Source organism: Dasypus novemcinctus, chromosome 4 (genome assembly GCF_030445035.2).
Source record: "Dasypus novemcinctus isolate mDasNov1 chromosome 4, mDasNov1.1.hap2, whole genome shotgun sequence".
In the NCBI taxonomy this organism is placed as follows: domain Eukaryota; kingdom Metazoa; phylum Chordata; class Mammalia; order Cingulata; family Dasypodidae; genus Dasypus; species Dasypus novemcinctus.
Window position 1 is genome coordinate 18,878,848 of NC_080676.1, and position 72,089 is coordinate 18,950,936.

At 41.3% G+C, this 72,089-nt stretch overlaps 2 protein-coding genes across 3 annotated transcripts; both read right to left on the bottom strand.

The window, feature by feature from the left end:
• Positions 1-4,409: 4,409 nt before the first annotated feature.
• On the bottom strand, positions 4,410-40,281 carry TM4SF18 (transmembrane 4 L six family member 18). Of its 2 annotated transcripts, XM_004460565.5 has the most exons (8): positions 40,052-40,279; positions 39,767-39,960; positions 36,795-36,884; positions 32,965-33,107; positions 27,672-27,852; positions 23,379-26,936; positions 6,752-6,878; positions 4,410-5,723 (listed from the first exon to the last, which is right to left on the bottom strand). In XM_004460565.5, exons 2-6 carry the CDS (start codon positions 39,941-39,943, stop codon positions 26,922-26,924), a joined length of 606 nt encoding a protein of 201 aa, XP_004460622.2. In that variant the 5' UTR covers positions 39,944-39,960; positions 40,052-40,279; the 3' UTR covers positions 4,410-5,723; positions 6,752-6,878; positions 23,379-26,921. The 2 variants fall into 2 exon arrangements, with proteins under 2 accessions (XP_004460622.2, XP_004460623.2); XM_004460566.4 differs by lacking the exons at positions 4,410-5,723; positions 6,752-6,878 and having other exon boundaries at positions 26,660-26,936; positions 27,747-27,852; positions 40,052-40,281.
• On the bottom strand, positions 23,331-23,672 carry LOC131278180 (glycine cleavage system H protein, mitochondrial-like). The gene has a single exon (XM_071214461.1). The coding sequence runs from the start codon at positions 23,670-23,672 to the stop codon at positions 23,331-23,333; it is 342 nt and encodes a 113-aa protein (XP_071070562.1).
• Positions 40,282-72,089: the final 31,808 nt, after the last annotated feature.

Sequence of the window (72,089 nt, forward strand, 5' to 3'; positions counted from 1 at the left end):
TGTCTGATGGGCCTCAGCTACCTTCCCGTTTTCAATATAGTAACCTGCCTCAGTAACAATGGATAAAATTCACTCCTTTATTCAATAAAAGCATTTGAAGCATGGCCAACCTCTCATCCTCTACCCATCTTTTGGGATCTTCCTACTCCACCTTGAACACAAAGACATTTGCTGCTTTGTGATAGATTAACTCCTGTAACCTCTCCCCACCCAGCTGCTCACTCGGAGCTGGCTCTAGCACTGGCACAGTCTCCTCTGAGTCTTTCTCAGTCCAGAGGATTAATCCAGGGCCAGTTTCAGGCTTCCTCCTCATGCTGCCCTGAGAGGTCATCAAACATCAGTCCAAGTCTTAAGTGTTGATTTAAAAATAATGATTCTTACTACTATTTATTCCCTTTCATGTCTATTATATGTCATATTTTAAGGTGCAGTAATCATTACAAGATGGTCATGTAACATGGAAAGGGAGTTGTGAAGGATGAAGAGGATCAACTATTTACATTGCCCTCTTTTTACACAGAGCAAAAGTAAGGTCCTTGTTGGAAGGCACCCACCCTGTAGGTAGTACTCTTGTCGAGTTTGATTAAAGATTAAGTTTTCTAAAGATTTATGCCAGAACATTATAAAATATATAATTCAAACACCAGGAAAATATCTTTTTTCCACCCATAGTCAATCTCAAAGTTTCTTTTCCTATGTTTCTTTACTGTCCCCTGAAACTTCACGAAACTTTATTTGTTGGCCTTTTCTTCCCTTTTCCAACATCATCAGGCAGCTGTGAGTATAGGTGTGTAGGGGAGAAGAGTCTGTCTGGAAAGCAGTGATTTCCTTTTTGAGACTTATGTTTTCAAAGAGGCTAATCCTCACATGGTAGAAAACAGAAATGGGGTGGAGGCAGACAGTACTAACTTCTGCCAACCTAACATTTAGCTTATGAGTAGCTCTTCTAACAAAAAAATAAAATACTTTTTGCTCATGAGAGAAAATTGTGCTTTCTTTCCCAAGAATTTCACAAGGGTATTTACTCATTCATGAAAAAGGACCATCTTGGGGATAAACATTAGAGATATCCTAAATAAGAGTCTGAATTCATACCAAACCGCCCCTAATTCCTAAAGATGATCAGTTCATGATTACCTTGCTTTTCCTTAGGGTTTCTGCTGATGCTCCCATAAGCAAAAGATCAGAAATACAAGGAAAGGGGGTCCAGCTTACCCTCATTTTATTTAGTGTGTGTCCATGATGATGTAAACTGTAGACTTTTGAAGTCAAATTTTTTAGATACCTTAATTATTGGACCTAAAATTCCCAACCTTGGTGGCTTTTCAATCATTGTTTGAAATGTACTATCAGTATACTAAAAATATAAGCCTTTTTAATAAGCAGATCCTATCCGATATTGACTTTTGTGACTGAAACTCTCTCTAAGAAATGAAAACAAAAAAAAAAAAAAGAGAAAGAACTTGAACAAATTTTGACTTGAAAGAAAAAAATGTTAAATCAACTGAAACTAGAAGAAATTTTATTTCTTATTAATTTTGATAGAAGGGAAGCGGACTTGGCCCAGTGGTTAGGGCGTCCGTCTACAACATGGGAGGTCCGTGGTTCAAACCCCGGGCCTCCTTGACCCGTGTGGAGCTGGCCCATGCGCAGTGCTGATGTGCGCAAGGAGTGCCATGCCATGCAGGGGTGTTCCCTGTGTAGGGGAGTCCCATGCGCAAGGAATGTGCCCCGTAAGGAGAGCCGCCCAGCGCGAAAGAAAGTGCAGCCTGCCCAGGAATGGCGCCACCCACTTCCTGAGCTGCTGACGACAACAGAAGAGGACAAAGAAACAAGACGCAGCAAATAGACACAGAGAACAGACAACCGGGGGAGGGGGGGAATTAAATAAATAAATGAATAAAAAATCTTTAATTTTGATAGACAAAACCCAGTCACTGGAGAAAATGTGAAGGGCGTTTTTTAAAAAAAGGTGCTGTAGACAAGGAGAATGTTGGAGTGACGATGAAAAGTTCAAAAGCAAATGTAGCAAACAATATACCTGGCATTTTAGTTTAAAAGACATGCCAAATTCTTTGTATTGATTGGCTCCTGCATTTCTAATTTCCCTTGGAGTATATTTTGGCTCTCAAACATTAGATCAATTCCTACAGCATTGGAGTATCTACACATTTAAGTGGGTTTTAGGGTTTGTTGATAGAATTGGAGGCATTTTGGCCAACAACTGTGATAATCAAAATCCTATTTATAACCTCTATATCCCTCCTCCCAATTATCTGAACAGAAAAATCAAGACAACAACTGCAATTTTACAATATCTACTGTACGTCCTGAGCAGAAGGTAAGGCATCATTGTACACCTCGAGCACTACACTGACAAAATTGAGGATAAACCCAGAATTCTATATGATCCCTGAAATAATGTGTCAGAAGGGCTAGAGTGTCAAAAATCTCAGGAAGGAGCAATTTCCAATTTATGCTATTATCTAATCAATACCCACACTTACAGGAACAAACAAAGAGTGGTTCCAACAACAAATGAGTCCCAAGAGTGAATCATGGGAAATTCTTTGCCAGCATTTTATCAATAAGTAACAATTAGCAATTTTTGCTACTGGTAAGTTTTTCAGATGCAAAGGTATTACTTACCCACCTTCTAAAAAACGCTTTCTGTTGAGCATATTTTTACCAGTAGGAACATAATTCTAATTGGTTTCTTTAATCCCTATGTAATAATATATATTTTTTGCCCCCAACCTGATATTTCAAGTTTGTCTTCCTAATTCACTAACAGAATCTCTTTCCTATGAGAAGCTGTCTTAATAGGGACACATGTGGGATGGGGAGAACAGAAGCACTGAGTTAGACAGCTCTAAGTTGGAAGCTTAACTCTCATTTACCAGCTGTGTGACCTGAGTGTAATTCTGCAGGTATAAGGTGACAGCAACCCTACTTATCCAATTAGGAAGACGTGGAAATTAAATGCAGCAGTGCATGTTGTAGAGGGCCTTGAGGACTATATGGGGAGCCTGGCACATAGTCAATATATACGTATTTTTAAGATTTATTATTATTATTTCTCTCCCCTCCCTGCCCCCAGTTGTCTGCTCTCTGTGTCCATTCGCTGTGTGTTCTTCTGTGACCGCTTCTATCCTCATCAGCGGCACGGGAATCTGTGTCTCTTTTTGTTGTGTCATCTTGTTGTCAGCTCTCCGTGTGGGTGGCGCCATTCCTGGGCAGGCTGCACTTTCTTTTGCGCTGGGTGGCTCTCCTTACGGGGTGCACTCCTTGCACATGGGGCTCCCGTACGCGGGAGACACCCCTGCATGGCAGGGCACTCCTTGTGCATCAGCACTGCGCGTGGGCCAGCTCCACACAGGACAAGGAGGCCGGGGTTTGAACCGTGGACCCCCCATGTGGTAGGCGGACACCCTAACCACTGGGCCAAGTCTACTTCCCCATAGTCAATATTTAATAAATGTTATTTACCTTCCTTTTCCCGCTTCTTATAGTTTGCTTTCTAGATTCATCTGGTCTTATTCACATCCATCCCCCAGGCTGCTGTCTTCCCTCCCCATCTCCCTTCCTGAGCTTATCCAAATTTTCCCATTCTTCAAGCTTCAACCAAAGCTTTCCCTCCTCAGTGAAGCCTTCCCTGTCCACCGCAGCTGACAGCACCGTCTTTCTGAATTGACAAGCTGCATGATAATCTAGTAATTAACCACACTGCTTTGTATCGCTGCTTAAATTTTCAGGGGGTATTTTCTCTGCCCCACTAGATTGTAACTCCTATAGCACAGGGAATGCTTCTTTTTCTTCTTTACATCGCCAAGAGATATAAAGAAATAAGTGTTCAATTTTTTTGAACAAATAATGTAGCATGTCTTGCCCAAGATTACAATATGTAAGAAAAGGGATTGGAATTTTTATTTGCCATTTTTCTGTCCTGTGTTTTGTATTCTATTGGGGTATCTAAAACTATCAGGTTTTGTTTGAGATTTTGAAATTGGAAAGCCACAGGGCCTATTAAGAATTTGAGTGGTAATATGATTTAGGCTTAGAAATCTAAAGTTGAAATGTTGAGGCTGCACTGTCATATGTCATGCATTATTATGTAGCTTGCTTTTATTCAGTGAGCTACATGTCTTAGAGGCCTTTCTGTGTCGGTATCTAGAGTTTTACTTCTTTCATTTTAATTTTACCATAACCTTTCCTATTATGGATATAATACAGTTTATTTTTTTAAATCACATAAAATCAAAGTATGTATTTCCTATGAACATATATGGGTATTTATAAACACTTATGAAAATGTCTGAAATGGACATAAACTAAAAATTCTGAGGAGGAACAGAGAGGATTATGATATTTTAAAATTCTTTTACAAGGAGAGTGCATTTATATTTCACTTGATTTTTTAAAACAAATAGTACATGTTTGGGTTTTTTTTTTTTTTTTTTTTTGCATTAAAAAATAATGAAGCAATCATTCTTCCTCATAAGAAACAATTATTAAATGTTACACAGGTCAAAACTTCCAGGCTGTCATACCACAAGGCTAGTCACATTTGTGAATCCTTTGGTGAGTTTTAAGAGGAAGTTGGGTAAGCATCCCACTGCTTTGGCAGATTCTAAGGTCACTGGCAGACATTGAAGGAAGGAATTCAGAGAAGCTGGACCTGGAAGGGCCGTGGTGAGTGGAGAAACCATCCATGGAGAACCAGCTGGAAGAGGAAGGGATTGGCATGCCACACCCCTGGAGATATACTTGAAAGAGGTGGAGAGAAGAGCCGGGTCAGAAATGATGGGTCTCACATGGAAGGGATGAGTGACAGGCTCTCTGGCCTCAAGAAGGCAAAACAGTTGGGTTGGGGTAGTTGGAAGCTAGAGCCCAACAGATTTAGCTCTGTATGTGGAAGGACCTTTTAGCCTTCCCTGTTATTGTGGCCTGGACCGGCTGTCATAGAAAGGACCATTTTCCAAGAAGGGAATGGGACTCCTTAAATAGACTCAAGTGCATCTTCATCAATAAATTCTATGACTTCCTTCCTTCTCCTCACAAGTACTTTAATTTTTACTGTGGACTGTGTATAACAGAAGCCCTTTCAGTTTTTTCCCTCAGTAGATACCCCAACAAATGCAAATGAAGAAGAAGCCTAGTGTGCTTAAATCAAACAGCTCTACCTCAAGTTCTGGCTCCAGCATCTGCTAGTTGTGTAGTTTGGAACAAGTTGCATAGTCTTCTGAAACCAATTGCCTTTATGTATGCATGCCTTTATGCATGAGGGTGATTCACATTCAGGGCTTTGTGAACCCACCCTCTGGCCCGACACATTCAGTGAGCACATTCAGAGGAAGTTAGTGCCTTCCCCCAGACAACAGAATGGGGCTAATAAATATACTCCCCCCACCCCCACCTTTAAAACATTTCAACAGGGGATGGGGAAAACTGGACTGGATTATCTCTCTCTCTGCCCAAAAGCACGTTTTCCTAGACAATATTATATTTTATGGTTTGCCAAGATGGAAACATCTTTTACAGTCCTTCCTGCATAGTTCTGACAGGATCAGTTTTGGTTCAGCAGTATTTGAAGTTGGTCATCGTCATTTGTCTATTTTCTTTGTTTGTAACTCAAGAGCTTAAGACAAGGTACTTAGCTAAGATCTGTTGAATCTGGCGTGAGTGAAGTTGGCCCAGAATCTTTTTCACAACAAAGGCTTGCTCTGCAGGGAGAAAAGACTTTATCAGAACCTTGTCCTGGGACACCCTGGCCCCCTCTAGTCTTTCTGTCTCACTTAAGAAATGATGGGGGTGGGGGGTTGGGGGGAGCATAACGATACAAGAAGAAACACTTGAGAATGTCATAGGTCAGAGACACAGATGAACTAAAGACCTGGAACTTAATGGGAAAATTATGGAATGCTCACACTTCCCCCCGCTTTATCACTACACCAACAAGGCTCCAGAGTAATAATAGTAGATTACAGCTGAATGAGCTGCAAGACAGATTCTGTCTGAGGAGTACTTAGGGATAACCAAAGTCAAAAGGACAAAAACAAGGCCACTACGGGAATTTGAAACTCCTGGCACCTATTGCTAAAGCAAATATTAAACAAAGCCCAACTACTAGCCAGATTAATATAAATCCTTACCCTAAAGTCATTTACCTCAGATCCTATTACCTGATAAAATGTGTTCATTTTTTTTTCTAGAATTAATTTTTTTATTTTTAAAGAAACTTTAGATTACATAAATGCTACATTAAAAAATATAAGGGATTCCCATATGCCCCACTCCCTCCCCTCCCACACTTTCCCACATTAACAACATCCTTCATTAGTGTGGTACATTTATTACAATTTTTGAACCCATATTGAAGCATTGCTACTAACCATCAACTACAGTTTACATTATAGTTTATACTTTATCCTCACAATTTTGTAAGTTTTGACAAATATACAATGGCCTGTCTCCATCACTGCAATGTCATGCAGGGCAAAACAATGTCCAGAAAATGTCCCCATGTTATCCCTATTCTTCCCTCTCCCTCCCCTCAGAATCTCTGGTGGCCATACATGAATGTAAAAGTTCTTCCATTACTAGAGTAATAAAAAGTCTATAGTAGAATAATAATAAGTATACTTTAGTCCATTGTTCATTCCCCAATCTTGAGGACTTGCGGATGGTGATGCCCACTCTGCTTCTAATTGAGAGGGGTATTAGATCCCATAGGGCTGACGGATGGAGCTACCTTGCTTGCAGTTGCAGACATTCTCTGTTCCTTGGGATTCATGTTGTCCGTCATCATCTCCTGGTTAGCTGTCCTGGGTGAGTCCAATGAACTGGAGAGTAGGTGTTGCAACTCAGGTGATGTTCATCTTTGAACAAAAAATTACAAGGCATGCCAAAAAGCAAGGGAAAAAAAAGTCTGAAGAGACAATGTAAGTATCAGAAAAAACTCTGATATGATACAGAGGTTAAATTATCAGGCAGGGAATTTGAAATAACTATGATTATTATGTTAAAGATTCTAATGGAAAAAGTAGACAACATGCAAGAACAGGTGGGTAATGTAAGCAGAGAGATGGCAATCCTAAGAAATAACAAAATGGAAATGCTAGAAATAATAATAAAAAACCCAGAAATAAAGAGTAACTTCGGTGAGCTCATCAGCAGATTGGATGTGGCCAAGGAAAGAATCAGTAAGTTTGCAATGGTTTAATAGAAGCATTCCAATTTGAAATGCAAAGAGAAAAAATTACAAAACAAAGAAACCAGGACAGAACATCAAAAAACTGTAGGACAATTTCAAAAGATGTTACATATACACAATTGGAATACCAGAAAGAGAAGAAAGAGCAAATGGAGATAAAAAGTATTTGAAGTAATAATAATGGCTGAGAACTTTCTAAAATTTATGAAAGATACCAAACTATAGATACAGGAAGCTCAGACAACATGAAGCAGAATAAATACCAAAAACTACACCTAGAAGGCCTGCAAAATATATATTCAAGCCGCAGAAACCAAAGACAAAAAGAAAATCTTGGAAGGAGCCATAGGGGGTGAAATATCTGACTTATAAAGGGAAGGAGGATAAGAATTACAAAACCAAACTCTTGATCTTGCCCGTCCCTCAAAAACTTACGGTGGATTGAATTACACATGCAGTTCAGAGATGGTCTTTGTCTTGGTTCTCATTGAGGGGGGTGTGGACCCATTTATTGTAAATAGCATCTCTTGAAGATATCACTTTGGTGAAGGTGTGGCCCTAATGAACCAGGTTGAGCTTTAATGTGGATTACTGGAGTCTTTTATAAGCAGAATGAAGTTCAGACAAAGAAAGAACAAGCCACAAGAGAGAAACTGGAAGTCAGCAGAACCCACAGGAGAAAGGAGAGAACATTGCTGTGCACTGCCATGTGATAGAAAAGCCAAGGACCAAGTATTGACAGCAGCAAGCCCCAGGATGTGACAGTCTTCCTCCAGAAAGAATAGTCATGCAGACACCTTGACTTTGGACTTCTTTCAACCTCAAAACTGTGAGCCAAAGCTTTCCTGGGTTTTAAGCCAACCCATTGCATAGTATTTGTTTCAGCAGCTGGGAAACCAAGACACCACTCCACTGAGAGCCTTTTTCATTCAGCTAAAGGCAATTCTAGTCTTCCCATAACCCAAGCAAAAAACCTTGGTGTTAACTTTAAGTTCTTTCTTTCTCACACCTCACATCCAATCTATCACCTGTTCATAAAATATACTGATACTTCCTTGATTTAAGCCATCATTTTACTCTCTAGAGTATTGCAGTACCAGTTTTGCCTACTTCTACCCTTACTGTTTTTCAGTCTATTTCTTACTATAGCAGCCAGAATGACAATTTAAAAAATGTAAATCCAAGTAAGACACTCTTCTGCTCAAACCTATCCATAACTCCATATTTCGTGAGGAGTAAAAACCATAGTCCTTTCTGTGGCTTCTAAAGCTCTTTAATGTTCTCATCTCCCATTACCTCTTTTCTCTCATCTCCCTCCTCAGATAACCTCATGGCTCCCCTCCTCATGTCTTTCAAATCTCAACTCCGATGTCATTCAATGAGATCAACCCTAACCATTTGATTTGATATCACCACCTGTCCCGCCCCTCTTCTCCTCGACAATCTGGATGCCCCTCTTTATTCTTTTGTCCATTGCACATATCATCTTCTCATTTACTCTGATTTTTTCTTATTTATCAGGGTTACAATGTATTGTCTGTCTTTCCTCACTAAAATGTAAGCTCCTCAGAGGCAAGAAATTTTTGTTTGTTGTGTTCATTGATGTATCCCCAGCACCTAGAAAAGTGTTTGGCACACAGTATAATAATTACCCAATATATATTTTTTGAATGAATGTATTGTAGTCCTTACCCTGAAACTTGGCTTTGTCACCTGGGAAAACAAAAGCAGCAACAGTATAACTAATAACAGCGCTACCGTTTTGGGGGTGCTTTCTATGTGTCCAGTGCTTTATGAGTTTAACTCACTTAATAGTTCTCACCTCAAGGATGAGGCAACCAGATGGGAAGGTAGGGAAGACCCCTGCCCGGGTCACACAGCTGGCCAGAGGCAGAGCCAGATCTGAGCCCCCAGGAATTCCAGCTCCGAAGCCCATGGTCCCCACCAACGTGCTGTGCTGGAAAAGTGGATTACCCCTTCGGCGCCTCAGGGCTTTTCCTCTTTATTGAAAGTTGTGCCAGATTATTATTATTTTTAATTGAGAAGTTTGGGTTTGCAGAACAGTCATTCACGGAATACAGGATTATCATATTCCACCCCACCGCCAACACCTGGCATTGGTGTGAACATTTGTTACAATTGTCTGTGATAGCATGTTTTTGTATGTGTACTATTTTTTTACATTTAAAAATTTTTATTGAAGTGTATCATTTCTACATGAATATACATAAACAACAAGTGAATAGCAAAGTTGTGAACTTACAAGACAAACATGTATAAGATCGTACAAGGCTCCCATACATCACCCCTCACCAACACCTTGCGTTGTTCGAAACATTTGTTACAACTAATGAAAGTGCATTATCAAAATACTACCACCAACTCTAGTCCCTATCTTACAACTCATCTGCATTGGTCAGGGTTCTCTAGGGAAACAACATCAACACAAGACATCTGTAAATACTATAAATTTTATAAAATTCTGTCATGTGACTGTCGGGATGCAAAAGTCCAAATTCCACAGGCAGGCTGCAAACCAGCTGGAAAATTCTCAATGCTGAAATCACTTCCCCTTTAAAGGCATTCAACTGATTGGATAAAATGCCACTCACTGCTGACAGCATTTTCCTTGGTTGATTGTAGATGTAATTAGTCATCTATGCAATGAACTCACTGATGTCTAGAGTCTATAAATGTCCTTGTATTACAATTAGCCTGGGTTTGCTTGACCACACGACTGGGCACAATTACCTGGTCAAGATGACACATTAGCTTAACCTTCACATCACCCTATCATTTTGAAAAAAGTCATAAACCATGCAATTTATCTGAAGAATATATCCTATTATTATTTAAAATTAATAAACCATACAATTTATTTAAAGTATACATACAATGACTTTTAGTATAATTACAGAATTGTGCATTCATCACTTCAATCAATACTAGAGTATTTTTATTACTCCAAAAAAGAAAAAGTAAAAACCAAAAAAAAAACCAAAACAAAACCCTATTCCTTAATAGTCACCTCTTGATCTCTCTATCCTTTTTCTGCCATACATAACTGCTAATATAGTTCTGTCTCTGTAATTTATTTGTATTAACATTTTGCATATATGGAGTCAAACAATATGTAGTACTTTTTGCCTAGTTTCTTTCACTCAGTGTTGCAGTTTGATATTATTAATGAATTCCAAAAAGAAATATTGGATTATGTTTGCAGACTGGTCTTTTCTTCTGGGCATATTAGAGTGTATTGGGTTCAGAAGTTTTACTTTTACTTGATTAAATAACGATTAAGGCTTTGATTGGGCCATGTCAGTAGGGCATTGAGTCCCCACCCCTTGGTGGACAGGCACTCACAGAGAAAAGACCTGGCAAAGGACAGAGTTGGGAGTTCTGAGCTGGAGTCCCGGGAATAAGCTCACAGAGGAGTGTGGTTTTGAGGAAAGAGAGAAAGCTCCAGGAAGAAAGACGAGCTGTTGGCCTGAGAGTTTGCAGCTGCAGAAACCAGAGACTGAGCAGCTGAGCCTAGAGAGAGGCAAGCCCTAGGAAGAGAGGAGCCCAGGAAGCCTGAGCCCACGAAGATGTTGGCAGCCATCTTGCTCCAACAAGTGACAGTAGATTGGTGAGGGAAGTAACTTATGCTTTATGCTGGTAACTGTAAGCTTCTATCCCAAATAAATACTCTTTATAGAAGGCAACAGATTTCTGGTATTTTGCATCAGCACCCCTTTGGCTGACTAATACACTCAGCACGCTTCCTTTTTTTTTTTTTTTCATCATTGATTGGAAGATTATTAATATATTATGATACACTATTGTCCACAGTTTGTTTTGGTTGGATTTTGGCCCAAATATCACCCTGGTATTAACCTCTTTATATATGTACTATTAACTAAAACCCATGGTTTAACTTAGGGCTATTTGCATAGTGTAGTTCCACGGATTTATTAAGCATTTTTAATTTTTATTGTATATACAATCTAATATTTCCCCTTTTAATCATATGCAGATATATATTTCAATGCTGTAAATTGAATTCATAATGTTGTGCTACCATCACCACCATCCATTACCAAAATATTTCCCTGAACCTGAAGTAGAAACTCAGGATACAACATCTTATAATTATTGAAAATTAAGAACCAAACAAGATTCTTTGGATAGGGGATTTCCAAAAGAGATGATTTGTAATATGTCAAAATGCTACAGTGGTTTTGTGTGTATGATTGAACTGTAGATGACTGCTTTTCTTTATTTATATTTCAATCTGTTATAAGTCTTCAATAATAACCATTTATTGCTTTATTTTTTTAAACATTAATTTATGTATTTATTAAAATAAAAGAGAATAAGTATGTCTTTGTTGCAAAAAAATTTTCCATCATTCCAAATAGGAACCCTGTACATTTTAAGCCTTAATTTTACATTCCTTCTCCCCACCCCATCCCCAGGTTTCTTATATTCTAGATTCTGACTCCATGAGTTTATTTATTCTAATTGTTTCAAAGAAGTGAAATCATACAATTTTTGTCCTTTTGTATCACACAACATGATATCTTTAAGATTCATCCATGTTGTTGCATGTATCAGAACTTCTTTCCTTTTATGGCTGAATAATATTTCATTTTAAGTATATATCACATTTTGTTTATCCATTTGTCAGTTGATAGATAGTTAGGTTGCTTCCATCTTTTGGCAATTGTTAATAAAGCTGCTATGAATACCACTGTGCAAATATCTATTTGAGTCGTGGCTTTCAATTCATTTGGTTAAATACATAGGAGTGACATTGCCAGGTCATGTTGTAGTTCTACATTTAGCTTTCTAAGGAACCATCAAACTGTCTTCTATAGTAGTTGCCACCAGCAATGAAGAGTGCTCCTCTTTCTCTGCATTCTCTCCACCACTTGTGATTTTCCTTTTTTAAAAAATAGCAGCCACTCTAATGGGTGTGAAGTGGTATCTCATTATGGTTTTGATTTGCATTTCTCTGATAGCTAATGATATTGAGCATCTTTTCATGTGCTTTCTGGACATTTATAAATCTTTAAAGAGTGTCTATTCAAGTCTTTTGCCCATTTTTAAATTGGGTTGTCTGTCTTTTTATCATTAAGTTGAAGGATTTCTTATATATTCTGGTAGTAAACCTTTATAAGATTACATGGTTTCCAAATATTTTCTCCCATTGTGTAGGTTGTTATTTTACTTTCATGATGAAGTCCTTTGAGGCACAAACGTTTTTAATTTTGATGAGTTATCATTATCTGTTTTTTCTTTTGTTCCGTGTGCTTTGGGTGTATAATAGAGCATTACACCCAAAAACATTCTTTCAAGTGTTTGTGGATTCTTCTTTGCAATAGACCATGTGTTGGTTCAAAAGACATGTTTCAATACATTTAAAAAGATTGAAATTATACAAAGCACTTTTTCTAATCATAATGGAATGAATCTGGAAGTCAATAATGGATGGAAAAAGGAAAAATTCACAAATATATGGAGATTAAACAAAATACTCAAATAATCAGTAGGGCAAAGATAAATGGCCAATCAGTAAATATCTTTTTTTTCTACCTGGTTTTGTCGTTGTGTTTTTGGTGCATCACTTCACTGCATGGATGGTCTGTGCCTCACCATGCAGATTTGGGATGCCCTTTTTCTTTTCTTTTTTTTTCACCAGGAGGTCGCAGGGATTGAACCCGGGTCCTCCATATGGTAAATGGGAGCTCAATTGCTTGAGCAACAGCTGCTTCCCATTAAAAATCTTGCAATGAACAAACATGAGAACACAGCATATCAAAACCTATGGGACACCGTAAAGGCAAGCCTGAGAAGGAAAGTTATAGTCCTCAATGTTTACATTAAAAAGATGAAAGAAGATAAAATTGAAGATCTAACTGCATATCTGGAGGAACTAGAAAAAGAACAGCAAATTAATACCAAACAAAGTCAAAGGAAAGAAATAATAAAAATCAGAGCAGAAATAAATGAAATTGACAACAAACAAAAAATAGAGAGAATCGACAAAACCAAATGTTGGTTCTTCAAGATGATCAACAAAATCAACAAACCCTTTGCTAAACCAACAAATAAAAAAGAGAGAAGGTGCAAATAAAATCAGAAATGAGAGGGAGAACATTACCATTGACTCTGCACAAATAAGAGAGACCATAAGAGGATCCTGTGAACAACTGTACACCAACAAACTAGACAATGTGGATAAAATGGACAGATTCATACACTGACCCTAGAAGAAACAGAGTACCTTGACAAAAGAATCATGAATAAAGAGATTGAAATAGTCATCAAAAAACCCCCATAGATGAAAAGCCCAGGATGATTTCTGGAAAAGGTGATAATTTCATTCTTTTTTACTTTTATTGAGACCTGACTTGTGACTCCACATGTGGTCTATCCTGGAAAAGGATTCATGAGTGCTTAAAAAGAATGTGTATTCCACTGTTTTGAGGTGTAATGTTTTATAAATGTCTGTTAGGTCTAGTTTATTTTTCATTTTATTCAAGCTCTCTGTCTCCTTATTTATCCTTGGTCCAGATGACCTATCCAATACTGAGAATGGTATATTGAAGTTTCCAATTATTATTGTAGGGACATCTGTTTTTCCCTTCAGTTTTGCCTGTATGTGTTTCATCCATCTTGGGGCACTCAGATTAGGGGCATAAATACTTAGTATAGTTATTTCTTCTTGGTGAATTGTCCCTTTTATTAATATGCAATGACCTTCTTCATCCCTTTTAACAGTTTTGCATTTAAAATCCATTTTGTCCAACATTAGTATCATAGTCCAACTCTTTTTTGGTTACTATTTGTGTGGAATATATTTTTCCAGCCTTTCAGTTTCAACCTGATTGTGTCGTTACATCTGAGGTGAGTCTCTTGTAGATAGCATTTAGATAGATGGTTCATATTTTAAAAATTCATTCTATCAGTCTATGTTTTTTGATTGGGGAGTTGAAACCATTAACAGTAGATATTATTACTATAAAGGCATTACTTAGTTCATCCATTTTGTCCTTTGGCTTTCCATTGTCATATCTTACTGTTGTCTTTTTACCCTTTAATTTATTCTTCCTAGTAATCTTCTTTTCTATATTCTTTTTTGAATTTTGGTTCAACTTATTCTAAGTCTTTAAAATTGCCCAGCTTATTTTATCAAAATCTGGCCAGGGACTCACTAATGGGGAGTAGATTTTCTCTCAGGGGTGAAACTGAAGAGAGACCTAAACGCAGTTTTTCTTCTTGCAGTTTCCTGGCCACCCAGCAGGTGGTGCTCATCAGTGCACTTTTTCATGGCAATGTTTCTTTCAACCTCTGCTTTCTCATGTTTCTGGTCTGGCCAGATTCAAAGTGGGCTGTGTTGGCCAAATTCACTGAAGAGAAGCCCTGTGACTCATCCTCCCTCTTCCCTCCGACTCACCCTCCTTTCTTTGTAACAGCTGACAGGGAGGAAGGCATCTGCTCCCCTCTCAGTCAGCTGCAGTGAGGCGGGGTTTTTATCCAGGCTTAATGTCTTAAGGAATGGGAGCCCTACACAGTGGCTGTGGGGGTTTAGTAACTCACATTTGTAGTTTTGGTTTCCTCATCTCTCTGTCCCTCACCCTCCTGGGAGTTGTGCAGCACTGTCCTAGTCTGCTGATTCCTAAAGCAGGTCCCTCAGACAGCTTTTGGCCCTTTCTCCATTGTTTTTGTGATAAAGTTGAGTCAAAATACATTTATATTTTTGAAGAGAACAAGTCAACTATTTTGTAAAATGCCCCAGAACCAGGATAAGTCTGATTGTTTCTTCTTTATTTAAGCTGAACGTTTTACAATAGGAATTCTACATAGGAGGTGTTGTGTACTCCCATGTATCATATTGGGAGGCCCATAATGTCAGTGTGGCCCTTTACTGGTGATATAAGTGTCTTGATTGGGGTTGCCTAAAAGCAGACTATGATACAAAGATCATTTGGGAGGTAATCCCAGAAAGCACAATGAGGGAGAAGGAAAGTGAGATTAAAAAGGCTTATAAATGTGTGACTACTACAGTGGGCAATTTTGGCTTGGTCCCCTTTGGGAACTCTCCAGAAGAATATACATTGCTACCCTCAGAATTCTCCTACAAGGGGCAAGGAAGTTATGGAATTTAGCTACCAACTCTTATTGGCTGATGGTCACTTTGGTGTGTTAACTCACAGACATCTCAGAAAGGCTCTGTGTGCAGTTAAAACATGCCCCTACAACCTGAAAATATCACTGGGTAGAGAGATGCAGGAAGTCATCAGCCTATACAAGAATTGTCTGCAGAAACCCTGCAGGGTGGGCCAAGAGGGTATTGGGGGAGGCACTACAGTCACTCAGAGAAGTTGGTATCTGCCAGATCTCTCTAGTCTAAAGGCATCTTCCCCCTTTGTAACAAATAAGTAATCTCAGAGGAGATATATTGAGATTGAATAAATATCTTAGTCCCCAAACACACTTGATGGTTTTCACATTATTCATTCATAATTCTACTTAATATAAGGGATTGAATGCTATTTTTGATTCTTGTGCTCTAAAACCTATAATCAATGAAGACTAATCTCACCTGGACCACTGCCTCAGTCTTCCCATGGTTATCTTCTTAGATATTCAAGTCCAAAGAAACTCCTTTGAGTTTTTCTGTTATTATAGACTTAAGATCTCAGCAACTACCTCCCTGATTGTTGCAAATATTTCCCTTTAAGCTCTCTTCCCCTGCTTCTAGGAATGGCAGAGAAGGTGAAGCATTGGCCCAGAGCTCCCAGGAAGAGCAAAGAGACTTGCTCTGTCATCTCCAAGAACATGAACAGTCTTCAAAGAGCCTCATTCTCCAGCTCAGAGAAGCTGATGAAAAACTTTTCCATTGCAGGAAGCATCCATACTTACTAGAGATTCCCACCACAGTGGACCTCATGGATCCCCTTGAGCTGCAAGTCCAAGCCACTGTACCCCATCCTGCTCCTTGAGGTGGAAGCAACCAAATCCTGATCGCTTCCTAGGCTAATTTCAGGGGTCCCCTTTTCTAGGTCCTTCAAGAATAGCTTCAGGCTCTCTCTGCCTAGAGGAGCCCACACCAAATCTTGGTGTGTATTTCTGCCTTTCCTTCCCATTTCTCAGCAAGCTCTATTCTTTCCCCCATTTCCCAAATAAATTATTTTTTTAAAAAAAGCTTTATCTGGATGGCTTGAGGTCAAGAGCCTCAAGGGTGCCTATTCAGCAGGGTTGTGTTCTTGGTCTGCAGAAGAGACCCAGCTCTCAGTCAGAGAAGCCCAAAGGAACCCCAACTATCATTGGATGTCTTCTGTTGTATCCCTGCGTTAGCTATAGTGGTTCTGGAAGTAGAGAACCAAAGTCCATTGAAAATAAAAGGGAGGATGGGAAGCTATATTGAATTGCTCTCTAAGGATTTCAGGCTTCCAAGTTTGTCTATAGATACAAACAAGTTCCTCCAAACAGCTGCAGAATCACTCAAAGATATTCACCTTAGTTTCTAGAATGACAAGTTATGAACTCTACCACAATCAGAGTTCCTAAGGATGCTCAAACATCTGACAGTGGATGGAAAAACAATATTATATCTGGGTTTCACAGAGGCTTGCTTACAAATTTGGAGAATGTGATAAATCCTCAAGGCCTCAACCTTAATGTCAGTTCCTGGGCTCTTGTACTTGAGTCTTTCCTTGAATTAAAATTCCCCAAAGACTCTTCCACTATGCCCTTTTTCCTACTATGAATAGTTCTTTTTATATACCATTCTCATCTTTTTTTCACTTCTCTTATTTTCTCTTTAAGATATATTAGTGATCTTTCTCTCTCTCTTAAAGTTTTCTTTTCTCTAAATTTGTTTCTTCCAAATTTATGTTTTTTCCTATTTGTTTTGGTCTCTAGCTTTCAGATGTCTAGGGATCCTAGTCTATCTGCTCAGGATTATGAATAGAGGAGAGAGCTGGCTGGAAACTGAGTGTGTGCACAGGGCTAGCGCTTATTGACTCTGAGGGCCATTGTTGGGTGAAGTGGAGGGGTCATTTATTAAGGAATTCCCAATGTCAGTGTATTAGTGTCCTATTGCTGCTGTAGTAAATTACTACAAATTTAGTGGCACAAAACAAAATTCATCTATTATCTTACAATGGCAGAGATAAAAGTCCAAAGAGTTCAAAATCACTTTCACTGGGTTAGAATCAAAGTGTTCTGGAGGTTCCAGAGGAGAAAGTTTCTTTGGCTTTTCTAGCTTCTGGAGTTAGGTTTGTGGCCTCTTCCTCCATCTTCAAAGCCACCAGTATAGCATCTTCTCTCTTCTCTGACCTCTGCTTCTTTTCTTACGGCTTCTCTCTTTGACTGTGATCTTCCTGCTTCTCTCTTATAAAGATCCTTGTGTTCATCTGTATGATCCTGGATAATCCCACCATTTTAAGATTCTTAATTTCATCACATCTGCAGAGTCCCTTTTAAGATAACACATTTATAGTTTCTGGGATTAGGATGTGGGCATTTTGTGTGGTATGTATTTTGGCATTATTCTACTAGAGTCAGTGTCTAAGTTTTCCTCTTGGGCTGGCCAGCTCCTTAGATTGTCTCTAGATTGGAAGGTAAATTTTGATGGCCAGCTTTCTGAGATTTGAGTGGGTTAGGGCATTGCTCCAGGGAGAGAAGGATGGCAAGGCAGTGCTCAGTGTTAGCATTCAGGATGCACCAGTCACTCAATCTCTCTGCTTTTGGTATAGCATCCATATCCTCGGCTTCATCTAGCTTCCTCCCTATCAGAGACCTATTTACCCTTTCCAAAGAATAAACTTTCAGGCATCTACCACTGCCCAGTGGCATGGAGAAAAGAAGGCATACAAAACCTCACCCAATCCTTTTTGTTTCCGTGGCCTCCCTTTACTTCCAGTTGAAGGGGTACCTGGTACCTTGGATTTGGGAGTCTTGAGAGTTTGGAGGTGTAAATTAGGTTGGTTCTCAGCTTTGCCCACTGGCAGGCAGCTTGGGATTGTCAGGTTTCTGGAGCTGGATTTATCACTGATTGATGTCCTTGTAAGAAGAGGGAACTATGGACACAGAGACACAGATGCACAGGGCAGGTGGCCATGTGTGGACAGGCAGAATTGGAGTGATGCCTCAACAAACCGAGGAACACCAAAGTTTGCCAGCAACCCCCAGAAGTTAGAGGAGGTAAGGAGGGAATCTTCCCTGGAGCCTTCAGAGGGAGAAGCCACCAGTACCTTGATCTCAGACTTCTGGCCTCCAGAACTGTAAGAGAATACATTTCTGTTGTTTTAAGACTACCAGTTTGTGGGGCTGGGTTAGGAATCTAAGACACAGCCCAAGTACACATGTTCGAGTTTGACTCCATGCTTTAGTTTTGTGCCAGATAGCCCAGCTCTTCCAGGGCTATAATCATGCCCCTAATTCCCAGGTTCATCTCACAAAGCAGGAGGCAGAACCGAGAGCAGGCTTTCTGAAGTTTTCCTAATAATGACCTTGAATTACCTAAATTCCTTACAGCTTTTCAGTGGGGAAATGGTGAAAGTGTATATTTAGGCCAGCAGCTGGGATTTTGGGGGACCTGTGCATGCCTGCTCCAGTGTTCATAATCTCCAAGCATGTGGCAAAAGGAAGTGCTGGCCTCCCATGCACTTTGGCTAGCCTAGCGACGCCCACCTCCTACCTCACATTCTTTCTCTCCCCAATCTTGATACACCCTAAGCTGTGTGTCAAGTTGTTACACACCTTCCTCTAGCCCCTGTCCCCCATTATGTCTGTGGCATTTCCAGGTCTCAGCCATCCCAGATCCGCTTCAACTAATCGCAGGTTGAAGGGTATATCTGATTTGATAACCTCAGGCCTAAAAGCTTTACATGTATTGACTCGATGCCCACAACAACTCTATAATTATTCCCATTTTACAGATTCAGAACCTGAGGCACAGAGAGGTTAAATAAACTTGGCCAAAGCGACACAACTTATAAGGCAGAGTCCACATTTAAACCCAGGCAGTCTGACTCCAGAGAGCATCTTAAAATGACCTGTACTTTTGGCCACCTGTAAATCATAACCCATATGCCAAGTACTATTTTCTGAAATATGTCAATGAAAGCATACAAATTGGTATTTATTTATTTATTTATACACACACACACTCATTTTAATCCTCACAACCCTGGATCAAATGAACAAAAAACAAAGTTATTGAAAATTTGAAGAGCATTACCCACTTGACTTAATATGTACAGAATCCTGAATCTCAATATTTGGAGAAAAACTTTCTTTTTAAAAATACAGAAAAGTTATCAAAATTAGCCATACAACAAGCTTTGACCACTTTCAAAGAATAAGAATCATGTAGACCACATTCTGTGGCCACAATACAATTAAAGTTAGAAATCAATAACAAAATAAAAAAACAATGGGAGCAGATGTGACTCAAATGATAGAGCTCCCACCGACCATATGGGAGGACCTGGGTTTGATCCCTGGGGCCTCCTGGTGAAAAAGAAGAGAAAGCGTGGCAAGCCACGACCCGTGCGAGTGCCCGCGTGGTGAGCCAGTGCCCCATGCAAATGAGTCACGCAGCAAGATGATGACACATCAAAAGAGAGACAAACAGAGAATCAAGGTGACGCACAGCAGAAACCAGGAACTGAGGTGGTGCAGTTGACAGGGAACCTCTCTCTGTATCAGAGGTCTCCAGGATCAAATCCTAGTGAATCCTAAAGGAAAGAAAATGAGAAGAGAAGACAACACAGACAGCAAAAACAGCAGGGCAGGAGGAGGGAAAGGGAAGAAAATAAAGAAGTAAATCTTTTAACAAATAAAAAAATAAAAATAAAAAAACAAGAAAAAGCTTATATATTTGGGAACTTAAAAACACATTAAAGGGGAGTGGGTGAAGCTCAATGGCTGAGCATCTGTTTTGTATATACAAGGTCCCGGGTTCAATCTCTGGTACCTCCTAAAACAAACAAAAAACAACAAAAAACTAAAAACATTAAAATACTCATGGAAGAAAACAAATCAAAGAAAACTAAAATATGCATAACTGAACTAAGGAAAAAACAACATTTCAAAAATTGTAACATGCAGCTAAAGCGGTATTTAAAGAAAAATAGAGTCTTACAGTGGAGATTTTAAGAAAAGAAGAAAGGTTAAAAATTAATGGACTAGTCTTTCAATTTAGGAAGTTAGGTGAAGAACAATGAAATGGAAGCAAGGAAAATAATAAAAATAAGAGCAGAAAGCATGGGCTAGAGATAATTCTCAATTAGTATTAGCTGGTAATATTCAGTCTCTAGACTAGTTATTTCTGATTTTAACCTCCGTAAGCGAATTTTGCAGAAAGTATTGGAGGACACTGTTTTTTCTTTGTCAAATGTTTTATTGATTTGCTATTTACAAATAATTTCTATCATTTATATAAATCAAATTATTAAACATTTAAATTTGGAAGGCTTCATTTGTACTTGCATTGTACTTGCAAATAAAGATTTGGGGAGCAGAAGTAGCTCAGTGGGTTAGCGCCTGATTCCCATGTGTGAGGTCCCAAATTTAATCCCCAGTACCTCCCTTAAAAAAAAATAAGATTAGTAACAATGTATTATCGTCTGAAAAACTACCTACTTTAATTTTTTATTACCTATAGCAGACATTAATTTTCAGCTGAATTGCTTACAAAACTAGTAAGCAAATATTAAAAATGAAGCAGAGGACAGCTCCTGCCCACTGCATCAAAAGCATATGGCTTTGGGAAGCAGACTTGGCCCAGTGGTTAGGGCATCCACCTACCACATGGGAGGTCCGCCGTTCAAACCCCGGGCCTCCTTGACCTGTGTGGAGCTGGCCCATGTGCAGTGCTGATGCGCGCAAGGAGTGCCCTGCCACGCAGGGGTGTCCCCCGCGTAGGGGAGCCCCACACACAAGGAGTGCGCCCTTAAGGAGAGCTCCCTAGCGTGAAAGAAAGTGCAGCCTGCCCAGGAATGGCGCCGCCCACACAGAGAGCTGACATCAACAAGATGATGCAACAAAAAGAAACACAGATTCCCGTGCTGCTGACAACATCAGAAGCAGACAAAGAAGAACACACAGTTAATAGACACAGAGAACAGACAACCGGGTGGGGGAAGGGGAGAGAAAGAAAGAAAGAAATCTTAAAAAAAAAAGATATATATTTTTTAAAAAAAGCATATGGCTTTAATATGGAGAGTTAAGCAAATCATTTTACCTCTGTGGCTTTCAGTTTTCCTCCTAATAAGAGTGGAACTTGTTAATCTCCCAGGATTCTACCCAGTTTGTAAACTCTGTTGAGGAGAGTTGCTCTAGAACCTTTGCCTCATTCTCAGAGTTTGCAGAGAGCCCTCTAGTGATTTATTTACTAAAACCCAGTGCTGTTAACTTCTTTAAATTTCCTGGGGGCTAATTAAAGGGACTTTTTTTTTTTTCCTTTTTAAAATTTTCACGGGAATCTATTCCATTTCTTGAGTTTTAATTATTAGGAAGCATTTTCAAAACCTTTACTGAGTTGTTGCATAAGGCCAAAAACATTCAAAAGGAATGTGAGGTTTGAGAAATTAGATTTCCTGTTGATGAGTCCATTTCAAAGCCTATTTTTGGCAGCACTAGGACAGAAGTGAGGGTGGAATTGACCTTCTATTCTAAGTAGTGAAAAAGCAATTTGCCATAATATTTTACTTTTTGAAAAACCTTATAAGAGGGGTGTTACAGAGCAAGTGTGTGTCCTGTAAAAGGGAGAATAAAAACCTGCTCACTTCTTTCGGAAAGAGACCACAATCTGATGTACTGTCACTCTAAAAAGCCCATTTTTCTTCTCACTTTTAAAACAATCATTCTTGTTCTCAAGATTCCCATTTGAATATTTTTACGAGTAACATTTGCTAAGGAAACTGAAGAATTGACCAGGAAATATGAAAATTCTACCTAGCTAAAGCTAGGTAGGAATGGATATGTTCTATCTAGCTCTGGCTGCCATTGTGAAAAAAACAAATAAGGCAACATGAGCGCACCTTCAGAATGAGGATAATTCTTTGTATTAGTCATCCCTTTCTATTTTCAAAGCAAATAGTCAAATTAAGCTGATTAGTAACTACGTAAAGAAATAGATAGTTATGCAAAATATCTGGGCAACAATGGTTTTCTTTTTTTTTTTTTGCTGAAGAGCAGAAAAGATGTGAATGTTATTTACCTACGTACTTCCTCTAGGTTCGCATATTTGCTCTTCATTTACCATGAAAAGGTGGTGGTGTAAGCAGGACCTGGGGGCGCCGTTTGTCTGCTCTTGCCCTACCCCTTTATATCTGTGTGGGCATGTACAAAGCTTCACTCTATGTCCATTTCTATTCTCATTACTTAAGCGGAAACCTGATTACGAGTTTAACTTTGTAAAACCACCTCGGGTTTTACTAATCAATATTTTTCACCTTTCCTTATCTTCTCTTTTAACCTAGCATGACGAAATCCAAAGTTTGTGAATTTATTTTTGATCAGACCAAAAATTACAAAAAGAAGTACTTAAAGCTCTCAGGCAATTAGATCTTTGCTGAAGGAATACTAGATTTTGGACTGAATTACCATTTCCACAAAGAGTAGCAGAATCACAAAATGCAAATGTAATATATTGCAAAATTAAGTTAGTATTGTTCCTCATATGACATTGCACAAGAAAAACTTATCTCCACTCGCAGTTATTTCCCATGAAGATATCATTAAGTATTTTGACCCAAATCCAGCGATGAATGTAAGCAAGAGTTACAATATTATATTAGGGTTAAGATAACAATGTTGCCCTTGAATTACATAATTTTTACAAGAAGTTTTTACCTCAGTTAGTTTAATGAATTCTGAATGTAACTAGATCCTACTCTAAACCACATGGTGATGTGAAAAAAGAAGCATATTGTGTTAATATTTGCTATCATTAGGAAGTTATGCTGTTTTCCCCCTTCAATATCGTAGTGGGAACAAGTATTTTGTTTTTATATTGGTATTACTAAAAAGTTACTTTCAAAATCTCTATCCACCAGTAATTTAAAATATTGCTGGATTAAGTTGTTTCAGACTAGTTTGTTTAGGCATTCCACTTTCACACCTCAATAGATTTAATGTATTTCTCATCCACTTCTTCACTCACTCGTTCATCAGGATCTGAAGGATTCCTCAGTGTCCTCTCGATTAGCCGACCATCTTCGTAAGAAGCTTTGTGACAAGTCCGGAATTTTCTGCATTCATTAATTTCTGTTACTTCTCCTGACCGAGGGGAATAAAGTTCACTGGCAGCTTTCACATTTTCCAAAGTACCAAATTCATCTTGTTTGTTCGACTTTGTCCCAACTTCAGGAAGGGTACAGTAAACAACATCTCCCAGAGCTTCCTGTGCAAAATAGCGATTTCCCACTCTCCAGTACCGTTTTCCGTTGTTCCCCATTCACGTCTGTCTGTATTTTCGCACGGGAGCCGAGGCGGGCCGGGGCGCAGAGTCCAGACGGCGGCGACTCGCCCGCTCCGCTCAGCGCGCACCGCCGAATTCGAACTCGCGACAGGCGGTCCCAGGCAGAACAGCCCTGGACCAGAGCGAGCCCGCTAGACTGGGGCGCTGGGGCAGGGTGACACTTGTTTTTTTAATGACATTTATTTTTTTTCTAGTTAATAAAATCAATTTTAAAAGGTAATTGTGAAAATAGATACAACAATGTAAAGAAAAGAAATATAACTCCTAATTCCATCATTAGGTAATAATTATTAACTATTAATATTTAGATATTGTCCATTCTTTTTTCTATGTATCCAAAGGTTTATCCTTAGATATGTGTAATTATGTTATTTACAAAAATTGGGCTCAAACTGCACACATGGATTTGTATCCAGATTTTTACTAAAAATTCCATCATGGGCATATGCTTTTCAAAAGTGGAATTTTTGGTGGCTGTGTGTGTTACTATTTAATTTTACTGATAGATGTATCGCACTGCATTTGGCTTTCCCTGTTGTTAGACAGTATTTCTGGTTCTTTGCAGGACTCCTTAAGCTGACTTTCTTCATGGTCCACTCAATGTATAGTACAAATTGAATTTACAAACGAGTTTTAGACATTCTGAAGGTATCTTGCACGCTGGTGGAGCTGATGAGCCAAAAATCACTTTGCAAGAGGGAGCTTATTGGAAAACTAAAAAGAAAGTGTTGAATGTGATGAGTTTATTGGCTTGATACAGTAAGAAATCCATGCGCTGTTGGAGGAGAGGGGCCACCGTGAGTACGAAACAGCAGCTGTAGCTTGGATTTGTCTCCTGGCCCTGATCCCATAGAACTCAGGTGTTTAGTTTCCTTTTTTTTTAAAAGTCCATTGAAAAATTATGTGGCTGTGACTGAGAGTTGTAAAAAGAAATTAAACAAAGCTCTATAAAAAGCTGGGGCCCAAGCGTCTCTGTGTTTGGTTACTTTGGTTGTAATGAACAGAGTTGCACTGATCTAATAGTCGGGTTGGGTGGCGGACTTGGCCCAGTGGTTAGGGCGTCCGTCTACCACATGGGAGGTCCGTGGTTCAAAGCCCGGGCCTCCTTGACCCGTGTGGAGCTGGCCCATGCGCAGTGTTGATGTGCGCAAGGAGTGCCCTGCCACGCAGGGGTGTCCCCCGCGTAGGGGAGCCCCACGCACAAGGAGTGTACCCTGTAAGGAGAGCCGCCCAGCACGAAAGAAGTGCAGCCTGCCCAGGAATGGCGCCGCACACGGAGAGCTGACACAAGATGACGCAACAAAAAGAAACACAGATTCCCATGCCGCTGACAACAGAAGGGGACAAAGAAGACGCAGCAAATAGACACAGAGAACAGACAAGTGGGGTGGGGTGGGGTGAGAAATTAAAAAAAAAAGATAATGGGGTTTATTGAAGTGATACACCAGTCATGAAAAAGGGAGGCTACCCAGGACCTAAGAACAGAACAGAAGCCACTGGCAGTGCAGGCCCTTTGTACACTGCCACTGTTTGTGGTGGACTAAAACTGTTCAGTTTTATGAGTTAGGTATTCTCTGAGTGTTGACTTCCTTCATGGTCGTTTGATTATTTTCCTGCCAGCAACGGCCAGGTTGCTTCCTTCTTTCCTTCCCAGTTAAAATTTCCAAACAAAAATAATCACCAATCTTGTCTGGATAGTGTTTCACTTCAGACCAAGCCAGAGGCCTCTAGCATGAAAACAGGCTGCATTTTGGCTCTGGTGCCCATCCCAGCTCAGTCAACCAAGTCCAGGGTATGGGGGTCAAGTGGCACACAGCACAGCTCACTTTCAACCCTCTTGCGTCAGCAAAGGCTATAACCAGAGCGGTGTCTCTTAAAGTGGGTTGTGGCACAGCAGGCACCAAGGAGAGAGGCCTCCCCCTGCAATTCCCCTCGTGCCGCTGTTCAGCTTCGCCCCTGAGCAGGTGTTGACAGGGTATTGTGGCCAGTGTCCACGGAGGAGAGCAAAGGGAAGGTGGCAGAGGTGTTGAGGCCCAGAGGATCTGTGGTGGAGACAGTTGCTCAGCAGAGCAGCCAAGAGGGCAGAAGGGCCTGCCGTGACCATTCAACATTGAGTACCTACTGCATGCACTGTGTGCTGGGCCCAATGGGTGATGGGAAAATGTAAGACATGGCTCCTGTCCTCAAGGCCATCTTACGTGTAGGTAGAAGGTTTGTAAATGTTCTGTGTATGTGTTCTTTAAAAATAAATATAGGTCGAGATCACTTTTCATGACACAGGTATCAACTGGTCAGTGGTCACTTTCTCTAGCCCATTGAGCATGTGCTCTGGCTGTTCATTTATTATTTCAAGGTTACATTTTTCTAGCCTATCATACTCACCACCAGGAGGGAGAAAGTGAGGCCAAAAGCTTAATTAGGTGGCATAAAGTTATATAAAAATCTTCTTTGGCTTACCAAATCACTACTTCTCTCACAGAGCGCTGATGGATGTATCACCCTGTGATGCTTACAGATACTCAAGATTGGGAAACATGAGAAAAAGCATGTGCCTTTTAAAGCTGAAAAATAGAATAATTTTAATAGTAAAAATGTAAAGTTTCAAAGAGCATTTTACGAATAGGTCATATTCAATAAAGAAAACTAAGAAAATAGAGAGGAATCATTTATGACCCAGATCAACCATAATTGGTATTTTGGTGTATTTCCTTCTGGATTTACCTTTTATCCTAAATTTTGAATATTTGATTTTTTTTAGATAGTTATGCTTATACTGTATATATAAATTTGTAACCTGCTTTTTCCTGTAGCATTATTCATACTCTTTATAAATACCATTTTTAATGACTGTAAATATTCCATCCAATATACCACCCTTTATTAAATCCCTCCCCTAAAGTTAGACTTTTAGGATATTTCTAATATTCTGGCATATTAAACAATATTGCAAAAATGTATTTGCATCAAGTTTTTTTCTTGTATTTACATTTATTTCCATCGTATAGATTCTTAGAAATGGATTTGTTTGATAAAAGGGTATAAACATTTCTGAAGATCCTGACATATATTGCTTAGAAGAGATTTCTAAATGGGAGAGTAGCATAATTGGCACTTCCGGTGAGGACTGTACATTTCACAGTAAATGCCAAATGGAGAAAGCACCATCATTTGAATATAGTCCACAAGCCTACACAGCAGATGTCCATGTCTTGATAATGTCCTTATTCAAATGATTCCAGGCTATAGGAGAAAGGAAAAACAAAATGAGTAAAATTGCTAATCGAGGTAGCAGTTTAAATTTATAGATTATATTCAAAACACAATAGAAAGGAAAAATATCAGTTTGAAACTATTAGGAAAGATTATGATGCTAATCCAGATCTAACCCATTATTTCTCTGTAGTCTGGACTTGCTGGGTAGGCTTAGCAGTTTCAACCATGACTAAATTAATGTTAGTATTTTAACAGATTTAGAAGTAGTTTCAGCAGGATAAAAATAAGATATACTCTTCCTCTTCTTCAACAACAGTTGCAAATGTATTTGGTATAAAGAAAGATTATGACTTGGATGTAGCACTATTCAAAAGAGATTTCAATGGGATAAACTTCTAAGCCTTTGATCATCTTACAAACAGGGTAGTTCTCAAATAAATGGTAAGGCTTATTTGTGCCTTGAGTTATTTCTATACAGCAATTAAATGTTGCTCATTTGAAACACCTGTGCCATTTTCACAATACAACATGTAGTGCAGATTTTATAATTATTCAGTAGATTCAATCTGTATACACAAATCCATAAACATATTGGGGTATTAAAAAAAATGAGATATTAGAGCTTGAGTAAAGATGTGGGCAGTAGGGATGGGAAAAATGATGGAATCCTAGAGACTTCAAGGAAACACTCAACAAGACTCATTGAATCTAGGAAGCAGGGGTAAAAGTGAGGAGGTAGATGTGCCAGCGAGGATCTGTTACCTGGATGATGACTGAATAGGTTCCACAAAGGATTTTGGATAATTGAATGACTACTCTGATGAGGCAGACAATCACCTGAAGCCCACTGAGGGTTATGAGGATGGAAAATAAAATGATGTTCCACTCCACTACATGTGCAGGTTCCAGGCACTGAATCCATGTGCTAGAATCTGTAAGGAAACTGTCAGAGAAGAGGGAAATGGTCAACAAGACCCATGGCTAAGTCAAGACACTTGTTCAAGGAAGGTCAAGGGTATTTATATGTTTGTGAAAATAAAATATATAGTAACACTAAATGTGAATTAATAAATTAATCATTCAGATACATCCATTGAACACATTGTATACAAATGCTGAGCTAGACACTTAGTTTATTAAAAAAGTGGTGCTTGTCCTAGAGGAAATTTTAATCTAATTAGGAATCAGGACACACATCAACGAGTTCAACAGCAAGGTAAGGTAGAACAAATCAACTCCAAGAGAAGTAGAGACACCCCATTTTCTAGGAGTTCAGAAGTTGGCCTGGACTGTCAGGAATGGGGATGAATTTTCACTAGACATAAAGTCACACATGCTGCAAAATGAAGAGAAATTTGGTTTGAAATTCCTAGACTTTCTCACAAATCCCTTTAGAACAGTGGTTCTCAACATTAGTATTACTAGTATTATGCCAGCAACATACATACAACCTGAAAATCCCTCTTTAAATATATAATTCAGTGGTGTCAATTATGTTCACAATGTCGTGCTACTGCCACCACTATCCATTAACAAAACTTTACAATTAACGCAAATGGAAACTTTGTACAATTTAAGCATTAATTCCCCATTCCCAACCCCCTCCCCAGCCCCTGGTAACTTATATTTATGGCTCTAGGAATGTCTTTTTCTAATAAATCATGTAAGTTAGACCACACAATATTTGTCCTTTCCGTGTGACGTCTTCAAGGATCATCCATGTTGTCACATGTTTCAGAACTTCATTCCTTTTTTATGTCTGAATAATATTCCATCGTACATATATACCACAGTTTTAAAAATAAATTGCTTCCCCACACACACCCCAGATGGCTCCCTCATCTGTCTGCTCGCTGTGTCTACTTGTCTCCTTTAGGAGGCACTGGAAACCGAACTGGGGACCTTCCACGTGGAAGATGGGCACCCAACCGCTTGAGCCACATCAGCTCCCCTACCACATTTTACAGCTTCCCTATCACATTTTATTATTTATTGGTTGATTGCATATGCCTCAGCATCATTTGGAGGGCTCGTTAAAACACAGATTGCTGGACCATCCAGAGGTTTTGTTTCAGAAGGTTTGGGTGAAGCTGGAGAATCTGCTTCCCAGCAGATGTTGATCCTCCTGTTCCAGGATCCACATTTTGAGAACCTGTGCTTTAGAACGTTGCTGTTCTGCAGCTGTTAAGAAGATTTAAGTAATGAGGTGGGAACCCAGAAGACCAAAAGTCTTCATCAACTCAGTTTTGCACAGGAGAGTGAGGAGTGGGGGGCAGCATTAAAACCCTCCTAGGACAGCCTTTAAACGACCCTCAGTCAACCTGACTTCTGCACACTTTCAGCTCTACCGTGACCTTGAGCGCTTTTCCTGAGGGTGAGTCTCTCTTGATTCAGCTTAATTGAAATGGAGAACTGGTCTCCTCAAAAAATCCTCCAAGCGAAAGCAATCAAACCTATTTAAGGAACAGAGTGTATCTAAATATCTTGAGTCAATAGCAAGCCAGTTTTCCTCAGATCAGCAAACAGGCAACCTGAATACCTCCAAGAGGCTGTGGGCTTTCAACCCTGTGGGGAAAGGTGGGAATTTTCCACTGTGGCGATGGTCACCACCAAGACCCCTTCTCTCTCCTCTTTCCTTTCTTTTTCTTCCTCCCTGCTTCATTTCTCTCTGATGCCCTTCCTTAGCTCTCTTTCCCTCTCTTTCTTTCTTTCCTTCTCTCTATGCGCCAGGTCACTCAATTTCTTAATATTACTAATGGCCCTTGGGCCTCAAGTGGTTAAGAGCACTGAATATGGAGTCAGAACTCCTGGGTCTTTGGGGTCTTGGGCGAGGGACTTTACCTCTCTGGACAATGGAGTTAAAATACCGAACCCCGGGTGTAGGGGTGGCTAGAGCCCAATAGTTAAACGGCCTAAGCATCCTGGATACTTCTTTGCTATATCTGGGATGCAGTGACACAGCATCACTGCACTTCAGCTTTCAGGGGATGAACCTGAAACTCTCCCGACCCATGCGCCAGCTAATCAGCATACGTAACAGGAGCAGGAACAGAGACAGAGCAGAGGAAGGGAAAGCGCACGGAGTAAACTCAATATGCATAAACTTCCCACAGCTCCACACGCCTTTTTCTTTGCCAACAGCCCTGACTCCCCCACTCTTGACTGAGGGGCCCAGCTCAGACTGACAATGGGGGTTATTATGGATATTCAGGAAGAGGGGTGTAAAAACTCTTTGGAACCTGTAAAGCACAATATGGACGTGATTTTCTGTTAGCATTTCCCCAGCTTATCGTAACCCCCCTCAGTCCCCTCAGTCCCAGCCACTGGGGAAGCAAATCTCTCCAGGCCACTGCTACTCTAGACTGTTCCCAGCATATGCTCTGCACAGACTGTTTGGGACTTTAGATCAAGAAGACCTGCAGGGTTTCTACTTCTCCTCCCATGGTACTAATTATTTGTCTTTTAAACCAAGGACAGTCGTAAGTGTAGTAGCAGGAATAGGGGGACTAGCCCTGACACACCCTCCCTCCCTGCCAGCACAGCTCCAGTGCAACATTTCCTGCATTATGCTGTAATTCTGTCTGTCTGTGCCTAGGTCAATGCCAGTATGTTAGTTATAGCTATATAGCTACTTATCTATGTTTGTGATTCCTCACTGGACTCTGTTCTGAGAGCATGGGGGTGTCTTCATGACCTCTGAATGGCAAGTCTAAGACCTGAACAGTGTTCTGACATATTATAAGATGAACAAATGTTAAATGAATAACTAATTCAGTCTCCACACCAGTCACCACATCAGGGTAGGATCTGCTGGGTACCTGGCAAATGGAGAACATCATGAAGCATGTAGATACATGCAGGGTGTGATGGTTTGAAGATATATGGACCCCAGAAACCTGATGTTCTTAAAGCTTATCCATTCCTGTGGGTATAAAACAATTGTGGGTAGGACCTTTTGATTAGGTTATTTCAGTTACAGTCCTTTTGATTAGGCTACTTCAGTAAGGCGTGGCCCAGAGTGGATCTTAATCCTCTTACTGGAGTCCTTTGTAAGAGTATGAAATTCAGAAAAAGAGAGAAAGAAAGCCAAGGAATCAAGAAGCTGAAAGAGAGAGAGAAAGCCACAGAAGCCGGAAGTTGAAAGCAATGAAACCCAGAAGGGAAGGGAGAGACCAGCAGATGCCGCCTTGTGTCTTGCCGTGTTACAGAGGAGTCCAGGATCGCCAGCAGCCAGTCTTCAGGAGAAAGCATCATCTGATGATGCCTTAATTTGGACATTCTCATGGTCTCAGAACTGTAACCTTGTAAGCTAACAAATTCCCATTGTATTATAAAAGTGAACCTATTTCTGATATATTGCTTTCAGCAGCCCAGCATACTAAAACTCAGGATAATGATGTTAATAAAATCTGATATGTTTTCAGAATTTAATCTCACTTATGCATTATTTCCATTTAATCCTCAGCTCCATGAGGTAGACATGACCATTATCCTCAATTTACAGTGGTTCAGAGATATTGAAACCCTTGTCTAAGATCACACAGCTTATAAGTAGGAGATGGGAGATAGGGGTTGAACTCATATCCACAGGCTCCAAGGGCAATGCCCACTCTAGAGCTTCCACGTCAGCAGCACATTCTGCCAGGTCTGTGTGAGTTCCTGGAGGTCAGGCATCTTGTATACTTTATCTTTGATTCTCTAGCACTCAGCCCAAGGCCTGGACAAATAGGTGCTAAACAAATCTTTGCTAAATAAATGTATAAATGAATAACTGATTCGCTCAACGTTAACGTTAAAGACCTGCCTCACCCTGAATTTGCCAAGTCTTGGAAACTTTTCTCCAGAAGACCAGAGATTTAGCTTCCCTGCACTCACAGCCTCAAAACAATGTTTCACTTTGAAACATTTTTATATAGAGTAAAACAGGTGAAATCAAACTTCATGATTAAATGCGTAATGGAGAGGCATGTGGGCAGCCTGAGATTCATGCAGGCTTCTTTGGTTGGGGGTGCGAGAAACTTAAGGGGTTGATTGTATAAAAGTTTTAAGCGATTTGCACCCCGTGGGACTTGCTACGTTATGGTCCTCTTTCCTGAGCCCCTGACAATCCCCCAGGAGTGTAGCATCTCCTTGTGCTCAGGAGGGCCAGAGGATATTGATCCATGGGAGAGCTCTGCTCACTAAGAGGTCACACCCCATGTGCCAAAATGAAGACAGCTACGTGCACAGGAGCAGCTCTGCAGGTCTAGGAAAGGATGTCAGACCTCACACAGACATAGGCCTTAAACAAGAGAGCCAACCATGGGGACTGGAGAAGAAAATGCTACTTCCCCAGTGGATGTTACAGAGAAGCACTCTCTCATTTCATTCCATTAGAATTCCGAGCTTAGGACAAGGCAGCAAGAATCAGTGGGCCCCTCCTGGTCTCTGGCTGGGTCCTCTGCAAGGCTGGGAACCCAATAAACCCAGCGAAAGGCTAGTGTGAGGTAGTCTGTGGTCTAGGGTGGGATCCCTCGGCCTGTGCCTCAACTACCAGCCGACATGCTGGGTCAGCTCCCACACCCAGCCGTGCCCTGGGCATCAGGCTGCACTGCGTTACTTCCTCTACTGCTCTGCCGGCCCGGCCCTCAGTGTCACCATCCACAGGCACTGTGACTGTTCCCCACCCAAGCCCCTTCACATCTGTACAGGGTGGACGTCCAGTGCAGCCACAGAACAAGACTGCATTGCTAGAACCATCCAGGTCCCAGGCTTGAGCAACTGCCCGGCCAGAGCAACCATCGAGCTCTGTTCTGAAGTGTGGGGGAAACACTCCTTTCATTCGGAAAGCTCCATGAGAGCCTCCGAATATTGGACATGGAATTAAAACCTGGGAAAAGAGAGTGTCTAAAGAATGATTTGTGCAGGAACACGTCAGTGCAGATATTAGTAACTACTGGAAAATTCTGCACTCAGTAGTCATACTGAATCCCAAAGTGATCCTGGAAATGGGCATAGGTGTGAGGCCGGGTGTTTCTGACTTTCTGACCTTGTTGGTTTGGGGAGTTATTCTTACCGTCCGGCAGTGCTTTCAAAGGCGTACTTCCAGCCACTGAGTGTGCGGCAGTATGGGCCTTGGATAAGGCCCAAAGCAGATATGACCAGGCAGTATCCAGAGAAAGCAATTCCAAGGGCAGAAAAGATAATCGACAGCAATGTCTAAATTAAACACAGAAGAAGGTTAATGCCATACAATAAGATGAGGGGATATTGTGGATAAATGATCAGATAGGTACATTCTTCTACTCACACAAGCCTGCTTATAGTCTGTAGAATACCAAATGTCCAGATGAAAATGGAAAAATCTAATCTAAACCCATCTGAATTTAAAAATAAGTTTGGAAAGGACCTTTTGTTTATCATCATGCAGAGAAAAACAAGGCAATTTACTAAACTTCTTCCTTTTTTCTGGAACTTGGATATCATCAAAATATAATCAATAATGATCATTTCTTTAGTAAAGACAGAGAAGGGATGTGATTAATCAGTAACTCTTCATTGAAGACCTGTTATTTTCTAGGTAGGGCTTTCTAAGAATTATAATCCACAAACCTTGCTTTTCTCTTGGGAAGGTAATATTTGGATATCTTAGCAGGCAGGCATATAAGGGTTAAATGTGAGGTGTTAGCCTATACATTTATATTCATATTCAAACGAGCATGAGGTTGATGGAGAGGAGGATGTTTTCATTGCAGTAGAGAGAATGAGTGATGTTCAGAGGCAGATGATGCAAGCAGAGTTGTGAGACAGCAAGTAGATTGGTCTGCTCTGAGAGGAGTGTTGCTACAGAGGCACCAGGGGAGAAGCTTATGAAGAGGAGATTTGACATTTGTGCTGGGGAAACAGGGTTGATGGGACACAGGGAGGGGCTTCTCAGGGGTGGGGAGGGAGTGCAGCTGATGGGGATGGGTGAAGGCTTTGGTGGCCAGCTGAAGAAGGCTGGACTTCATCTTTCAGGGCAAGGGGCTTTTATCCCTACAACTGTTTATTATTGAAACAATTTCCAATTTAGACTAATCTATTGTTAATATTTTGTCACACTTTTTTTTCTTTCTCTCTCTCTGCACATACAAGCTAACACAAACACAGGTACATGTTTGAAAGTAAGTTGCAGACATTAAGAAATCTTATCCGCTAAAATTATGAGCATACAGCTCCTAAGAATAAAGATATTCTTCTATATAACCACAATATCATTTTTATACCAAAGAAATTCAACAATAATTCCATATTATCTATCATCTAATATATATTTTATTTTTACGTTTTCCTCAATTGATCCTCAAATGTATTTTACAGTTGTTTTTTATGTTCTTAAATAGAGGATCCTTCAAGGTTTATGCACAAGGCTCTATCTCTTTAGTCTTCTTTAATCTAGACTAGTACCTCTACCTTTTATTTTTAAGATTGATTGATTGATTGATTTCTCCCCCATCGCCTTGTTCTTTGAGATCACTGATTGCTCTTTTTGTTTGTTTGCTGTGTGCTTTCTGTGTCTGCTCATCTTCTTTTTAGGAGGCACCAGGAACCAAATGTAGGACCGCCCATGTGGGAGGGAGGCAACCAATCATATGAGCCACCTATGTTCCCTGCTTATTGTGTCTCCTTGTGGCATCATCTCGCTGCACCAGCCTGTCATGCCAGCTCGCTGTATAGCTCATCTTCTGTAGGAGGCGCTGGGAACTGAACCCTGGACCTCCCATGTGGTAGGTGGGTGCCCAACTGCTTTAGTCACATCTACCTCCCCCTCTGTCATTTATTTTTCATGATACTGAAGGTTTTGGAAAAATCTTTGCCAGCTATCTTAGAAAACGTCCCAACATTCTGGGTTCCTCTGATTATTTCCTCACATTGGATTCAGGTTAAACTTTTTGGCAAGAACACTATATTGGTAAGGTATACTTATTGACTCACACTAGGAGGCCCATAGTGTTAGGTTGTCCAGCTATGGGTGGTGCTAAGTTTGGTCTTCTGTTTAAGGTGGTGTCTTCCAGATTTCTCTACTGTAAAGGCACATTTTCCACCTTGCAATTAGTAAATATTTTGTGAAGTGATACCATAAGACTGTGTCATATTCTATTTCCTAATAACATTTCAACTGATAGATTTACATCCATTGATGAACCTTATATCCTCATATCCACTATCCTCACTTGTGATATTGGGGGTTACAATGTGCTGTTTTTGTTTTTTAAGATTTATTTATTTATTTATTCTCCCCCCTCCCTCCATTGTCTGCTCTGTGTCCATTCGCTGTGTGCTCTTCTGGGTCTGCTTGTATTCTCATTAGGTGGCTCTGGGACTCGATCCTGGACCTTCTGGAGTGGGAGAGGGGTGATCATTATCTTGCCGCACCTCAGCTCCCTGATCTGCTGCATCTCTTTATTATCTCTTCTCCGTGTCTCTTTTTGTTGCGTCATCTTGCTGTGCCAGCTCTCATGTGGGCAAGCACTCCTGCGTGGGGCGGCACTCCTGCGTGGGGCAGTACTCTGTGCAGGCCAGCACTCCGCGTGGGCCAGCTCACCACATGGGCCAGCTTGCCTTTCACCAGGAGGTCCTGTATGGTAGATGGGAGCCCAATTACTTGAGCTACTTCCACTTCCCTGTGTTGGTTTTTAAATTCTACCATTCCTTCTGCCTTTATAAGTTATTTTTTTCTGCACAGAATTTACATTTTCTGATTCTCTCTCTTTTGTCTCTCTCTTTCTGTATCAATGTGGATGCATGGACTTTCTAATTCAATGCCCTCACCCACAACTATTATTTTTCTTTTAGATGCTAAGTTGGTCCCAAATTTGGCCAGTGGGAATATCTCTTCAAGTCAACTCCTAAGCCCGTTGCTAGGGACTCATCATTCTTATAACAATTCATCGCTTTCTGGCACAAGATGTCCCAGACTCACTTTGAGCTTTCCAGGTTCACCTCAGACTAACTAAATCAGAGATTCTGGGGGTGGGATCCAGGCAGCAGTTTGTTCTCAAGCTCCGCAGGTGACTGCAATGTGCAATGCCTACCAGACTTTGTGGTAAAGCTCCTCATCTGTAATTAATTAATGGCACATGTTCTCACTGAGCCACAGGTGACTCATCTGTAAAATAGGGGAGATGATGGGAAAGGACAGCCTAATTCTCTGGGTAAATGTGTAAGAACTATAAGGGGTTATGCAACTATGAAAACCCATGACGAGGAGGGGAAGGTAGACAGGCGATGGCAGAAATCAGAGCCCGCCACCTGCCTGTTGAGCACAGGCTTAGGAAGTTTGGGTGTATTAGCCTCCCCTGATTCTATTTTAATTTTTTAAAATTCCAGTTTTAAAATGTACATCACATAAACATAACGACATGGATGAATCTAGAAATCATTAGGCTGAGTGGAAGAAGCCAGATACAAAAGACAAATACTATAAGATTCTATTTATATAAAATAAAAAATGATCTATAAATGACAAAAAGCAGATCAAAGGTTAATTTTTTAGGGGTGATGGTGGTTTCAGGGGTGTGTTCAACCACCACAAGGTGTGGAATTGTACACTTTCAATGGATACCACTTACTGTATGCATATGAGTCTTCAATAAAGTTGATAAGGGAAAAATATACTCATAGAAATCCAGTTAGGAAAAGGTAGAATTACTTCCTAATTTCTTGTGTCTTTAAATCCTGAAATCTGAAAGAGCATTAGCAGAACAAAGGTGAAGGAAAGATAGTAAGCAAAATGTAGATGACCTTTGGGTTCTGAACGGATGGGATCACTGAGAGGAAGATACTGTCAATATTTTAGCATTTCTAAGCGAGAGGACAGAAAGCTGGTGCCCACACAACCATCCTCAAAAAAAGTGTTGTTCTTACTATGTATTTTTTGCTGCAGTTTTCACTCTGGCAACATTTATAGTTGTTGTCATTCTCCAGTACAAGAAGGACTGCTGCTACGATAAGCATCTACAGGAGGGAAAAGAGAAAATGGCAGAAAATGAACCCTGTTTACATTCACATTCAAAGTGAGGGCACAGGGACACCAAGCATAGGCTCTGGCTGGGGCCATGAAGACTTGGACTGGAGTCCCAGCTATGTCACTTTCCAGCTGTGTGAGCCTGAGAGTCCTCCCCTATAAAATGGTCCTGAGTCCTCACCTCTTTGGGTTGCTATGACATCCTGTATATAAAATTTGAGCACAGTAGTTGGTTCCTAGTAAGTGATAGATAAATGTTACATCTTATTGTCATGTTTATCTATCATCAAAAGCTAACGATTACGGTAAGATAATGGTATGATCATGGCAAAAACATCCCGGGCGCAAAATCTGCATTCCTCACTAACTCAGTTATAGAAAACAATGGAAAATCACTGACCAGAGTTTACCCTTCTCTCTCCATTTACCGCCCTATGGGAGAGGCATAGTTCATCTGAAACTGTATCTCTTGCTTCAAAGTAAAGCAAGCTCCATTTCCCCATGCATCCAAACCATCTCAGGTTCTTGTTTTCCAGTGTATTTTGTCTGTATCAAGCAAGAAACTTGGAGAATTGAATGCATTCTGATTCCCTTTCTTGGTATCATAAGTAAAGGGCCCGAGCTCTGGAAAGATCATGGGATTTTTTGCTATTCTCTCGGTTTGGACAGGTATGGACCATGAATTCCTTATGACAAATTCTGTCTTTCTTTTACCCTCACTGTTTAGTACTGAAACCCTTAGCTGAGTTTGCTGTTATTTTACCGTTTGACTCAATCTTTCCAGTTTCCAAGTTCTTCTAGCCTTCATTTATTTATCTTTCCATTTAATTATTTATCTATATTCCTTTCCTTTCTCCTAGACTTGATGCAGAGTTACAAATACTTTTTCAAGAATCCCTAGCTATTAATAAAAAAAGAGAAGAAGTTATTTTCCCAGTTTTAAATTTAACATGGAATACAAGTAAAAGAGTACTTTATTCTCTTCCCTTTAATGCCATTGATCATCATGATTTTGACAGATTCTGGTGAACTTTATTTATGACTTGCAACTCTTCCATTTATTACAATTTCATATTGTGGGAATGGCTGCTCTTCAGTGACCGACTTCATTACAATATTGGTAAAATAATTAGACCCCAGCCCTGGAGCCTTGCTATCCTGGCATCACCTGTGTTAAGGGTGAAACTCTCTTTTTCCTTGTTTTAAAATAGAACTGCAATACACAGGACTCAAGAATAATGGAGGAAAATTACCTATAATTCCACCAGCTTCCCATGTTTTCACATACTTATTTCCAGTATTTTCTCAGACATATTTTTACATAATTGCAATTATAATTTACCCATGATTTTGTATTTTAATCTCTTTTTTACTTAACACTAAATAATAAGCACTTCTCATGTTGTTACATCCTCGTCATTACAATTTTCATCATGCAAGTTAATATAAAATTGAGTTAGCCACTTCATGCTAAGAATACTTCTACTAGTTTTTTACTAGTCATCTTTTTTTATTATCTTTTTTTAAAGACACATAGATCACACAAAATGTTACATTAAAAAAATAAGAGGTTCCCATATACCCCACTCCCCACACCCCCCACTCCTCCCACATCACACACTCATATGCGTGGTACATTCATTGCATTTGGTGATATTTATTATTCATATAATGCCGCACAAACATCTGGACATATTATAGCTTTCTCTTTGTTTTTGGATTATTTCCTAACAATAATTCTCAGATTTAGGCTTACTTGGTCAAAAGACAAAAGCAATTTCATGGACCTTGATATATTGTACTAAACTGTTCTTGAAAAGATTTGCCATTTATTTAGTGTGGTCAACAACACTGCTCTGTACCTACTCCATAGCAACTTCAACGGCTTAGGATTTAAACATTTTAAAGTTCATTTAATTTGCAAAAACAATAACTGAATGAAAACTGCTTTTCAACATAGCCATTCAAATCATATAATAATAAGTCCCCCCAAAGGTATAGACAGAGATTATAATGAATTTTCTTATACATTCTTGGTAATATAGCAAAGTTACAGTGCATAATACACTGCTTTTAGAAATAATATGATGAGGAAATGTGTCTTTTCCTCTGCGTTGTCAAGATGATTTACTATCAGCTTGTCTATTTTTAAAGAGCGCAAAGTCATCAGGAAAACATTCATGGACTCTTACCATGGCTAATTCAATTTAGTTTTCAAAAATACCCTACATTATTAGGGGTATAATATAGGACCATTTGCAGATAATTTGGCCCATCTTTCAATGAGAATTTGTCATCTCAATTGCCACGCACTACTGATTACTTGTAAGGCTCTGATTATATTTAACCCTCACAATTGCCCTACAAAGTAAATATCATTATTGATAAATTTCAAATAAAACTGAGGCTCAAAGATTTTGAATAACTGGTTAAAGGTCTCCTAGCACAAAGAGAGCTCAGATCTGAACGCAGGTTTGTCTGAATCCCCAAAGTCTGCTTTACCCACACTTTTCTCACGCCCCCTGCCCCCGCCGCCAACCTAGAGAAATAGAGTAAGGAAAATCTCTTCTGGAAAAGAGTGATGTCACTGAAGATTACATAGGTTAAACTGACACACAGAGTTCATGTTACATAAACTCTCATTTGGACTAATTTCCTGCATTGCTGAAGCTACACAAATGTGCAGCTTACCAAAACAAAAAGCTACTCCCCAAGTTTGAGCAGACTACCTGCTCCCCTCACCCATCCTCCAAATCCCAAACCCAGGATTAGTAGGGTGACTTTGCCATTATTATTATTTTTTACTAAGAACAAGACACTTCCTGGGAATATTCCCCCGTATGTGATCCCAAGTCTCCAAAGTCGCACTTACCATGACACCTGAGAAACAGATTCCTTCAAAATACCACACGTAGTTGGTGAGTTTATTGCTGGATGCATAGGATGTCTGCCCATTTGGGAAATACAATAATATATTCACAATTATACTCCAGAGTGCAAGCGGAATCAACAGACAACTTAGGCAGCCTCCACACTTGCGAGAACCCATTTTGCTCTGCTTAGAACCTGCAGAAGATTTCAAAGCATAGAATTACATAAAGTCCCTTCCTTTCTCTCTTCTACCTGCCCTTTTAAAAGTTATCGTTTTTTAGATTACCTGCCAATTTCTGGGTCAGAGCCCTTCACTTCATGTTCGGGAGGTGCCGGGGCCTCACATGGGTCTGCAGCCAGACAATCTGAGTGTAAAATAGTGGTTTTCTGTTTGGAGAACAATAGACAATGATCAGTTGCTGAAGAGCTGAGCTGGCCGTCATCCTGTGCCAAAGGAATGCGGTGCTTTTTAAAATAAGTCATTTTCCTCTGGATCAGAGCAGCAAAGTCTTAACCCAGAGGATGTTTTAAGAAGGAAGTTGGGGTGGGGGTTGGGTGGAATTGAGTCTGGCAAATTTCATGCAGCAACAGCAGACAGAACAGTTAAAGAGATAGTGATCCAGGAGCTTATCATAGAACATGGCATGCTTATTAAAATACCCTAACTTTATACATTTTTATCTATGCATCTTTTTAAAAAAATTTTTTTGGTCTTTATTTATTTTTTTAATGTTACATTAAAAAAATGTGAGGTCCCCATATACCCCCCACCCCCCTTCCCCCACTCCTCCCCTATAACCACAACCTCCTCCATCATCATGAAATATTTATTGCATTTGGTGAATACATCTCTGAGCACCGCTGCCCCTCATGGCCAGTGGTCCACACCATAGTCCACACTCTCCCACAGTCCACCCAGTGGGCCATGGGAAGACATACAGTGTCATGTAATTGTCCCTGCAGCACCACCCAGGACAACTCCAACCCCCAAAAATGCCCCCACATCACATCTCTTCCTCCCTCTCCCTACCCCCAGCAGCCACCATGCATCTTTCCTGTACTATTCTTTATTATGTACTTACTATTCACCAAGCATGGTTTAAGCTGCAGAAGACATAGAAAGGACTAAGAAAGGGACGGCTGGGTGAGAAAAACAAGACTTCACAGTTGGTGAGTTTATCGTCATAAGACCTTGAGAATCTTCCTTTCAAGAGCTCACATCTACTATCTTCTTAAACGTCACTACCTCTCTGAAAAATATCTGGCATAAGTTCATATCTATCTTATTGTGAAGGAAAATGAGGTAGGAGAAGCTGGGTAATTTGGTTAAGTCCTTATGAGTAATGAGTTGGAAACAAAGACTTAAACATTTTCCCTTTCAAATTATTATTGCTTCTACTTATGATGACCTAGCAAGGGGGGTGGGAAGGAGTCTTGGTACTAACACGCCAAAGATGTTGGAGAAGCCCAGGTTAAGAGCTCCAGGTTGGCCAGCCTGGCTTGAATTCCAGTCCCACCCCTCTGTACTGGTTGTCCCATGACCTTGCTTGACTCTGGACTGATGACTTAACTTTCTTAAGCCTCAGCTTCCTAAAGTGTGAAATGGAAATTAAAAATAGTCCCTTCACCAAAAGAATAGTGTAAGGATTAAATGAGCTGGTGTGTGCAAAGCAGTGTCAGGGGCCCTTAGAGAGAACTGGCAATAGATGGGAATCATCATTAACAATAAAAAGGGCAGTTATAGGAACATAACTGTGAATAAGCATAGGAATTAGAAATAGTCAAGTATGCTTATTCACTCCTCTCTGTTCCCAAAGCCCAATTCTGCATCATAAACTCTTAACATCTTGACTCCCTAGAAGCATTTGTATTTAAGACTTTTTTATATAAATAATTTTAAAATTATGTCACAATTATACTTAAAAAAGAGAGAGAAACTTGGCGCAGCTTTTGTTTTAAAAGAAAGCAAACCTAGAAACTAGCAGTCTCACAGTTCTTGAAGTTCCAAAAAGGGTTCATGGCACCCCCTGGTGGATGTGATTTTTTTCTATAGTGGTTTTTAAACTAAAAAAATTTTAAAAATATTTTTACTTTTAAAGAAGCTTTAGATTACATAAATATTACATTAAAAATTTAGGGGAGGGAAGCAGAGGTGGTTCAAGGGGTTGAGTGCTGCTTCCCACATACAAGGCCCCGGGTTCAATCCCTCGCCTCAGTACCTAAAAAAAAAAAAGGCAATTCTCACAATTCTCATATATCCCAACCCCAACCCCTCCCTCGCTTTCCTCCATTAACAGTATCCTTCATTAGTGTGGTACATTTGTTACAATGAATGACCACATACTGAAGCGTTGATACTAACCATGGTCTATAGTTTACATTATAGTTTACACTTTGCACTGCGCAATTTTACAGGTTTTGACAAAATGCATAGTGACCTGTATCTGTCATTGCAATGCCACGCAGAACAATTCCAGTGTCCCCAAATGCCCCTTGTTACACCCATTCTTCCCTCTCCCTCCCCTCAGAACCTCTGGTGACCACTGCCTTTATATCAAAGTTACAATTTCTTCCATTGCTAGAGTAATAATGTCGACTTTAGTCCATAGTTACATTCCTCCCCTATGTTTGTTCATTCTTCAATATTGAGGATTTGGGGATGGCTCTTCTGCCCCTTCTATTTTAACCTATAATTAGCACTATACTCATTAAATACATATCCCAGAGAGTTAAACCTTTGTTCTGTCCATATGCTGGTTGAGCCCTGAATCTCAGAAGAGTTGGCAATACCTACTTTCCAGTTCATTGGACTCTCCCAGGACTACTAGCCAAAGGAAAATGATGGATAATGTTCATCCCAAAAAACAGAACGTTCCACAACTGCAAGTAAGACAATTCCATCCATCTGCCCCATGGGATCTAAGCCCCCTCTCAATCAGAAACAGAGTAGGTATCACCATCCTATATATATATATAGTGGTTTTTTTTTTTTATCAAAGTGCATCAACAGAATCTGGGCATTGGATATTTTTTTCCAGTGATACAGAAACAGCCTAAAGTCATATTTGCCACAGCTCTTGGGATGATTGGGAAGAACGATAAAAGTTTTGGTCAAGTATTTATTGAGTACCTCCTACATGTCAGGCACTGTTCAAAAAGATGGGGAGATAGCAGTGAACAAGACCATTCAATATCCATGCCCTGGGGCTCCTGAGAGCTCTAGAGATGTCTGGATAGTATGGGCAGGGCAGACAACCCCAGGAATTCCACACCCTGTCAGTGGGCCTTGCCTTGAAATATATGATAACCTATCCCTCCAAAGCATTGGAGTTGGACTCATTTATAACTTTTCTACACAGGGTTCTTATGCCCCTTTTTTTGAACCTGTAATTAGCACTATACCCATTAAATATGTGTCCCTGAGACTTAAATCTTCTGGCTGTTCGTATGCTGGTTGAGAGGGGAGCCTATGTGGCTCAGTGGTTGAGCACCAGCTCCCCATATATGAGGTCTCGGGTTCAACCCCTGGTCCCGGTAAAGAAAAACAATACATATACTGGTTAAACCTTGAATCTCAGCAGAGTTGCCACCAACACCTACCCTCCAATTCATCAGACACACTGAGGACAACTAACAAAAGGATGATTATGGACAATGCCCATTCCCCAAAACAGAGGATATCAGCTGCAAACAAGACAGTTTCACCTATCTTCCCCATGGGATTTGGGCCACCTCTCAACCAGAAGCAAAGTGGGCATCACCATTCCCAAATCCTCAAGACTGAAGAATGAGCAAATATAAGGGGAGAAAGTGATTATGGACTAAAATAGACTTATTTTTATTACTCTAGAAATGGAAGAACTTGTAACATTGATATAAAGGCAGTGGTCACTAGAGGTTCTGAGAGGATGGAGAGGGAAGAATAGGTGTAATGTGGGGCATTTGGGGAACATTGGAATTGTTCTGCATGACACTGCAGTGACAGATATAGGCCATTACACATTTTGTCAAAACCTGTAAAATTTTGTGTAAAAGTAGTTTACAAAGTGTAAACTATAATGTAAACTATAGACCATGGTTAGGAGCAATGCTTCAGTATGTGCTCATCCATTGTAATAAATGTACCACACCAATCAAAGATGTTGTTAGCAGGCAAATGTAGAAGTGGGAGGTGATGAGGTATATGGGAATCACCTATATTTTCCATGTAACATTTATGTAATCTAAGGCGTCTTTAAAAATAAGAAAATAATAAAAGAAAAAAAATCCCTGTCTTTATGGAGCTTACATTCTACATTATAGAATAACAATTAATGCATAAGTAAAATATACAGCATATCAGGTGGTGATGAGTGTGACTAAAATAAATCAAGGAAGAGCAACTGAGGGTACCAAAGAATGGGGGTATGGGTGCCATTTCAAGCAGAGTGGTCAGGGAAGAGCTTAATGAGAAGGTGACGTTTGAGCAAAGACCCAAAGGGGGGTGGATGTGAGCCAAGCAGGGAACAGGGGGAAAGCTTTCCAGGCAGAGAAGCAAGTGTGCAAAGGCCCTGAGGTAGAAGTGAACTGCAGCAATGACACCCCTGTGGCTAAAGCCAAGGGCGGGAGGGGAAGAGCAGTGATAGCCAAGATTAGTTTTGAGCAGTAAAAGGACTTGATATTTTAAAAGACTCACTCTGCCTGCTGTGTGGTGAATAGGTTGTAAAGGGTTATGGGCCAGCGGAAGGAGATGAACTCTGAAGTCAAGAGGTGGTGGTGGCTCAGACCAGGGCAGTAGCAGCAGAGATGGTGAAAGAGGCTGGATTCCGGATATCTTTTGGAGGTAGAGCCAATAGGATTTGGTGACAGATTGGGTGAGGGTTTGTGAGAAAGAGAAGAGTCGAGGATGACTACATGGTTCCGGATGTAGCTGTCATGAACTGAAGTGGGCAAGACAGGGGAAGAGCAAGTTTGGAGGGGTGAATGACGTGGTCCGTTTGAGACATGCTAACTAGGCCATTGTATGTACAAATCGGAAGTTGAGGAAAGAGATATGAGATGGAGATGATCAACTGAGTCAACAGATCTGCTGCAGATCGGGCAAGGAAAATGAGGCTGGAGAACCAGCTATTGAACTTGGTAATGTGGAAATCACTGATGACCTTGATAAGAAGGGCTTTAGTGGTGGAATTAGGATGAGAGTCCAATTGGAATGGGTTCACAGGAGAATTTTACTGTAAAGAAGAATAGGGGAATGGGGCAGTAGATGGAGGGAAAGTGAGAGTTAAGAGAAAAATGATTAATGGGAAAATTTATATCGTTTTGTATACTGATGGGAATGCTTCTGCTGGGGAGAAAATGGGAATTAACAATGCAGAAAAGAAATAGGAGAATTGCTGAAGCAGAATCCTACAGTAAGAAGGGATGGGAGCATTTGCACAGATGGAAGAGCTAAACTTAAATGGAACATGGGCAACTCCATCCTAGTAACAGAAAGGAAGACAGAGCATTTGGGTTTGGAGGTAGTTAGTGAGAATCTCTGATTGTTTCTGTTTTCTCAGTAAAACAGGAAGCAAAGTTAGCAGCTAAGGATGAGGATGGGGAGATGGTGTTGAAAGTGTAAAGAGAGAGAAGTTCTGAAACAGTTGCCTGAGAAAGGGGGATGGGGAATGGACCAGGGAATGTGGCAGGATTGCTGGTAGATGCTGAAGGTTCCTGTGCATCTCTGATCATGAATTTATAGTGAGACTAGGCAGCATGGTGGGATGTTTTTCCCTAGTGAAGTTCAGCTGTGTAACTGTGGTCACACAGTAAGAAAGCTGGAATCTACCAGGATCGTGGGCTTTGCTGGACAAGTATCATGTAAAGAGAGAGAAGCAAAGGAAGCAGGAATACATGCAAGAGAGTGCTTATAATGATGGGCTGCAGAACTTAGGCTGAGAAAGAAGGAAGTTGAGGATGTGAGGGGGCATTTGGAACAGGAAAAGGGATTGGATTTGTGGACTGCATGTCCCAGTGTGGTTGAAGAATTATTGGCTTGGGATAGCAGAGGGAGGAAGCTGTGGGGTGCTGGAATTTGATATTATGGAGATGTTTCAAGAATTGTTAAAGGCAAGATCCTGGGGTGTGAGCATGGGACTGAGTGACTGAGGTAGAGGAGGGCAAGATGATTGGAGGGAAAAAAAAAGATGGTAGGGTTTGGGATGATCATTTACAATGAATATTAAAATCAAGAACAATTGTGAGAGGGAAAAGGATGATAATAGTGACTCTCTGGGAGAATGGCCTAAGAGTGGGAGATGACAGCGTTGTCATCCAGCCCCGAAATTTACAATCTCTTTAGCCAGTAGTTAACTGCTTCCCACCCTCCGACTTTTTAGTGGAGCTGCTTTAAAAAATGAAAATGTTTGATTTGGCTTTCAGTTTTCCTTGCCTTGAAAGTTTTTCTTATGGAAGTTCTAACAGGTACTGAAATGAAGAGTGAGAAATGAGAAAGGGGGTGAATAGGGTAATCGCTGAAGAGGTTAACTGGCTACCAAGAAACATCAAAGCAACTATGTTGTTGTTTTTTTTTTAAACAATATTATTACATTTTTAAAAAGATAGATTATACAAATGTCACATGAAAAACATAGGGGATTCCCATATGCCCCACTCCCCACACCTCCCACATTTTCCTTCATTAATGAGATAACATTCATTGCAATTGTTGAACACATTTTGAAGCATTGCCACTAAGTGTGGATTAAAGGTTATATCATAGTTTACACTTTCTCCCACCCAATTCTGTAAGTTATGGCAAGATATATAATGACCTGCATCTGTCATAGCAATGTCATTCAGGACAATTTCCAAGTCCTGAAAATGCCCCTGTAACACCTGTTTTTCCCTTTCCCTGCCCTCAGAACCTCCAGTGTACACTGCCTCCACATCAATGACATAAGTTCTTCAATTGCCAGAATCACAATAAGTCTATAGTAGAATACTAGTAAGTCTACTTTAGTCCATAGTTCATTCTCCAATCCTGATGATTCTGGGATGGTGATGCCCACTTCATCTCTAATTGAGAGGGGGCTGTGATCCCATGTGGCTGATGGATGGGACTCTCTTGCTTGGAGTTGCAGGCTCTCTCTTCCTTGGGATGGTCATTATCCATCATCACCTCCTTGTAGCTGTCCTGGGTGAGACCAATGAACTGGAGAGTAGGTATTGCAACTCTGTAGAGATTCAGGGCCCAGCTGCCACATGGACAGTCCAAAGATTTAAGTCTCTTGGATGTACACATAGCAACTCTATTACTAATTATAGGTTCAAATAGAAAGACAGAAGAGCCATGTGTAAGGAAACCACAACTGAGTCCAACTCTGTCACACTGGGAGCATAAATTCCAAAATAGGGTCCACCAGCACTAAACTCCTGAGCTATCTGTCCTGAATATAGTTTCTGGATGTCTCCAGAGCCCTCATGAGACTCTCTATTTGGGGTAATATCTACTTTGGCAGTCAATGTGATCCTGCTGAGACGTGCATAAGCATAACCTCTGGAATGATCTCCCAACTCACTTTGAATTCTCTTAGCCGTATAAACTCATTTGTCTTTACTTTCCCCCCCTTTTGGTCAAGGTCTTTTTCCAGTTGCATTGCTAGTTGGTGCTTGGTAGTAATGCCTTGGTGCCAGGGAGGCTCATCTCTGGGAGTCATGTCCCATGTTGGGGGAAAGGTAATATATTTATATGCTGAGTTTAGCTTAGAAAGGGGCCACATTTGAGCAAAAAAGGAGGCTCCCAGGAGGCAACTCTAGGTACCCTATAATACTAGGCTAAGTTTCAGTTTCAAGAGTAAGGGTTCATATGCACAGTCATCAATATCTAGGCTCGTCAATGGATGATCCTCCTTCACTAGTCATTGCCCCTGTACTCTGGGGATTTCTCCTGATTCATTAGAGAATGTGGTAGAGCTCTCCAAGATGGGAATTTGATATTCCTTCATTTATGTGTGAATCTCCACCCACTGCGATGATGCCCTATGAACATTTGAACACATTTATATCCTTATACGTATACTCAAGTGAGCTTCCTTCCATGTATCCCCCATCACTGATACCCCATACCAATGATCCTCTCTTGCCACAGTTGTAACCCTTTTGTGCAACTATATTTTATCACACATATTTGCAAGTTTCCAAGAAGATTTAACTTATCTGAGATTTCATAAAAGTTTTTATTGCCAATATTTTGTACTTTGAAGAGGACTGACTAAGAATCCATTTTGTTAAAGTATGTGGAGAATGAAATCATTGCACATTGTCAACCCTTGAAAATACTGTGGCTTTCAGGAATTTTCAGAATTTTCAGAATTTTCATTGTCAGTGAGGTGTGCTGTCACTCCCAATCAGCATCTCCTGCTCCCTCTGAATAATCATGATACACTGGCATATACTGGCTATCTTTCATGTACCAGGCACTGTGCCAGAAGATTTCATATATATTACAAACAACAACAACAAAAACAAATTCTCACAATAACCCTAAGGTGAAGGAATTATTAACTTCATATTTTTCACATTAAAAAAAAGATGTAAGAAAAAAATCATAGAACTTGCTCAGGAGCAAGAAGTTAAGCCCAAGTCTTTTTTGCTCCAAATTTTCATATTCTTTGGACTATTCCACTAAAGTCACCCTTGTGCAATAACTTTCTATGTTTTAGCTTCCTCTTCTTCATTGCAAATAGATTTCAAATTTGGATATTCTGATTCCCCGTTAGCCTACAGTGCTAATTTGAAGACTTACTGGTTTCAGTATGAAAGGGGTATAGGCAAGGTAGATTAGCTAGCTGGATTAGTGATATCTGCCAAAGAGATGGATCAGGGAAGGGCAACAGGCATGGCTAGTATTTCCCAGTCTTGGTAAAGCCTAAAGAGGTGTCTCTGCTGATGGCTTCACATCACAGGTAGTAGTTATGGAGACTTTGGTGTGTGTGTGTGAAGGGGGCAGATGAAAACCAAACATCTGGGATACTGGTCAACAAGAGTGACAGGAAAGGATATGACTGGCTGGAAAACCTGATAAAATTATGAAAAGGGGAGTTAAGCAATTTCCTTGGTCTTTGGTTATCTTATTAGTGAAAGCATCTAATGAAGTCTTTCCAGGTAATTAAAAATTTAACTCAATTCCGTTCCTAAGAAAATGTATGTGTACTCATAAATAACATTCTTGAATCCAGTAAATCCCCAATTTTTTTTTTTTGCTAAGGAATTCTTAATAAATCAGGGTTTTCTTGCTCATCCATCACTTTCTGGGAAGCGTCACTGGACTGCTGTGTTTATTGGCTGCATCTGGCCTTGACTTCCTGTTCTTAAGAGTGGAGCTGAGGAAATCCGCAGGATGCCTGCTACCAGGGAACAAGGTGACTCAGGAGGAAACACTCCACCTAAAATAGTGTTGGCTGTAGTCTCTGAGTCACTCTGGAATCAGAGTTAACGCATGACCCTGGAATTAAGTCTAAGGCAATGGGGTAAGAAATAAGGAGACCTCTGAATGATATCGGCCCAAAATGTCTATAGTGCTGAGATTGGAAATCCTGCTAGAACTCTAGTTTATCTCCAACAAATGATAAACATCTCCTAGCATTTTGCCTAGTGAGAGAGGGGAAGGAGTATACAATTGCTAATCAAAGCTCCTTAGGTAGTATTCCATCTTTGGAATATCCCCTCAGACCCTTCACCTCCACTTTACCCCCACCACCTGGCTTCCTGCTCTCCAGAGCCCATTTCTTTATTCAAACACTTCACACTGAGGGACCAAAGAACTGTATTCAGTCCTTGATTCTTTAAATACATGTTTGGCACCTACCCTTAACAGGGAGACTACTGAGGCAAAGAAGACTCATCCCCTGCCCTCGGGATACTCAGTCTACTTGAGGAAAAGTTAATAAAAGTTTGTAATATAAATGTTCACTCTCAAATATATTTAAACAGAGGCTTATTGAAAGAAAGAAAAGGCACCAAAACCTTGAATAGAGTTGGGATTCAAGGGAGATTTCTTGGAAGGATGGAGAAGGGAGACAGAACTGAGTCTTAAAGGTTAAGAAGCAGCAAACTGAGGCTCAATCAAAGTTAAGTGTTCAGTAGCATGTAAGTGCAATGTATGAAGCTTGTTTGGATCTTGATTTGAAATAAAAAAACATCGTGGCAGCAGACATGGCCCAGTGGTTAGGGCGTCCGTCTACCACATGGGAGGTCCGCGGTTCAAACCCCGGGCCTCCTTGACCCATGTGGAGCTGGCCCATGCGCAGTACTGATGCGCGCAAGGAGTGCTCTGCCACGCAGGGGTGTCCCCTGCGTAGGGGAGCCCCACGCGCAAGGAGTGCGCCCCATAAGAAGAGCTGCCCAGTGCGAAAGAAAGTGCAGCCTGCCCAGGAATGGCGCTGCACACACGGAGAGCTGACACAACAAGATGAAGCAACCAAAAAAAGAAACACAGATTCCTGTGCCGCTGACAACAGAGCGGACAAAGACGACGCAGCAAATAGACACAGAGAACAGACAACGGGGAGAGAAATAAAGAAATAAATCTTAAAAAAAAATCAAAACAAACAAACAAAAAAACATCGTGAAACATTTTGGGGACAAATGAAAAAAACATGAATATAGACTGAATATTAGATGGTAATAGGGGTGGTTGTTAATTTGTTTCAGGTGCAGTGGTGGCATGGTTACAAAGGAGGTTGTTCTAATTTTTAGGAGAGGCATATGATTTATTTAGAAATGGTTTAGCAAAAATAAAAGAATGGCTATATGGTAGATAGATAAATGAAGTAACCGTGACAAAATGTTAACAACTGTTTGGTCTGAGTATCGTAGGGAGCCATGTAAAATGAGAGCTTCTCAAACTGAGGGATACATCAGACCAAAGATTTTTATTGCTAATTCGTATTTCATTTATGAATGTGCAATTTATCCTTTCACCAGTCAATGGACTTTTGGGTTGTTCTTTTTTTTTTTTTTTTTTGTGAATCAAACTGTTCTAAACATTCTCCTGCAGGTCTTTGTGGATATATGGTTTCATTTTTCTTAAGTAAATAAATGCCTAGCAGTGGAATTGCTGGTTGAATATATGTATATGTTTAACTTTGTAAGATAATGCCAAAACTATTTTCCAAAGTGGTTGCACCATTTTACATCCCTACCAGTAACAAGTGAAAATTCCTATTGTTCTGCATCCTCACCAGCATTTGGACTTTTTTAATTTTTGATGGAATTACTGTTCCTTCCCAAACTCTAATCCATCATTTATGCCACAGCCAAAATGAGCCTCTAGCGGCTTTGCCTCCCTTAGCGTCAAATCCAAACTCCTTAGCCTAACATCCACAAGGCCCTTCCAACTCTGAGCTCTATTCTCCCCAGGCTCCCAACTACATCTTTGCAATATGTACAGGCAGGCACAGCCAAGCCCCACCTACTCCAAGTTGCAGAATGGGCCACACTCTCCTAACCCAGTGCCTCTGTGTAGGGTATTGCAGCTGTTTGGCGAGGGCATTTATTTACTACTTGGAACTCCCAAGACAAAAACACTTTTGAATTTTAGATAGTGTGGTCATTCATGAGACTGTCTCCAATTTTTTGGCTTTTTTTTTTTTTTGGTGGAAAGTTGCAAAATTTCAACAAAGTTGAAAAATGAGTACAATGAACATCCAACGCAAACTCAACAAAGTATCATATATGGCTTTGCATTTTTCCCACAACCCTTCCAGTTCTTTCCCCTTTTAGTCAGCATTTCATTTAATAGTTACAGCAAGCCTTGAGAAATAACAGTGCACTCACGGTGGGTAAGTTAAAATCTGTATGCTTGGACTTCTCTCCCAGAAAGCTCTAAGAAGAATCTAGTCTGTGCCTTCATATCAATAGAAAGAAGTAACAGCCTTAGTGAATAACGTTGTAAATGCTCGTTCTCCTGTGAATGTGAAACTTCTGCCCTGCTGAGGAAACACTGAGACTGTCCAGTCCTTTGTTATCTGTTCTCACCACTGCACTTTTTAATCATGCTCTCACGGCACGTGCCCTCCCCATCTACACATGGACATGCAGTGTAAAATACCTCCCTTGCTTTGTGGCAAATGCGGACTCAAGCCTCGGAAGTGCCACACTGTCTGCCCGCTGCCACCACGGATGGGATTTAGGGCATGGCCAGGCTCAGACTCTCCAAGAGAGGATCTCCCCTCTGGACCACCGAGGGCGAGGCCCCCCATTAGCCCCCTATAATGGTCTTTGCTCTCCAAGCTGGACTTGCCCGAGTCTTTCTTTGGTCTGATGTAGCCTCTCAGTTTGGTGGGAAGCTGTGGATAGCTTTCTCCTTGATACCCTTTCACCCACTAATTTTAGAATCCATTGATAATTCTTGACTGAATCCACTAACCTGGCAGGGATTTGAAAGTGATGATTTTCTAATTCTCTAGGTTCTACATTTATTAAATGACATTCTTCTGTAAAGAAAAACTTTCCTCTTCACATCTCCCCTTTATTTTGAATATTACTACGGATTTGTGACTTGCTAATTCAGTGTATGATAATCGATTGCCATTATTCTTTTTGGATGTACAAAATGTACATCCGATTTGACCAGTGGGAGCCCTTCGAGCTCACTCTTGTGTCTTTTGGACACACCCTTCATCTTTCTTGCTTTTTGACCTTACAAGCAGTTCCAAGCTCACGTTTTCCCTACCGCAGACCTGTATCAGTCTTTATCCACTGAGCCCTGCTAACTTTTAATAGTAAATAATACATACAAACCAAAATTTGATGCTAGGTATAGTTTTGCTCGATACTAAAAGATAACATTATTTCTTGCAGTGAACAGAGTCAGGAAACATGAATTCATATCGATATTTCAAATTAAATTTACTATTACTATCTTTTCCTCAACTTTGTTTTGCCTAAATACTTGTGTCTGTGTTTTCTTTTATACCAAAGCATCTTGGTTCCTGATAGCATTAATATATTTACTGTTTGGCTTTACTCTACAATATATTAGTACATAAAATAACTTTAGAATCACATTACCAATGTTACTACCAATCATAAAGTAAAGTTTTAGATTGTTTTGCAGTCTCTTTTGTCTCTAGAGTATGAGGACACTAAGGAGATGTAATCAGGCTACTGTATTTAGTACAGAGAAGAGTAATTCAAGTAACCTTTGAACATGCTACTCTGAATTTATATCCTTAGATATATTCTGGGACAAAAGGACTGCAAAGAAATCTTAACAATAATTTAATACCGAAATTCATTTGTTTTCTTTGTATTAATTCCAGGGTTTGCTTTTTAAAATTTTTTATTATGCTTAATTTTTAAAAAATATGAATCACTTTTAATTGGCTCAAAAGTCAGTAACAAGGGAAGTGGATGTGGCTCAGGTGATAGGGCTTCTGCCTACCAAATGTGAAGACCTAGGTTTGATCCTTGGGGCCTCCTGGTAAAAAAGAAGAGAAAGCATGCCCATGTGGCAAGCTGAGTGCTCTCCTGAGTGACTGCATGGTGAGCCGAGTGCCCACGTGGTGAGCCAAGTGACTGCACAAGTGCCCACACGGTGAGCCAGTGCCTGTGCAAGTGAGTCACGCAGCAAGATGATGATGCAACAAAAGAGAGAGGAAGGGAAGAGTCAAGGTGAAGCACAGCAGAGACCAGGAACTGAGGTGGCAAAATTGACAGGGAACCTCTCTCCACATCAGAGCTCTCCAGGATTGAATCCTGGTGAATCCTAGTGGAGAAAGATGAGAAGAGAAGACAAAAAGAGAAATAGATACAGAAGATCACACAGAGAATGGACACAGACAGCAAAAAACAGCAGGGTGGGGGAAGGGAGGGGAAGAAGAAAAAAAGAGGAAAAAAGTCAGAATAATATAAAAGATAATCTCAATGAAGAGCTACTCCTATCTTCCATCTCTCCACCTCTACTCTGTTCCCACGCATCTGTGTAAGTACTTTCTTACAAAATTAATTATGCATATATATGAATATATAAGAATATATATGTAAATACGTTCTTATTTCCTTTAATTTTTACCAAAATGGTAGCATATCATATATACCTCGTTTTTTTCATTTATTAATATATTCAGGAAACCCCTCCATATCAATTTATAAGGTTTTTTCCTTGTTTTTTTTTTGGGGGGGGCGCTGCATAGTATGCCACCATGTTGCTGTATCATGGTTTAATTAGTGGCTGTTTGGGTTGTTTCTAAATTTGCTATTTTTTTTAAAGATTTGTTTTTATTTATTTCTCCCCCATCCCCTCCCCTCCCTCTAAATTTGCTATTACAAACAATATTGTAATGGAAAACCTTATGCATGTGGTATTTCATGTTTGTGGAGATTTATTTTCAAGGTAGTTTCCTAGAAATGGCTTTTCTGGATATAATGTAAATACCTAATTAATTTTGTTAGGTATTGCCAGACTCTTTTCATTAGAAGTTGTGTCCTTCTGCATTCCATCTCTCCACGTCTACTCAGTATTATATCCCAGGGCTTGTTTCCCCACAGCCTTGTCAGTAAAGTATGTTGTCAAGATTTTTAACTATTGCCCATCTAAGAGGTAAGAAATGACATCACTGTGTAGTTCTTTTAACCTTTAATTGTAAGAACTAATTTACTCAAAATTTCCCATTTTAACCACTTGCAAGTGCACAACTCAGTGGTATTAATTATGTTCGTATTTTCATGCTAACACCACCAATATCCATATACCCCAAGGGTTTCCTCACCTAATATAGAAACTCTGCAATAGCTCCTCTTTCTCCTCTCCCCACCCTTGTTAACCTATTTTCTATTATCTGTCTCTCAGAAATTTGCTTATTCTAGGTATTGCTTATAAGCGTGATCAGACAATATTTGCCTTTTTGTGCCAGGCTTATTTCTCACATTTATCGGAACCCCATTCCTTTCTATGGCTGAATAATATTCCACTCTACCTGTGTGCTGCACTTTGTTCATCCATTCATCAGCTGATGGTCACTTGGGTTGCTTTTACCCTTTTGACGTTACTGTTCACATTGGTAAACGAGTATCTGTTTGAGTTCTGCTTTCAGTTCTTTTGGGTTCATATCAAGAAGTGGGATTGCCAGGTCCCCGTAGTGATTCTATTTTCAACTCTCTGAGATACCACCAAACTGATTTCCACAGTGTCTATACCATTTTTCACTCCCACCAAGGGTCCCAATTTCCCTACATCCTCTTCAACACTTACTACTTTCTGTTCTTTTCTTTTAATAATAGCCATTCTAGTCGGTGTGAAGTGGTATCTCATTGTGGTTCATTCTTCTCCTTTTCCTCCTTCTCCTCCTCCTTCTTCTTCAATTAGAGAAGTTGGTACATAGAAAAATCATGCAGAATCTATGTAGATTTAGTTTTATTTTTTATGAGTAGGGTTGAATATCCTTTTACACATTTAAAGGCCTATTATATATCTTTTTCTGTGAACTGTCTGCTCGTGATTTTGCCCATTTTTCTATCAGTTTTTTTTTATTCTTTCTTATTTTTAGGAATTTTTTACATATTAAAGAGATTAGTCCTTTGTAATGGATGTTGCAAATATTTTTCACTGGTTTGCCATTTGTCTTTTGAGTTTGCTTATAATGTTTTATGCCATGCAAAAAAAGAACCCAAAAAACATTTTTTTGTGTGTGTAGTCATATTCATCAAGTTTTTCTGTTATTGCTTGGGATCTTGTTTTGAAAGTTTTTTTTTCCAAACCCAGTTACAAAGAATTCATCATGTTTCTTTTGGTTGTATGTCCTACTTTTTAACACTTAGATTGCTGATTCTTTTAGAATTTATTCTGGTATATGGTTGAGATAGGGATCTAATTTTCCCTCTTTGAAAGGCATTTCAGTTGTCCTTATACCATTTTAAAAAATATAAAATGTTTTTAGAATAAAATGTTACCTTTCCTATTGACCATTTTTATCATTTACTAAACTTCCACTTGCCTGCGTGTCTATTTTGAAATGCCCAGTTTGTTCTTGAATCTTTCTATTCATGTTCTATAATTTAAATCATGTGCAAGTATTATTCCTCGCTCTCAAAAATAATTTTTAAGAAAGGATGTGTGTCCATGGGACTTGGTGACTATTTGTATTTGGAGACTGAAAAAGAGGAACGTGTCCAGGCTGATGCCCCAGCTTCTTTCCTGAATGCCTTGGGTAGTACAAGGCTGTTTGCCAATAGGTGGAGAAGGGAATAAAGGGGAAGCAACTGGGGGAAGTTGGTGAGTTTGATTTGGATTTGTTGACTTTCGGGTCTCTGAAGCACACTCAGGTATCTATTACCAGGAAGCAGTGGAACATGAGCTTGGGGATTTTAGAATTGATTGTTTTAGAGTCATTTGCAGTTGATGCAGTGGAGAGGAGAGTATCTGCCCAGGGAGAGGGTGTAAGCAGTGTCAGCAAGGGATGGGGACCCTGGAAACACCCAGATATGCAGAGGAAGAGGAGACCAGGGAAAGGACGGAGAACAAAGGGATAGGAGAAAACAGAGGAGTAGAAGCAATAGGGAAATCAAGGGGGAAAGTGTCAAGTTCAGCAAGGTGCTGTGCCTCTAGGAGGTCAAGTGGAACATGCACAAACATCATTCCTTATTTGCAGCCCATTGGAGGCCCCTGGCGAACATTGTTGAAAGCAGCAGTTTCATTGGAAAAGTGAGAGAAGGAGTCTGAGAGATGATAATCCAAATGCCCCATACCCCAGGAATAGGGAATCTCATTTATGAGCCTTCTGCTTGGCAGCTTCTAACACAGAGTGAACTCAGATCTTACTTAGAGCCTAGGCTTGAAATCAGGCATTTAAGTGCACAGTTAGGATCACTTGTGAACATTTTCTAACTCACGCACGAAGAACCGTTGCCAGGCACACCCTGTACCAGCAAGTCTAGTGCAGCGGGACTCAGGGAGCCTCGCCAGGGAGGGGCTGCTTGGCTCGGACTGAATGCCCAGCGTGTATTTTTGTCCCTGGAATCAGACTCAGTGAGGCAAGAAGTTCACACCAGGAGGATCCGTGGTAGCCACGGTATCTGTGAGTTAGCAGATTCACATGGATCTCATCCTAAGTACACCCCAGAATAGAATTTAAACTTATTGCCCCCCTCTCTGCCAAACACATGTGGTAGGATTGTGTAAATTAAGTGTTTCCATGATGTGACCCTCAAAATTCCCCTTTCTGCAATTATCGGAGGATAAAATAGTCAGGAACCCTGAGGATTTCTTTCATCTGCCTATTTCGATGTGACAGGAGTCTCTGCTCTCATCACATTAACTGGAAGCAGTGGCCAAGTTCATAAAACAATAGCCTCAAGAGCTATAAATAACTTAGGGACGTTTTGAAAACACGGAAGCAAGACATGAGCTTGAAGAGACTGACGGTACAAACTTTCAAAAACAGAACAAGTGTCCTTGCAGCCCTCCCTAGGCCCCTGGGCTCTGCAGACAGGTGCTCTAACACTTCCCCAGGCCCCCCTGGCTGCCCCGAGCTCCCACTAAAGCCCCACAGCCCCCTGGCTTAGCACATGCCATCTTGTCCTTCAGCCTCATCCTGGAGCCCTGCAAGGGCAGGTTTCCCGTCAGTATCCAGAAATGTATATCTGGATCCTGTGCTTGATTCTCACTGTGCTTGGCACGTAGTAGATTCTTAATAAAGATTTGTTGAATGAAAGGATGTATTTTTTTAAGTAAATGATGCTGATTAGAGCATATTATTTGTTGTCGTTTTTTATTGTTGTTATAATTTGCTTTTTTTTCTCTTCTCAACAATAAATCCAACATGTGGACACCTCGTTTCTGAATACGACATGCTTCTTTCATTTATTTTACTTGCTGCAGAACATTCACTAGCATGGGCATTCCTTTATTTATTATTATTTGTTTATGCTTTGCGACGTCTTGTTATTAAAACAAGGCTGCAGTCAACATACTTGTGAGCCTGTGCTCCTATTTCTGTAGCTTGGAGAGGCAGTAGAGCATAAGTGCCAGGGATCTGGGACCAAGCTGCAGTGTTCAAATTTCCCTTCTCCCCTTTCAAGTTATCTGATTCTGTGCCTCAGTGTCCTCATTTGTAAAAACAGAAAAAGTAATCGTACATATGTCACAGGGCTATTCTGAAGACTAAACGAGTTCGTGTTGTAAAGTGCGTTGAAACAGTGCCTGAGAAATGTTTGTCCGATACCTGGAAATATAATTGCTGAATATTCTGAAGAGACGACGCTAGATCAGGAGCTGTCAGCTGCTTCCGGTAAATATCCGCAGCCTCTAGGGTGAGAGCGGTGAGGGTGAGAGCTCTTCATCCTGCTTCCTCTCTCTTGCTGCCAAGCTGAGTGGTCTGTAGGTAGCTCCTGGATCTAGTGCTAGTAGGCACAAAGCCAGGTCGACAACCCGGTCCCTTAAACTCAGGAAAGTCTCCAGTCTCTATCCTTTTAGGACCTGAAAATTCAATCAACTTGATGAGAGTCCCGCTCCAAGGCGAATGTATCAGTCATCTGCCCACCTTCCAGTGGGAGCGGTGGCAGGATCTACAGTCAGATGGTAAGACAGGGCTCCAGCCAGGCTGCTGGGCTCACCACGCCCCAGGCAAGGGTGTCCTGGCAAGTTTTCTAGTTAGCCACACATCAAGTCATTTGCCAAGGAAATAGTATTTCTCATATCGCTCATGCTATGTAATTGACACACCTGTCGCAGGTTTAGATAGGGATATTTGAAGCTCTGCTTTACCTACCCCTGGAGTGTGGACTCAAATTGGGTATTTCATTGTTGATTTATCACTTCTAAGATGTAGATTAAAATTAATTTATACTCGCATAGAGTGGTGGTTAATTTCATGTGTGTGCTTGTCGAGGTTATGGCGTCCAGTTGTTTGGTCAAGCAAGTGCTGGTCTGATTGTTACTCAGAGTATTTCTTAGGTGGGTTTGCTTCAATTGTCAGTTGATTGCATCTACAATCAACAAAGATTGCCCTCAGCAATGAAGGGAGTCTCCTCATCCAATCAGTTGGAAGTCTTAAAGCCAGAACTGAGGATTTCAGAAGTTAGAAAGAATTTCTGTGTCTACTTAAACCAGCCAACTTCTCCCAGGGAATTCAACTTCACCTTTATTGGAGTTTCCAACTTGCCCTACAGAATTTGGAGTTGCTAATCCCAATGGTCACATGAGCCAATTTCTATAATAAATCTTGGTTCTCTTTCTCCGGGGGCCCTAACTGATACACATTGTCTATACTTCCACATCTTAAAGTAAATTGTAGATGCTGTAACACTGGGTTAAAAAGTATGGTTTGTTTAACACATATTGTTACTGGATTTTGTCTAGGTTCTTGACTATGCTGTAGAAATGAATTTCAAGAGCACATCGGGTGAGTTGTTAGGCCAGTAATTTATTCAGGCAGGGAGGGATGAGAAATGGGAGAAAATAACACATCATGGGTCCCAGGTGAAGAGGAAGGGGCTGAAAGTGATAAAGAGGGCTGACTCACAGACTCCAATTCCCCATTATGAGTTATAAATGCCCAGGTTTTACTTGAGTGGCCACATGGCAGAGGAAAAATGGTGAGAGCCGCGCGCAGGGGGCAGGACAGGAGTCCAGAGGCAAGAGAGAATGAGAGCACTCATTCGGGCCTTGCCCCTAGCTTTTTGAACTGTTAATTATTCCAACCCTTTGCTAATGGCAGGGCAGGAGTTCCAGCTGTTTGCTGTTTTGATTGATTACCCACCCATCAATCCCCCATGAGGGCCCAATGATACAGTCCTTGGGGAATATCCTGGGCCTCTCCTGGCTTCCAGAGGAAGTCTTTGTTCTGGAGGGTAGGATCTTGGGGGGTCGGTGGGGGGGGTGGCTTCCAGCAGCCGTCTTGTGGTTACTGATGTCCATGTGGACTTCTTGTCAGATTCCAGATCCATCTATTTATTCCCTGTCTTACTAGCCTGCTTCAATATGGTGCTTACTATGCCCCAGCTATTTCAGATATTTTGCTGATGTTAACTCATTTAATCCTCATAGCAACCCAATGAAGTTGGTACTAGTATTATCCCCATTTAATGAAAGAGGAACCTGAGGCAGAGAGAGGTTAAATTACTTCCCCAAAGTTATATGGTAAGTTAGGGCTGGGATTCAGACTGGGAAATGTCACTCTAAATCAGGGGTTCTTAACATTTTTTGCTCCATAGACGGCTTTCCAGTCAGGTGTAAACCATGGGCCCCTTACTAAGTCCACCCTCCACTGTGTATTATTTAATAAATAGATCACACCTGCACCAACACATCCACACAAGAATGATGCTTTTTTTGAATTTCATTTCAAGCTCACCGACTCCTTGCCCATCCCCTGCTCTAGATGGAGTCTGCTCCAGGCCGCCTCTCCCCACACCTTCCATCTTTTCTAAGACGGTTGCTTTTTTCATGGAACCTTCTCTGCAGCATGAGATGAAGATATCAACCCACCTGTAAGCTCCAGGTCTGCGCCAATTGCTCATAACACACCCATCTCCACAAAGCCACATGCTGATGCCCACATGCTCAGCAGCCCAATCAGACTTAGAAAACAAACCATTCTGTAAAAGTCACCGGAACCGAGAAGAGTGTCATTCTGCTAAAAACAAAACAAAACACTGCCCGCCCCCCACCCCCGAGTAAGGCTCAGTTTACATTACTAATTAGAACCTTTCATTTGAATTCTATCTTTCTCAAGAAAATTGGATGGGGCCTTGTGCTTTCCATTTGCAGAACAAATCATTACAGTAATTATTTTCCTCAACAAAGGAATCATTTTACGTTGTAGGCCCACACCTTAGATCAGTGCTGACTTAGAGTGCTTTGCAGTGTTGTCTTGTGAAACCCTGCATACGGATTTGCCACATAAACTGTCATAGGATTTTTATTTCTCAATAATCACAAAAAGTATTGTGGTCAAAAAAGTTAGCTCCAGGCAGCAGAGACTGTAATTTACAAAACAGTAGCAGTGTGTGTGTTATTGTTTTTTTTTTAACAAATCGATTTTATCGATACTTATTAATAAAGCAAACAGTTCATACGAAGAGTACAATCGATGGTATTTGGTATAATCACATAGTTGTGCATTCATCACTTCAATCAGTATTAGAGCATTTTCATTATTTCCAAAATAATAAAAATAAACAGAAAAACAGGCAAACAAAATCCCTCACTTCTCAATCTCTCTCTGTTTCCCCAGCCATACATGGCCAGCAGCAGTTTTTACAGTTTCAAAAAATGCAATATTGACTCTCCACTGAGTACATGATTCCATTCATACAGTATTTCATGGTCTGCAAAGCCCTTGACCGACAAGAGGTTACTGCCCTAACAGCAGCTCTGCAGGCGAGGCACGCTCGTCTCCCTAAACGCTCGCGGTAACGAAAGCCAGGAGCGGAGGGGCAGTGGCCGCCTCTAGCTTCTCGCTGGGCCGTGGTGGAGCAGCCCCGGGCATCCACCTTCCTGCCTGCAGCTCAGGCTGTCCCGGGCTCCCGCAGCTGCAGGGCTGAGTCACGCAGACGCCTCACTGGTTTAGAATTAGAGGGGTCTCCTTCAGCTTTTAGCACCGCTTGGCGACTTCCTCTCCCACTGGTTGTTTCCCGGACCACTTGTCCTCGGCATGCAGGTGAGCTCGGCATTGTCGTGGAACCTGCCCGCGGCGGCCCGTGGATGGGTCTGCTCAGCCTCCATATTCAGGTAGACCAGCGCTCCTCGCCCTGGCTGCACGTTACTCACAAATCAAAGTCCTGAGGTCCACATGCCGCTTCAGAGCAATTGCAGCAGACTCCTTGCGGGGCACGGGTATTCAAAAACCTCCCCAGGTGAGCTGAGGTTGAGAACCAGAAAATGAGAGAAATATGTTGAATATCTTCTGGTCTAAGCCTGCAACTCTTTTTTTAAATGGAGCTGCGCTTGATTGGAACACAACAAAAGCCACTGATGATATGCTTGGTTTATAAAATGGTAATGGATCCTTACTATTGTCACAGTAAAGTTTGATTTATAGGGCAACACTGCTCAGCATTGAACTTTGCTGGTATTATCTAATTTAAACCCCCCTGGAGGGAAGCAGATGTGGCTCAGGTGACTGGCTTCTCACCTACCACATAGGAGTTTGCTGGTTCGGATCCTGATGTCTCCTAAAGAAGACAGTGAGTTGGCCTGACAGGCAGGCACAGCAAGCTGACACAACAAGAGATACAAGAGAAAACACAATGAGAGACACAACGAAGCCGGGAGCACAGGTTCCCAGTGCTTCCTAAAGAAGACAGTAAGGTGATGTGACAGGCAGGTGCGATCAACTGACACAATAAGATGATGCAACAGAAAAAACATAATGAGAGACACAGCAAAGCAGGGAGGGAGGTGGCCCAAGTGATTAGGCACCTCCCTCCCACATCAGAGGTCTGGGATTTGGCCCCTGGTGCCTCCTAAAGAAACAAGGAAGAAGAACAGACTCAGCCAGTGGAAAAAAACAGCAAGGGGGTGGGGAGAAATAAAGAAATTAAATAAATCTTTAATAAAGTAAACCTCCCTTGAGGCAGTTACTATCTCCAGTTCAGAAGCGTTGGCGCTGAGGCATTTGGGCTTAGTGTCTGGTCAGGATCACCCAGATGTCAAGTGGCGGAGCTGGGATTCACATCCAAAGCAGTCTTGGCCCCCAAACCCGACACACTTAATTTCTAAGCAGCACTGCCTCCCGTGTGAATTACTGTATTTCATGGGCTGGTTCGACGTTCTGTTGTTTGTCTGTGCTTTTATGCCTCCCCAAATCAGTGGTGGCTCCTGAGACTGGCTCCGATTTCCCTTTTTGCTCCTCTCATGCCCTGTGATTCTCACCAGCCGAGCAGGTAGGGCAGGTGTTCTGTGCACCCCTGTCTCTTCCATGCCTGACACGCAGTGCCTGACACACCACCTATTGTGGAAGGAGTGGACGCTCGGAGCCACACGGCCTAATTTGCAGTCACATCCCTAAGTATGTAGAAAAGCTTTGGGAAACCGAGGCTGTGGTGTTCAGCTAGAAATAAAACGTTTCATCAGGTAGGAGGAGAACATTAATAACTTTCCCAGGAGATTTTTAATGAGTTAAAATTTCGTGTATTCCACATCCCATCGAAGGCTCTTGAGCTGAAAGACACCTTAAGAAGGGTGGAATGGCCCCAGCGCCTTCCCATTTGCAAGTCAAAAAGCGGGTCCTCCCGTGCTTCGTTCTGCCTCGCTTTCAGAAAATAAGTCGGCGCACAGTGCAGTGAAAAAGGAAATGGAACTGTGTTTGTATTCTGGCTCCGGCAAACCTGCAAAAGTCAGCTCCCTCGTTTACCTGTCATGCCAAAATTTAGTTACAGATTTTCTAAAATGTAAACAGAGTCCACTTAGAACATTTCTTTTAGAAGGTATCTAACGAGTAGGAACTGCTCCAACAATTCCAGCACCAATCCTGCACAACGTCGCTGCAGCCCCCCTGCTCTAGACAAGCAGGCGGGGTCTCCCTCCTGGACTTCCTCCGCGTTTGTTCCCATCCTAGGGGGGGTAGACAGCTCCAGTAGGGCCCCGGGCTGTCTTTACTTCTCTTGGCCACACGGTGTCACTGTTATCGGCCAGTTGGGCCACCAGCAAACACTTTGTGTCCTGCGAGGAGCCCTCCAGGGGCCAGCACCTGCGGGGAGGTGCCCCAGGGGTCCTTCAAGCAGGATAGCATTCAGCTCTGCCAGGTGCCCCCACCTAGTGGCCCCCTAAACCCAGCGCTTCCCGTTTAGACACACCTGGAGCTGGGCTCTATTTGGATACAACACTCCACCCCCGTCCTTTCTCTCCAGCAATCACTGAAGGCTGGAGCATTATTTCCAGCTCCTCCTCGTCCCAAATATAAAGGGCCTATCCCTAAACACGATGGCCTCCTCACCCTTGGCCAGTTCAAATGATAGGGACCCTCTTAGGAGCAAGCTCTCCCCTCCCCCACCAGAGTCCACAGAGTTATTTAAATAAATAATTTTTTCACCAAGTTATAGTTCACCCTGGAGTATAAGGAAAAGTACCTTGTGCTTCTCTCACCAAAGAAGGTAAAAGACACAAGAAAGCAGAAACTTTTCTTAAAGGGCTAAGATAATATCAAATCTTTTTTCATTCTATCATTTTTGCTTTTCAGTGAAGTTATGCATCTGTAATACAATATGTTTGTGATAGTAACTACATCCGTCCCACCCCAGGAGTGTTCCTTTCCACCCTGGGGGGTGCTTTACCCTTCCGCGACTCTCCACTCCTGCCCATATCTGCACTGGACTCTAGATATTCTCTGGTCTAGGGCCATGTTTACTGAGAAGAGTCAACTTGACCAAATCAGGGGAAAAGCTGGGACCGAGGGCCCTGACTCCAAGCCCAGTGCTCTTCTGCACCTCAATACGGCATCTCCGTCTCCAGAGACAGTCCAGGCTGGGAGGGAAGGGGTTCCCTAGAGACTGGAGGGGAGCTGGGAAGGCATCAAGGCAGGCCTGTCAGCATCTGCTCGGGCTTTCTGAGTTCCACCGCTGCACACAAACGCCCTGGAACAGGGACCGCCGGCTTCCAACTGCGGCTGGTCTGCAAAGCCACCTTACTCTGCTCCCAACTTGCAACATCGTCCCTCCCAGGGACAAAGCGCCCTCGTACAGGGTTCCCACAACATCTGCTTAGAACCATCGCGTGTTATTTTTGCATTCTAGAATCCCTTTCTTCTTTCCTTTGGGGAACTACCCTCTAACATTCCATGTGACCGTGGTGTGTCTGCCAATCATGGTGACCTGTCCTAGTCACCACCAGTGACCCACTAGGGATAGGCACATGGCCCATGCCTCGAGAGCCAAAATATCCCTACTCGGAGCCACAGCAATTTGGGCTTGAGACGCAGTCAGGGCAGTTAGGGTCCTTCCCTGGAGTTTTACTTATGGACACTGCTCTCTTTCCTCTAGGGTCACCTAGCTGAGAAGATAAATGATGTAAGCCAGGTATTGTTTGAAACAATGTACGTGCCCACACGCTGCCACACAGAAGATGCTCAACTGCGGTAAGACAAATGAGGCCAGTACAAGGGATGTGGAGGCAGAAGGTGGAGGAGAGAAAGAGAACAAAGGTGAGCAGACAACATTGCTTGAGGCCTGGAGCCCCTTGAACTTCTCGGTGGTATTGGAATTGAGTCTCTGTCACATCATCTGAGAAAATTCTTGCTGATATATTACCCGCCTCAGGCCTTTCACTCTATTAAGGTATTCTTATGCAGGGGTCCATTTGTTAAAGACTCTTTCATGCAGAGAATTACATAGCTACTCTGTGCTGGGGGCAGAGGTGTGAGTGTCCCAAACCCCTAGCTATCATATTTGCATTGTTTGCCTTCTGGAGACCATGCTGGGCACATAGTAGGTGCTGCCACACACTTCCAAATGGGTAACATCCCCATCCCAGAAAGCTCCATGTACCTTTTCCTACACAATCCACATCTCCCTCCCTCTTCCCTAAGAGCACCCCCTATCTTGACTTTTATGGTAATTGTGTCCTTACTTTTCTTTAGAGCTCCAGCATCCAAATGCATCCACAAACACTATAATGTAGGGCTACTTATGTGTGTTTTTGCACACGTCTTGCTCCTAAGGAGTGAAGTTTGCAGTTGGGCAGTATGCATCTGACTTACACAGAGGGGTCATTAAAACACAGATTGCTTGCTGGACCTCACTCCCAGAGTTTCTGATTTAGTAGGTCTGGGTTGAGGACTGAGAACTTGCATTTTTAACAAGTTCCCAAGTAATGCTGATACTACTGGACCAGGAGCACATTTTGAGAACCATCGTCTTAGGGTATGAGGACCAGATTCAGGGCTGCCCTAAATTCATCTTTAGAATAACCAGGATTCTTGTTTCAAATAATGCTTTGGAAATCAGGATTAGATGGCTCTGGAATTTCAAAATGCATCTGCTCGTTCCCCTCTTTCACTGGCAGATGATGGTTTGTTCAGCCAGTCCTTTTGTGCCCAACCAAAAGAGACTAGGTCTGAGATCCTGTGAGCTCTTGCTAGATGCAAACCTCCCATTTGGTGCCAAATCAGTGCTTTACAAAGGTCGGAACCACTAGGGTGGACGAGTTCTTGTGAATGACTGGCTTCCAATGAGATTCTCCAACATCTCTGCATCCAAGGCTAGCCATACTAAATAGTCAAACTCAAAATATCCTCTGCAGTATCCTCCTACCTTGCTAGCTGCCATTCCAGCTATTCTGCTGCAGACTGAAACATGAGTTTGATGGTGGTACAAACTCAAGGGTAGATTCAATTTTTTCTAAAAACTTTCCTATGAGGTGAATAGGAAAGGGCTAATGCAGGGGAAAGACACTAATATTTATTTCTCACTTTCTTTTCATCACTCAATGCATTGGGTAGTATGGTTACTAGTTCCCAAGATAACCCCCAATGCTCTCTGCTTGCTGTGTAGCCCATCGCATCTTGTACCACGGTTGGTCTCTGAGGCCAAGGGAATAATGTAGAAGAGATATTAGTCCAAATTAGGTGTAAAAGATTGTGGTTTCCATCTTGGGTTCTCTCTTTCTCTGACCCTTTGCTCTAGGGAAATCCAGCTGTCTCACTGTGAGCAGCCCTACAGGGAGTCTACATGGCAAGGAATTGAAGTGATCCTGGAAATTGGTTGGCCCACCCCATGCCCAGTCTAACCTCAGGTGACAGTGACCCAAGCTGACATACTTGACTGCAGCCTCATGACAATCCACAACCCAGGCCCTGTTGTTCAGCAGGTCCCAGAATCCTGGCTCACAGAAACTGTAAAACAGTGAATGTTTGCTGTTTTAAGTTACTATGGTTTGGAGTCATTTAAGTTGCTACTGTTTGGGGTAATTTGTTATGCAAATAATAAATACAGGTGCTTTTCCATTGTTATCTCCATTTAAGCCTCAAACACTCCAGTGGGGCAGTTATTGCCATATTTCACTGAAGCTCTAAGATGCCGTCAATTTCAAGGAACCTGATTTATTCTATGAAACATTAAGAATGAAAAAAGTGCTGCTAATTAAACTATGACATTCTTTCAGTTGTGACATGCACTCCAATTTCAGGGATGTTAAAGTGTGAAGAAAATGTTCATCTTAACGTTGAAGAAACATGGTATCTGATCTGCATTTTAGAGCAGGGATATCTTCTTAACCATTGGGGCAATGAAAACTTTTATTTTTCATCCATGTTATTCAGCTTGGCACAGAGTAGTCACTCTGTATGACTGTTGAGAGGTTTTGTTTTGAATGGAGAGTTTTAATACCTGGAGCAATACAACATGACTTCCAAGGCAAACCTGTACTAGGCGTGGATCTTATTCTTAATTACAGTTCAGTACCAAAAATTCTTTTCAAGGCATATGTTCTCTCAATTCTTGTGTTAGTCAAAGGAATCCCACTTTCTGAATCCAGCCCGGACCTCCACATCTCCCCTTTCCTAAGGGCAATTGGACTGCCTATGAGGTCCTTTAAAATCAGTGGGAGGGCGGCTCCCACTTCCTAAGAATAGCTGATGATGAGCGTCTACTCTAAGTCAGCACTCTCACATACATTATCTCTGCCGGGCATAATCATTCCCACTAGGAATATGAGCAAACAGAAACGGGAAGATATTCAGAAACTTGCCTAAGGTAACAAGACCTGAAGGCTAAAATTGACCAGGCTGCTCTGATGCTCCCCATTACTGTGCCTTCTCTAAAGGAAGGTGTGTGGCCTGTCCCCTGACCCTAAATAATGTTCACAGCAAAGTCAAAAGGCAGCCCATTCCTGTGAGAGTCCTCAGTGGCCTCTGAACCTACCTTTTACAGAAATAACATGCTGTCTTTCATCTTGGGAGCACAAAGTGTTTCATAAACATCTCATTCATCCTCATAGGACCATACATTTTCAAACAAATGAGTTAATGTTTGCAGAACACCCTTGAGAGGTGACGATTTTAGACATGCATGAACGTACAGCATTGTCCTAAAGCCTGCACAGCTGCCCCAGACTCACAGCCTTGGAGAACTCTCCATGCAAATATCACCAAGTCACAGCGATGGAAGCAGGCATGGGAGGGGGTGGGTCCAACGAAGCAGACTCTGGTTTCGAGATGGAGTAAATCTATAAAGCAGAGGTGGCAAAGGGAATTCCACTGCAGCTATGATTGATTATTGGTGTCTTGCTAGCAGGATGAGTAGAGAAGGACTCTGCAGCCATGTTGGACTCATTGGACAAGAGAGGTCTGGGAATGATTAGTGATGTCTGCCGTGGGGGAAGGAGTGGAGAATGTGGAGCTCGTTCTAGATAGTCACCATTCTTCTTATGGAGCAGTGATTCTCAACCCTGGCTTCATATTAGAATAATCTAAAGGGCCTTTAAAAATAATAGTGCCCGGACCTCATCCCAGACAAACTGAATCAGAATTTCAGGGAGTGAAGTCTGGTCATCTGTAATATTTTTATCCCCCAAGTGATTCTAATTGGCATCCAGGTCTGAGATCCACCACTATAAGAGGATTACCTTTTAGGGCAGTTGTTCTTAGCCTTGCTGCACAGTAGAATTAGGGATTATCAGGGGTGTTTAAAAAACGTATTGATGCATGGGTCCCACCCCATACATTCTGATATAATTGATCTGGGATATAGCTTTGGAATTGGGAATTGGAATTGGGGTATGGCATGATTTTAACATTTAAGGGTTGTAAGCGTTGAATGGAAGGGTTAAAAAAGGAAGAAAATATGTGAGAAATTCTTCATGTGGCTGGTTGAGTTGGTATTTAATCCAAAAATTCATGACTTGGGTGAGCAAGAGGCAGACAGGAAACAACTAAAGAGTATTATAATGTCATAGAAATTCTGTTCTAATCTTTTTCTTCATGGCCATAATAACAACATCTGACATAGTTTACAAGGAACGTCCACATGGATCTAATTTGTCCACTATAACTGTGTTAGACAGGTTGTATCACTGTCTGCTCTTCATAGGCTAGGAAACTGAGGCCTAGAAAGGAAAAGTGATTAATCCAGATCAACAGCCATGATGCAGACCCAGGGCTCCCATGTGAAGCCCGCTGAGGTTCTGTGCTTCTTCAGCCACCCAGATGTGTTTACCAAGTAAGAATACAGTTGTCCTTTAGTTCCCTGTGTCATTAAAGGGGGAACGATCATCAAAGAAAAAAGAAAGCTTCAGAAAGGCAAATGGAGACAACCACCTATTTTTGGTCTATGAGGAGTGTTGGGGGGCGGGGTGTAACCACATAAGGGGGTGCTCGAGGAGGGTCGAGAGAGCTTCTTAAGCCTCTCCATTCTTCCTTTCTGTATCTCAGCCCCACGCTCCCATCTGGCATGTCTCCACAAACCAGCAAACTCTGATGTGCTGACTTGGACAGGGAGCCCTGGTGATACGGTCCAGGATGCTTCTCTCATTACGTCAGGATGAGACTCCCCAATGCCTCCAGTGTGACGCTTCCCTGGGCCAAGGAAACATGCAACCGGTCACAGGTTCCCTGACTCACAGGGGAGTCTGACCCTTGCCCAGGGACACTGAAGACTGAAATCACCTGGCTCACCATTCCAGACACTGGTAACTTGCTAACATGTCACTTCATTTCTGTCTTTTCCCAACCCTATGTTTAAAGGCTCAAGCTTTGCCCACTCCGTATCCACAGCATGCCCTTGACCCTCACATCTCTATATGCACGAACAAGAGAGGGAAGTAGATGCATGGATGAACACATTTGCGAGTTGCTTCTCGACCTTTACAGGGATTTGTAGATTACACATGTTTGCCTGCGTGCACATACAAACACTTCATTGATAAACACACTGGGACCAGAACTGGAGTTGGCTGGGGGAATTTGCTTGATGCTAAATTATGGAGAGATAAAAGGTCTCATAATATCAATATTTATATTTCCCACATAGAGAGGCCTCCCACTTGGAAACCAAGTCAGCTACAATAGAATTTTTTTTCTCTCCAAAATTGTGGCAGTGGAAATCTGGATTCCCTCTAAAAATCTAGGGAGTTGGATTTTTGGACATGTAATATTCTCCCAGAGAAGTAGAGCAAGATCTACAGACCTATAGGAGCAGAAGACATGGACAAAACACATCACCGTTCCCATCTGTTTTTGTTTCCTAGGCTGTTTAAGCAAATACCGTGAAATGGTTAGGCTTAAACATTGGGAATTTATTAGCTTATGGTTTTGAGGCTAAAAGAAAGCCCACATCAAGACATCACCCATGCAATGCTTTCTTCCTGAAGACTGGCACTCTGGGGCTGGCTGCTGGTGAACCTTGGTTTCTCTGTCACATGATAAGGCACATGGCAGCCTTTCCTGGTCTCTTCCTTCTCTTCCAGCGTCTTACTTCTTGTGGCTTTCTTTCTCTCTGTCTGAATTTCATTCTCTTATAAAGGACTCCAGGAATAGGACTAAGACCCATCCTCACTGAGGTGGGAAACATATTCATAACTGAAATAGCCTCATCAAAATGTTCTACTTACAATGGGTTCACACCCACAGGACTGGATTAAATTTGAGAACATATTTTTCTGGGGGACATAGCTTCAAACCACCACATTCCAACCTCTGGACCTCAAAAAACACCTGTTCTTTCTTTATGTAAAATATATTCATTCTATCACAATATCCCAAAAGGCTTAAGTCATTTCAGAAACAATGCTTAGTGCGGAAGTCTCATCCAAATGGGTTACGGGTGTGGTCTGTCCTGGGGCACAATTCCCCTCCATCTTTGTACCTATGAAACCTAGAACAAGCTAAGTGCTTGTGGGACAGGCATAGGACGAGCATTGCCATGCCCATAGGGAGAAATTGGAAGGAATGCAGGGACCATAAGTCCCAAACAATTCTGAAACCCCGCGCACATTTGCCATTACATTTCAAAGCCTGAGAGTCAGCTATGGGATGAATTTTTTTCCTCTGGGCCTGATGAAGTGGCAGCCCTGTCCCTTCCTAGTGCTTGCCCAGTGGCCATGCTATCCACAGACACCGGGGCATAGGCTCTACCCTCTCTGACGACTGGGGTGGGGGCAGTCTTCCTGAACAATGGGGTGGAAGACCCTCCCTCTCCAAGCACCAAGGCAGACTCATCCTTTCCACACACATGGACTGGCCTGCTCTCTTGACCCGAGAAGACGTCGTCAGTCCAAACCTCAGCTTCTATGGTTCTGCCCTTTGAGTGATTTTTCCATCAATTTGTTCCTTCAGTCCTGGCTGGCAGTGATTCCATTCATACATGTTAAACAAAAACTTGTTGTTTTTGCATATTGTTCACAGGGGTCCCCACCATCAGACAATAGGACTTTCCACAGATCCTGCCTTGCATGGAAATTGCTGACTGGGTCCATGCTCAGTTAAACCCTTACATGGAGCACTATGATCCAGGGACTCACTCTCTAGAAGCTCAGAAGTTTCCAAACCATCAATTTCTGATTTGTTTGTGCCCAGGAGTACAGTTCTCAGCTTATTCCTCCCCTCTCACATTTTACTACAAGCTGCAAGGAGAAACCAGGCTTCACTTTCCACATTTAGCCTGGAAATCTCTTCAGCTAAATCCAAGTTCATCACTTTCAAGTTCGGCTTTCCGTCTGACATCAGAAGTCAATTTGCCAAGTTTTCTCCCACTATAAAACAAAGATTGCCTTTCTTCCAGTTTCCAATAACAGCTCATCATTTCTGTCTAAGACCTCTTTGGAAATGCCTTTAGCACCCACATTTCCACCAACAATCTCTTTGAAGCAATCTAGGCCTCTTCTATCAAGCACCTCACAATTCCTCCAATTCCTACTACCCAATTCCAAGTTGTTTCCATGTTTTGGTGTGTGCAACAGCAGCACCCCACATCTGCTTACCAAAATCTACTTTCGTTTCCTAGGCTGCTTAAGCAAATACCTCGAAATGGGTTATCTCACACAGTGGGAATTTACTAGCTTCTGGTTTTGAGGCGAAAAGAAAGTCCAAATCAAGGCATCATCAAGGTGATGATCAAGGTGTTCCGGGGCTGACTGCCAGTGATCCTTGTCATATGGCAAGGCCCACGGCTCATCTCCTGGTCTCTCTCTTCTCTTCTGGGTTTCACTGAGTTCAGCTTCTTACTTCCTGTGGCTTTGTCTACCTCTGTCTGAATTTTATTCTCTTTTTTTTTTTTAATTTTGTTCTCTTATAAAGGACTCCAGGAATAGGATTAAGACCCATCCTAATTGAGATGGGCCACACCTTATCTAAAGTAGCTTCATCAAAAGGTCCTACTTACAATGGGTTCACACCCACAGGAATGAATTAAATTTAAAAACAAGTATCTAC

What these genes read in the sequence shown, in the direction of transcription:
- LOC131278180 (XM_071214461.1), bottom strand. Translation starts at nt 23,672, where the DNA reads ATGGGGAACAACGGAAAACGGTACTGGAGAGTGGGAAATCGCTATTTT.
- TM4SF18 (XM_004460565.5), bottom strand. Translation starts at nt 39,943, where the DNA reads ATGGGTTCTCGCAAGTGTGGAGGCTGCCTAAGTTGTCTGTTGATTCCG. An exon ending in TCTGTTTCTCAGGTGTCATG is followed by an intron (nt 36,885 to 39,766) that starts GTAAGTGCGACT and finishes TCCCTCCTGTAG; the next exon opens with ATGCTTATCGTAGCAGCAGT. An exon ending in TTTGAAAGCACTGCCGGACG is followed by an intron (nt 27,853 to 32,964) that starts GTAAGAATAACT and finishes CTTCTCTGACAG; the next exon opens with TTTCCTTACAGATTCTAGCA.